Raw genomic sequence first — 72,089 nt, forward strand, 5'->3', positions numbered from 1 at the left:
GGTAACACCCCGTTTGGAATCTAAGGGTTTTGGTTTTGCCCACTGTCTGGCGTGAATCAAAATTGTAAGGTCGGAATGAAATCATTTTTCTGTATCAGGGTGAGGATCGGTACCGGGCAAAATTTTAATTGGGGAAGGTGGTTGGGTTTGAAGTGTTTTGTGTATGGTCGTTTTTGGCCTGGGATCAATGCACACAGCAATATCGCTGCTGTTCATCTTTAACATATTGTAGTATACAATTTCAGAGGCAGAACGGAAGAGAGGAAGAGCGAAGAAAGAAAGAAAGGAAGAGAGGAAGAAAGGAGGAGGGGAGGAAAGGAAGAGAGGAGATCCTTGCTTCCTCTCCTGCCACGTACTCACAGACACATCTGCGCACGGTAACACGCCCCCCCCCCCCCCCCCGAAATTTAAAAACTTAATTAATAGCGCGGCTACACAGCCACAGAAGGTAACTGGAGAGAGCACGGTATTACAACCGACACATTTACTTTAAATGAGGGACCGGTAAACTTAATTAATAGCGCGGCTATATAACCGGACACCCTTAATTCACGGAGGGTAACTGGGGAGAGCGCGGTATTACAACCGACACCTCTACTTTACCGGAGGGACAGGTAAATTATTGCCAGAACGCGATCTCCAATCGCTACTCTAACACGAATAAATCACACAAATTTTTAGAGTTACTCCAAAAGGACCAAAGGTTAATTTCTAACTAAGCTCAAAAAATATCTCACAGACCAAATAATTAATTTTACCCTATCAAATATGCAAGTAATTCTAAACAAGTCGCATAAAAATATGCGGAATTCAATTTCTTTCACTGATAATTCGAATAAAACGTGATTAATAAATCCTTCGCTGATTCTGATTTCAGGTGCAGCTTATTGACGCTAGGTTTGTGATTCGATGTCGTGAGGATCGTACTGCAGTTCAATTCTGAAGAGCATACCAAATTTTGATACAAATAGTCTAATGGACGTTTGTACCGACGAATTTAAAAGGAGCTTGTTTCCGATCAAAGATCCATTATACCTACAAACTGTATACAATTCGACTCCACTATATTGTGTTTTACGGTTACAAGATTTCATTTTCTCCAAAACAAGATTAGTACCCCTCCGATCGCTGAGGCGAAGATTTGGTATTTTCAGTACACGATCAACCGTAGAATGTATTTCCTGTTGACGAAGAAACGTAGTATACGCGTCCGCTTTATCTCTTCAAAATGAAGTCCAATCACCAACAGCGAAATGGCATCTCCTAGCGCACTCACGACCTGTGGCTGTTGTCTTTCAGATTTATTCATTCATATCATTCTACGTTTCATGTTCTCTTCAATTTGGAGGATCTGGTGTTGGTCGCCGAAATGTAATGTAATGACATGATCACTCTAGCTCTTTCTTCCACCGAAATTCTTAGCAACCGCCTACCCGGAGTCCACCTGGTTGCTCAAGAACTGATGGTAAACATCCTTACGGTTTAGTCCTCTGGACATTGTCAAAAGAGAAGTCTCTTCTGCGCCGGGATACAATTGCGACCTCTTGTCTTCATTAACCGGCATTTCAACTGGTCGAGCAGCGCAAAAGGCTCACGGAAAGATATAGGCTAGCTAGTGGTCAACGAATAGCAAAAGTTGCTGGTGATGTCTATACCCACTTGTTTCAACGAGTAGGAATTGCAATTGAAAGGGGTAATATGTGGTCTATCCTGGGAAGTTTGTAAAGGCGTCAAGATCTTGACAAAAGCTTCTTCTTGTGCTTTTGATAGGTTTGTTCAAAATAACTTATTTAAAAAAATTAAATGAGAGTTCGACACACTTGCGATGCGCGATTCTGCCCAAACGATTTTCATCTATTCCTTTTAGGTCTAAAAATGTGGATACCAAGTTTGGTTCCAATCGGTTCAGTTGTTTAGTCGGAAGTGAGTGTATAGCCGGACCGACAGACAGATCGACATCATCGAGATTTTGTTTGATTCGGATTCCTGGTGCTTCAAAACTTGTATGTCCGTAAAAAAAAGGCGGAGGGGGGGGGTCATTGTTATTAACGTGCGGGTGGTAAAAACAACACCGTTGCGTTGCACGGCTAACTTACTATCACTTCTGTTGATCAGCGCTTTAAGGCCCGTATTCGTATAGCGAACGAATTCGACCGAATGACCGTCTGAATTCTCCCAAATTCGTTCAATTCTAATATTTCTGCCCACAGACCTCCCAACGACTGCTTTCTTAAGCCATTGCGAATGCTGTGGAAAGCCGTACACGCTAGAAAATATACTCGTACCTAACATGCTTCAATGCAAGAATATTCGTTCGCTTGTGATTGGTTGTGCATGTGCATACACATTACCCGAACGAATCCATTCGGGCGAATTCGTTCGCTGTATGAATACGTGCCTTTACACTCCATTTTTAAGGATTGAGTAAATAGTTTGTAAGGCGTTCAAACGGTCTACTACTACTATTTATTAGTGACTATGATAATCGTGTCCCCAAAAAGTTTTTATACACTGCAGTTGCCAGCACCATAGTTAGTTACGAGGGCAGCAAACACCAGCAAATCTGAAACGAAATTTGACAGTTTATCGAAATTTCACATTACTACAGACTTGTCTTACTCATTCTTTAACACGCAGAAATGGTCATAAAAGTCCGAGGAACTCTTCAACAATACATCTACCCCAGGGCAGCTTTTGAGTAGCCTACAATAGCCTTCTTCATTTAAGGGAGTCTTTGGACATGTGATGATATCGATGATTGTTTCGTTTATCCCCAATTTGTAAGTACCTGCATATTTCGTAAGTGAGTTTATGATTCGTGCAAGCGCGCCAAAACCCACCTTGGGGCAGTTTTACGGATTCACCACTTAGTAGGCCACGTAGCCATGGAAGAATGCTCAATAGGCGGTTTAATTCTGACTGCTGTGTTAACACCGAGTGAGTACGAGCCTTAGATCTTGCACGCCCCCTCATTGGCGAATATAAAGGACGAGTTCCATATTCTTTTTGTTTCACTTGCTCCATATCAACTGCGCTGGTGTCGTTAGGCTTCACAACAACGAGGGAGCTGACAGGCGTGACAAACGAATACTTGAGCGCCAAATCCAAAGCCTTTTCCTTCAAGACACTGGTTTCATTTTCAGATACATCCTTATTTTCTAGTAACTGCTTGATGTTAAGGTATGCCCATAGCCGTTCCATATTCGATATTGTTCTAGTAACTGTGGGTTTGAGTGTTGTTCGTCCTCGAACGCCAATGCCATCAATGGTAACAGAAGGAAGTGCGTCTCCACAGAAACCGGCCACTACAAGTTCTGAACCACCAAAATGTATAGGAAACTCCGTCCTTGTTAAACTGGTCACTGAAGGTTCATACCTAAACGATACGTTTGCAAGTAAAGGAGAAGATATTTGACGGTAAAAATCTTGTAACTGCAAAGACGTGTCGGCCGCCACGTAAATTGGCTTAGCGTAACCAGAATTTTTCTGCGCCAACTTCTGTAGAAATTCCATGTCCACATCTCCACCGAATCCAAGCGCAAAAATCACGGAGTGTTTCAAGTCTGAGTTATATTCAGTTACCTAAAAGTGAATGTTTTAGTTATTCCACGTGGGCTAATTAAGTATACCTGTGTAATAACATTGGTAGAGGCCGGGTCTGTAGGTCGGCCGTCAGTTAAAAATATAATAATCGGTTGACGCTCAACAGAATCTTGGGGGTTCGTTCTTTCTACTTCCGCCAAGCGCAAACCTACCTTGATAGCACTGCATGTAACCGTGGAGCCATCAATCAATAATTTGGACACCGCTTTTTTGGCTGCTTCAATATTGCTATCGTTAACAAAATAAGCTCTAGGAAATGCTACATTCTAAGATACACTGTAATAAATCTTTGTAATGCGCCGGTGAGTACTTTACCTGTAAGTCAGGGGCGTTTTGTGCAGGATGCGTCTCAGTGGAATGCACCTCTCGCCGAGGGTACCACACACTATTCGCCTCGTTGTCTAAATCTACAACTCTCGCATTACTGTTAAACTCAACCAAATTAAACAAATCGCGTTCATGCAGCTGATCCAAGATCTTGTACATAGCTTCCTTGAGTTGTTGAATTTTTTGACCGCGCATACTGCCGCTGGTGTCCAAGATGAAGATCACTTGCTTAGGAAGAGGTTGCAAGTCAGTCGGCGCGAAGTAGTGAACAAAATAGCCATCTTGAACTAAAACCTCGCCACCTTGTGGATCTCGCTCCACGTCGTACTGTACGACGAATTGACCGACGAGTCCATTTTCCACTTTAGTGCCAAAGATGTGGGCCAATGCCTTCTGACGCTCAACGTTGGGGTTAAATGTTACAGTTGCCGCGGTATCATTCACAATTGATATGTCAGCTCTAGGATCCAGCTCTAACTTATCTGAGCCTATTTCATTTCCCGAGCGCAGAGGAGGCGCTTTGAGATGAGTAATTTTTCTACTTTCACTAATTACTACCTCCACAAGTAGATTTTTCACAGGTTGGCCTGGGTGTATGTTGATAATTTGCTCGTAATGGTCATTCCTTCTGACTAAAAATTCTTCGTAAGTCAAGTAGAATGCCGCTTTTTCTTCGGGCTTTACATTCGCTGACACGGTGAAACGACTGGAGTCGCGTGCGCTCACTGCAACGTGGGCTGCTGCGTCCCCGCTTGCTACTGCCTGAAAATACAATGATAACTATTGGTAGTATTTGACTAAATTCACCTTGTTGTAAATACTTTGAGCTTCTTTCTTTTCTTTTACGGTGGCGGTGTAATTTACACCTCCCACCTCCATGATAAAACCAGATATAAACGCCGATTCGGGTAGTAACATTGAGAATCTGACTTCTTTAGCAGTTCTTGCATAGTTTTTCATCTTACTTACGACAACGGTGTGGGCGAAGCGATTGCTGATATTGGATCGAATCCGCACTTCGTATATTTGGGGAACCGTAGGTAGTGGATATACATCTTCACTCTTAAAGGCAAATTTAGAAGCTTCGTATTGACAACAACATTCAGACCTCTTTGCCATCCTGTCTAGGTTGTGAAGTAGTTGTGCTGATGACCATTGCGCTATCGTGGTCCGATGCAATGGACAATATGGGCACAATGGTGACTCCAAACACTAACAGTTGAAACTTGAGAATCATTTTTAAGCTGAAAATGAATAAGTTGCCAGTCAAATTTAAAATAGCCCACTCAAAAATAGCCAGAGAAGACGATCTCAAACCTTATCTATATGGTCGTCTAAGACCGATCTTGATACAGTCTTTCAATTGAAAAGATAAACAAGTTGTTATGATAAAGACGACGCAGAGTTGTTACCCATAAAGTAACAACAGGAAATAGTTATTTTGAAAACATTACTATAGCAATTGTTATTAGTGTTAATTAAAGATTATGGAGGATAGTGCGAGGGTTACCTCGGAATACATGATAGGTAAATCACTTCCCATCCATTGCCATCTCTTCCAAGGGCTGTTGGTTTAGTACTAATATTGGCACGCGCACATTGTGTTCAAGGAGGCCACCTTTCGTCCTCAAACTCCTCAATTTGCTTGTCCTTCGTGAATGGTCGACGAAGTTTAAAAAATGCTTATCTTAAATTAATATTGCCAAATGAAAAATTTCATGGTCTGAATGATCGTGATAACACCGTGAATGAGGAATGATTCTTTTCTTCTGGAAATTGGAATAGTTGCAGTGGCTTCACTACGTACATAAAAAATTAGAAGGCTATTACCAAGAAAACGTGAAGAAGAGCCTGATGATTAATTCAACCGTCGAAAGTTAGCAGTTTATCACGACTAAGCAAGTGAATGAATAGCGTTATGGTTAGTTTATTGTATAGGTACTGAAACGCATCAGGAAACATTTCATGAGACATACTTACCTTCTGTGCTATGGGAAACGATCTTCTTAGTTAACGTGAGATAAGTTGTTGTGCGAGTGGACGACTACTATATAATGATGTGTTCCACTGATGTTATCGTACTGCCGTATTATCGTCAATAAACATTTATATATAAATAGGTCTTGTTATTGATCAACCAATGGCAATGTTTCGTCATTTATTCAAGCTTCTAAGAACAAATTTGGCCTTCGTAAATTTGTTTTTGGAAAGTTGTTTATACTACTTTACATATGGCACTTCGCAGAAATAAAATCTAACAGTAACTTTAAAAAATGGTCCCCGATATAAATATGGGAAAGTGGGTAACAGTCCGACCAAAACTTCCAATCAAAAAATGACATGTAAATGTAATCAGATTGAACCGAAATATTTATACGTGAATAACCAATGTTAGTGTAGGTACGAAATCTGTGTGACGACCAAGAAGAAAATCATTCCGCCATAATTGTTGGGAACAATCTACATATTTTGCGATACTTCTAACGACAGCTCACAAATTGTGATTCCCCCCTCCCAAATCATTCACTATTTCGAAAATTAAACTGTAATCTGAATGTGACTGCGACAAAGTAGGTGGTAATTCCCAGATCCAAATCCAATTAATGACGTATCTCAATCAAGACGTAGACCGTTACTTATCCGGCTGCGACAATCGTCCATCTCAGTCTTCTTGAAGCAGATAAGGGAGGTTTTTTTTCTACTTTCAAATGCTGAACGACAATAATTTGGTAATATAACAAAAATGCCGAAATAAAGTTTTGTCTGAAACGACCTTGATAAAATTATTCAAATGACGACCTTCATCTTCTCGAAAACATCAAGAAATTCCGTCTCGCGTCATTGGCATTGTTTCTAAAGAAGGTTTTCAACTTCACGGTGCTCCAATTTTTGAAGTGGGAGACTTTTTTTCAAAAATAATGCAAAAATCATCACTACTAACGTCCACATTGGAAGAAATTAATTCGCATCATATGGCTTATTTTTTTGTTAAAAAAAATGTTGCATGATTGACGCAATTTTAGAAGGGGAAAAGTGCTCTGCGCCATCTGGAAAGCACGAATGGTATCTTGTTTTTAAAGGCGATGTGGGAAGCACCGCTCCGTAAACGTTTGTTGCATTTCTTTATGTCCTATTTGTTTTGTGTATGCAGCATTTTATATTTTTGTGGGTTTTCATCTTCGTTTTTAAAATTGACTTGATTTAACCGTAATGCAGAATCACATGTTTGATATCGTTATCCTTTGTTTGAAATCGTTTACGTTTTTGGTGACCAGACCAGAAGTAATATTCATATAAGTTTTGAGCATTCTTTTAAACAACTGTAAATTATCAAATTATTTTGATGTGTGTATGTGTACTGACTTGGTTGTTTGTAAACTAACATTTTCGCCTTGAATGAAGCAGTCAGGGGGGTGGTTAAAAAGTGTAATCAAATGAGTTACAACATCCAATTCCGTGATTGTCTTCGACATTCAACTGTAGGCTCGAAACCACGAAACTAGGGACGAGTTACATATCTTGGAGGCAAGATTACGCTGATCAAAACTCTTCGGTTTAGAATCTATGTGTGATCTGTGAGTTACAATGCAATAATTTCCACATATATGTTACCTTGTGAAGCGTACATGCTACATATTTTGTCAATATTGTTGTTATACAAAAGCACCAAAGGTGAGTCACATATTTTACCCTTCCTTAGAATCTTTGGTACCGGATACTGCACGCAGGCCATTCAAATTGTTTAAAAAGCGTTGGCTTAGGAATCTGAGGTTCTCTTAGTACATACATGAAAAACCATTAATATGGGACTGTATCTGTTGTGGGGATATTAGGAGTCCTCCATCACTATTGCGTCTCTGTTTCACCGTGACTTCCTCGGCAATGCGCAGACGAAAGCGCTTGAATTTGAATTTACCTTAACGTGCAAGCGTTTGTTTTGTTTATATTACCACGTTTCCTGCTGACCTCGCAAAAAAATTATTTTTAGCCCTTATAGCCCAGGCAATACAGAACATATTAGGACCTTAGCTTGCAAAATTAATGGTAGTTCTGGAAATAGGCTTACTTTATGTTTTTTGGGTTGCTGAGTTCAAATTTTTAACTTCCCACCAAAAATTCCCCCCGCAACCCCCCCAAATCTTGAAAAGTAAGAAAAAAAATATGTTTTTTTAAGAAATCGTTTTTTTTTGTGGTTTCACGAATAAAACACCTACAATTTTGAAATCTAGATATAAATAGTATGCAACCAAAAACGTCCTACAAGCTTTTACGTACTACACTACGCACGTAGGGGGCGCTGGCGTGCGTTGAAGTATGCTTATTAGCGACTCGGGCGCACTTCGCTTAACAACCCACGGCGTTCGTGTTCGCTCTCCCTTTACCCGCTTTATCTTTCGTTTTAACCACCCCCCTCCTTTATAATCTCTCTTATTTTTCAACATCTGGAAGTCAACCCTCAATCTCCAACTTTTCCCCATCTATTTTCAGACAAGTTCAGAATTAAGAACACATCTACATATTGTAAGGTGATTTATAAATTCGGGTTCGATTTATATCAATATTTATTAAACAAAACTAAAACACTATAAAAACTGTACAATTTGTATCGATTATTTATATCACACACTTCGCAATTTATATTTCCGCGCTCTATGTTTCATCTGTACTCGATCTCGTTCGGTAGTAGACTCCCGCGATGTTCGGTCCGCAACCATTTATACACGCAAGCAATGTAAGTCCAGCACATTCGAGTACAGTCTCGAATATTCCTACACAAATCCCACTATCGCGCGCGTAGAAAATTCCAGAGCGCCAAAGGTGACGTCATGTCTGGAGCGTTTCCGTTACAATATTTAAAAAATATAGACTTTTATTACTAAATTAAATTAAATTATTTAAAAAATTTTTAAATTACCTACTCTTTTCCGTTTAACTGCAGCTAAGGGCCCACAGCTGAAAAGTAGGTTCATGCACCAAAAAGATTTAATTGGTTTCAAAGTCCCGTTTTTAAAGTAGATTGATTGATCCATTCTTGAACGAAGACAAAAAAAGGAAGTTTAGAAACGACTAATCTGACAATTCTTCCGTGTTTTCGGACTCTAGAAAAGCTGAACTATCAAGATTTATGTGATTTCCCCAAAATAATCTCATCAGCTTGATGGACCACCTTTTCAAATAGTAGTTCGAAATCCTCTGCTTGTCCATCCTCTTCTTCAAAATCTTAGACGATATCTTTAGGGCTATTGGCGCATGAATTGTTGCACTCGAGGCACATTATTGAACATTTCAACCAACTTTTCCTGCATATACACGCGCCACGGCATCCTTTTTTTTTGCACCCAGAAGATTAACTTTTCCAGCTCCATTTTTGTGGTTCCATGACATTTCCTAGCGAAAGTTGGACTTGGTGGTACGTCCTGAATGAGTGTTGCTTCATGTTGGAGGCAAAGAGGATATATCGTGTTTACTGATGTACGCAGTCCTAATGAAACACTGATGTCTGAAACCGTTTAAAGTCATGTTGTCATTCTTGCAATCATACAAACGAAGTAAAAATTGATTCCCAGCTTTTGCGATAGCTTGTGCGTCTGCATTTGGAATCAGAAACAGCTAAGCTAGGAAAACAAATCTGGGTTCTAGACCCGTCGCCAAAAGTCGAAGACGTAGAGTCACAGCCGCTGAAACCGTGTAAAAATAGTATGTTTTTAGTCACTGTGTTTTCTTCAAGACAAAAGGGTGAGTAGATCTGTGCTTCATAAAGTAAACATTCGCGGATTGAGCAAGTGCAGTTATTAGAACTAATAAATGTATATCTTCGCCGACAATAATCAAATCACCGATGGATGATCTCAATTTTCTGTATTATAACGATGAGGCAGTCTGCGTCTTCGTCAGTTTGTCACACTGTCGACTTCCTTTTAATCATTTCAATGAGGCGATGTTTATTTCTGCTGTTGGATAAAAAATTTGCCTGGACTACAAGGAGTCATAGATTCACCAAAAATTATGTCAACCGATGACTGCTTTCTTTCCCTTCGCAATCTTTCTGCGCTCTTCAGGGGAGGGGATGAACCAAGAAATTGAAAATGACAGTCAGCGATAAATAGGAGAGATCGCGAAAGTGGCGAAAACCATGCAGTTATCGTGTAATGTCCTAGCGTGCGTACGACACCAAGGCTCATGTTCTGAGACGCGCTAACGCCCTACCCATTTGCCCTACGTCAATATATCATACGATTTTTTTGTCTCAAATTTTGTCTACTTTCCAAATTTCCAGATACTTTTTCTCTGAAATACACAAAATAACGGTTTTTTTTAAACGATATTTTTTCTTTTTTTCAAAATTTGGGGGGGGGGTTGCGGGGGGAATTTTTGGTGGGAAGTTGAAAATTCGGATTCATAGACACAGAAAACATAAAACAAGCCTATGTCCAGAACTACCATGAATTTTGCATCCTAAAATTATACATTTCCTGGACTATTACTCTTACAGTTCAACGCAAATTCAAATGCTAGCGTGCTTGCGGTTGCGCAGTGCCGAGGTCACTGAGGGAGTCACGGTGAAACAGAGACGCAAGTAACATCCATCCAACACTGTAATTTTGACTTACTTTATACTTACAGTTGGCAACAATGGAGGAAACTTACAAGCAGAGTATACTTCATGTTGAAACGGCTGAGGTTTCGCGCCACATTCAAATCTCCGTAGCAGTCGGTTAGGACCGGATTTTTATGCGTAAGAAAGGAAAACAACAAATGAAATATATAACGCACACAAGGCGCCAGGAAAAAACCTTTTTTGGACAAAAAACCTCGCATAACACAGACAAATTGTTGTATTTTGTAGCAGTTACTAAGTTACGGTAGAGTTAGTAACGTGATAAATAATTTTGAATTTGAATTACATAAAAATATACGTCGTTGTCAATTCTGTTAATTTGTGCGATAACATTTCCTGTTGAACCACCGCAGTGTATTATTCGAACCTCGGAGGCAACTGCACCGGGTAGGAGCAGTGGAACCCCGGACACAACATTTGGCGACCGTGACAGGACACTGCGCTGGTGAATTCGGAGTCTTCGCACTTCAGAGGCCGTTTGCAGATACGTTTGTTGTTCATTTTCTTTGAGAGATTGTTGTAGATAACATCTAAAAAGGAATGGAACAGAAATTGAAACAACGTAAACTAATGCGGGTACTGTTTACGAATTGCACCAATGAGCTGTATCGTCTAATTCTTGAGAAGAAACCAGTAAATGAAATAAAAGTCAGTTGGAGTCTTCTGCAAGAACCTTATGAGGATTTAAAGCTAGTGGAACAACAAGTGTACGAGTTTATGATAGATGACGCTTCGATGTCAGAGGCGGAAATCATTCAGGAGTTGGAAGGAGCGAAAGTCTACAAGAAGAAATACATAGAACTCCGTCAACATGTAGATGCCATCGAAGAACATAGTAGCAACAGAAGTACGATAAGTGCTACAAGTTCTCATCAAAATCGACGTAGATTTAAGCTTCCTAGAATCGAATTTAGGAAATTTGATGGCACTGTGAAGGATTGGTTGCCTTTCTGGTCACAGTTTACGAAGGTGCATGATGATCCAAGTTTGGATGATGTTGATAAGTTCGAATATTTACGGCTTGCCACCAATTCGAATAGCCGAGTACGGATGCTTGTTGAAAGCTATCCGGCAACTTCGCAAAATTATACGAAGATAGTAAAGGCATTGAAGGCGCGTTATGGTAGGGAAGATCTACAGATTGAAGTTCAGATCAGAGAACTCCTCAGAATTATCATAAATAATGCGTCATCTTCAAGTTCAAAACCAGATATCGCTAGTCTTTATGATCAGCTTGAAACACCTATTAGAGCTTTAGACTCATTAGGCATAACCTCTGAGAAATGGGGGGCTATGCTGTTTCCGATGATAGAGTCTTGCATTCCCGAAGAACTTCTAAGGGTGTGGCATCGGTCTTCATGTGCTTACGGCAGCGACATTGCTGAGAGTGATCTCGAAGGGATGCAGGGTGCTGATGAAACGTTCAGTAAGCGTCTCTCAGGTTTGATGAAATTCCTACGATCGGAAGTCGAGCATGAGCAGCATATATCGTTGGCAGTTGAACGTTTAGGTTTGCAAGAAGCAAAGGAGAAAAAGAAGCATGTGTCTGATAAAGGGACTGCAGAGAAAATACCAACGGCGGTAGGGCTAGTTAATTGTGATGTGAGCAGTTGCATTTTCTGTGAGAAGTCGCACGAGAGTTCAAATTGTTTTAAAGCTCAACAGTGGTCGTTGGAGAAGAAAAACAAGATCGTGAGCAACAAAAAAGCTTGCTTCAAGTGCCTGAGAGTAGGACATGCAGCAAGCAAATGCAAGATTCCTGTTAAGTGCATGGTCTGTGGTAAGCCACATGTCGTTCTCATGTGTTCGATGTTGCCAATTCATCAAAATAAGATTGAGGAAAAATCAAAGGAAACTCTGAGAGAAATCCATACCGAGGCAAATACCCAGATCAACAGCACTAGGGCTCATGTATTTCTCCAGACCCTAAAAGTTTCTTTGAACGGACCAGCAGGCAGCAAATCAGTACGTGTTCTATTGGATTCTGGGTCACACTACACATACATTCTTCAGTCGACAGCGAAGAACCTAGGTTATACATCGAAACGTTCGGAGAAAATTATTCATAGTTTGTTCGGTGGGAGTAAGGTATTGAACGAACATCATTGCTACATGGTTGAAGCTCGTCATCGTGATTATGTATGTTCTTTCGAAGCCTTGTCGCAAGAAACGATTTGTAACAGCATTCCTCCAGTGTTTGATGGTCCCTGGACGGAGGAGCTACGTACACTAAACATTGAAAGATCCGATTTGGGAGATCCTGCACCTGTAGAACTGTTAATAGGTATTGATCTTGTCGGCAAACTTTTCACTGGCAGAAGAAAGGTGTTGTCTTCTGGTTTAGTTGCGAGCGAGACCTTTTTTGGGTGGACTCTTATGGGGAAGATTCCATGTGAACCTGAGAACTCTACAGTACTGTCAGCAGTGTCAATGTTAGTTAATGACTCTAACCTACAGCAACTTTGGCAGTTAGAGACTCTGGGAATCACAGATCCTATTGAAAAGAAAGCTCAAGACGTGATGGTTAGCGAAGCACGAGAACTTTTTTTGAGCACAACAAAGGTGGATGAAGAAAATCGATATGTTGTGCGGTTGCCTTGGTTATCGGAACATTCTCCGCTTCCAAGTAATTTTGGTGTAGCGAAGAAGAGACTCGAGAGTACTCTACAAAAATTGGATCGTCAGAATCTACGAGTAGATTATAACAAAGTTTTTCAAGAGTGGTTGGATGAGGGAATCATCGAGCAAGTACACAAACAGGAGAAATCTGATTTTGTACATTATATACCCCATCGACCAGTGATCAAGAGCGCGTCAGTTACAACGAAAATTCGGCCGGTGTTTGATGCGTCAGCGCGTGAAAAGTTGAGTCCATCGCTCAATGACTGTGTACAGAAAGGAGCCAATTTAATCGAGTTAATACCGAATATTTTATTGGGATTTAGGAAACAACGTTTTGGAGTTACTAATGATATTAAGAAGGCGTTTGTTCAGATAAGTATAGATGACCGCGATCGTGATGTTCTACGTTTTTTATGGGTGGACTCTGAAGGAAGAGAAATCATCTATCGGCATCGACGAGTCGTCTTTGGTCTGAGTTGTAGTCCTTTCCTCTTAGGAGCGACGATCGAATTACATCTTCAGAAAGCGAAGGGACATAATCATTTGATCTCCTCCGAAAATTTGGCCAAGCTTGCAACGAGTTTCTACGTAGATAACTGCGTTACGAGCCTATCAGAGGAGAATGAACTTAAATCTTTTATATCCGAGTCAACGGCAGTGATGAACCTCGGAAAATTTGAATTGAGAGGGTGGGAGTATACTGGGCAAGAAGGAAGCCAGTTGACTCCAATTTTAGGCCTCGTTTGGGATAAGTTTGCTGACACTCTGAGTGTAGCGAGTGATGTCATCAAGGATTGTGAGCTGGTTCATTCACGTCCAGTGTCAAAAAGAACCATGCTATCCATTGCGCAGAAGATATTCGATCCCGTGGGTTTTACATGCCCGGCTACTTTATTGCCTAAGCTATTACTAAGGAAGACGTGGGAACAAAAAGTGTCTTGGGATGAGAAAGTAACAGAAGAGATTTCTTCGGATTTTCAACGGTGGTTGGAAGAAATTCATCTTCTGGCGCAAATTAAGATCCCTCGTTGGATACATTTTTCTATCCGTGATTCCAACGAGTTGACTATGCATGTATTCTGTGATGCAAGCCAGAACGCCTACGCAGCTGTGGTGTTTTTAAGAGGCATCTTCCAAGGAAAAGTTTTCATTCGATTATTAGCTGCAAAAAGTCGAATTGCTCCTTTGAAGAAAGCAACGATACCCAGACTAGAACTCCTGGCAGCCCTAATAGGAGCTCGGTTGTCCAAGTTAGTTCTTAGTGGTTTGGCAGAGGAAATTAAAACTCATTTCTGGAGTGATTCCACTACGGTTCTGTCGTGGATTAAACGACGAGAACAATGGAGTATCTTCGTAGCAAATAGAGTTAACGAGATTTGTTCTCTATCATCGCCTACGGAATGGAGTCATGTGACAGGTTCGAAAAATCCAGCTGATTTACCATCTCGAGGCGTGCTACCCTCCAAGTTGCTTGAATCTCGCTGGTGGGAGGGACCAAATTGGTTGTACGAGTCTCCAGAAAAATGGCCGATTTCTTCGGAGCAGTGTGATGAGAATGAGATAAACGGAGAACGGATAGCGAGATGTGCAACTTGTTTGAATATACATTCAGATTCAATCGAGACTTGGCATTTAGACCATTTCTCGAAGTTTAGCAAGATGTTGCGCATGATGGGGTGGATTTTAAGATTCCTGCACAACTGCAGAGCTAGACAGAAGTACGATGGAGAACTGACTTCGGTGGAACTGAAGAAGGCGGAGAACTTGATTTTCAAGTTTGTACAATTGGATGCTTTCACAGGAGACGAACGGAAGCGTTTAGCCACGCTATCGTCTTTCGTTGACGAGGATGGTTTAATACGAGTGGAAACTAAGATTTTGAAAAGAGAGGATTCGAATGAGTTTCGACGTCCCATACTCTTGCCCGCCAGACATCCAGTAGTATCAGCAGTAGTGTATGATGCTCACGTTAAAGCATGCCACATCAGAACGCAAGGCTTGTTGGCCATTCTACGAGAACGCTTCTGGATTTTAGGTGGTCGCCGATCAATTTCTGTCATAATCAGGAAGTGTAGTATCTGCAGAAGACATTTGAGTAAGCCCATGGTCACTGAAGATCCCGCGCTACCCAACAATCGTGTTCGGGACGCAGCAGCTTTTGAGATTGTTGGAATTGATTTTGCGGGGCCTTTGGTGTTAAAAAATGAAGAAATGGTGTGGATATGTGTTTTCACTTGTGCAATTTACCGGGCTGTACATTTAGAGCTCTGCACATCTCTGTCCACACCTAACTTTTTCAAGGCTCTACGTAGATTTATATCTCGACGTGGGAGACCAAAGACGATTTACACAGACAATGGGACGAATTTTGTTGGTGCTGCAAATATTTTAAATACAGTTGACTGGAACGCAATAGTAAGAGAGACATCGTGCGAACGGTTAGAATGGCGTTTCAACCCACCAGCAGCACCTTGGTGGGGAGGATTCTGTGAGCGGATGGTGGGAATGATAAAACAACTACTACGAAGAGTATTGGGTCGAGCTTCTTTGAATTATGAAGATTTGATGACAATTCTTTGCGACTGTGAAGCAGTCATTAACTCTCGGCCTATCAGTTTTCTCTCATCCAGTTCTCAAGAGTTGATGGCACTTTGTCCAGTGATGTATCTACGAGAACTGCCATCCACAAGTGTTGTAGATTGCGATGTCGTCGACAGGCAGTCATTAACAAAGAAATTACAACGTCTCCAGGTCCTGAGAGATTCTTTGAGAGAGCGTTTTCGGAGCGAATATCTTGGTCAGCTTGCAATTCTTCAGAGCAGACGAACTAGTAAGTCAATTTGCGTTGGAGAAGTTGTTTTAGTGGGAGACAACGATACAAAGCGTCTCAACTGGCCAATGGGAATAATCAAAGAAGTATTTCCTGCGTCAGATGGACAAATACGGGTTGTACGGGTGAAGACTAGCAGGGGTATTTTGATGCGTCCAATTCAAAGAATTTATCGGTTGGAGTGTTCAGAAGAAACATCTGAAGATGTTGTACGGGAGCCAACAAATCATGGATCGAGGTCTCCAGAGGTGAATACGTCGTTACCTGATAATAGTGATAGTCGAGTTCGCGTTTCACGAGTTGGGCGTACAATTAAGCGTCCGAAACGTTATTTATAATAGTGCAGTGAAATAATTATTGTATTGAGTCAGGTTATATTCCTACCTCAAGGTGGGAGAATGTTGTATTTTGTAGCAGTTACTAAGTTACGGTAGAGTTAGTAACGTGATAAATAATTTTGAATTTGAATTACATAAAAATATACGTCGTTGTCAATTCTGTTAATTTGTGCGATAACATTTCCTGTTGAACCACCGCAGTGTATTATTCGAACCTCGGAGGCAACTGCACCGGGTAGGAGCAGTGGAACCCCGGACACAACACAAATAATAATAATAATGACTTTATTAGACCATATTTACAAGATAAGAAAAAAAATATTTCATATAATAAAAAAGGTCTAAACGGCGTAGTTCAGGAACGGATGAGTTCCGCTCCTGCTCTTCCCCCAACCGGTGGTCAAATCGTACAATAAAAATTAATGTGTAGAGTGGATAAAAAGTGGTATACTTAATAAATACAAATGGTAAATCAATTTCAAATACATAAAAACAGCATTGGCTATCATTAATTTACCACGAAAATTCCAGCAATTGCTATTCCTATTAAAGTCGATAAACACCTCCCACATACTAAACAGAAGGAAAATTAATAAGAGGGCGCCTCGTTTTGCTAAGACACAAGAGCTGCAGTCCGCACGAGATGAGGAAGCAACATGATACAGCGAAGAAGCGGAACGGTATGTGGCACTTCTGCTTCTCCAACGGAATCAACAGTTAGTCGATTCGTACAGGCAAATGGCGACCAAAGATGGGGAGATTGCCCGCAGTCTTCTCTTCTTGAACGAGACAGTTGAATCCTTTTCCGCGTTAACAGCTATCTTCCATCTCGCCTTTTCAATGGTCCGTGCTGTCCGGAATCTGATAGAGATGGTCGTTGGTTGTTGCGATCTCGTCTGGTTGCGGCGTCGTCAGTGAAAAATCAGAGTGTGGTCCCGTCCCTTAGGCAAATTCCACACGTCTCCGACAATCGCTTTGTGCTTACACAATCTATATTCCTCGTAGCAAAAGCGAAGAGAGATGATGCTATGATCAAGGTCTTGGCTATGGTGAACCCGAAGTTCAGATCTTCCACAGCAGCCCGTTATACCGGACCTTGTCGAACGCCTTAGAGAAGCCAAAAAAGATTGAATCCGTGGACTAGTTGAGATTAATGCCTTGTGGCGCTTATTCTACGGTTCTTACTCCTTAGCGCTTGATAGAACCTTCTGGAATTTGAGTTGCTTGTCTTGAATGACACGGTTCTCCTCTAATGGGCCCTGCAGGCCTCTTCCCGATATTATACGGTCCTAGTCGAGTATTCATCGGGTTGGCTTTTGATAGCGTCGGAAACTTCTTCGATCACGAGTCGCATCGCTTGTTCGTCGTCTTGACGCAGGGATCTCCTGACTCTACGGTTGACGGCGTCGATGACATCACGATTCGCGTTATTGAAGTTTCTCGGCATCCGTACGTGTACCTACACCAGTCCCCATTCTCCGTGCCACGGGGACGATCTCAGTAGGCCATCTTCCAGAAGGAGGGATCCTCTTCGTTCAAGCGTCGCAGGGCAGTTCTCCTAGGACTCGTCTTACCTCCTCTTAAAGTCTTCCGAGCTCGGTTCGGTGTAGCGGATCCCACGAAAGCTGGATACCTGTTCTGGATCAGTTCTACACACGAACTTATAAATTAAAATGGACTGCTAACGCTGAATTGACAAATGACACTTACATGGGGGCAGCCATGATGTGCACTCATTTGGCGCGAAATTCAGATCAACTAATAAACAAGCATTAACCTCACGTTTTCTAAATAAATTACTGTGACACATGTCATTTTCCAAGGCTGCAATAGTCTCAACACTTGAGCACTAGGAAAATTCCCCTAGAAAATAACTGAAAAGTGCACAAATCATGGCCGCGCCCATGCTAGGGCCATTTCTAGAGTAATCTCAAAATGAGAAGTACATCGTGACGTCATTTGCGCAAAGCATGAAAATGTGTCTGGGAGAGTCCATGTTAACTCCTAAGGGGAGCGCGCGCGATGACATTTGTGCATTGCCTCACACAGCAAATGTACTTCCAAACCTCAATTTAAATACCCTATGATACGCCACTAGTGGCAACAATACGCGCAGAAAGTGATGACGTCACGATGTACTTCTCATTTTGAGACTACTCTACCTCTATGCAACTGTTTGATCAGCAGTCCATCTTAATTTATAAGTTCGTGGTTCTACACGGGTTTACCAAACTCGCCGGTCGTCGTTTCGAGATCTTCGATTACCTGTGGTTCGAGTCCAGCTCAGGCGTCGTAGTGAGCCGATACGCCGTCCCTTCCCTCCGGACTGCAATTGGTAGGCTCGTGCGGTCCTACTACTACAATCGAGTGATCGCTTGAATAATTCCTGTGGGCCACGCCGGCGCCGCATCGTTAAGGTTCAAAATCCTGCAATTCCACAAGTGAACCTTCGCGTTGAGGTCCCCGGAGATGACGATGGCTACATCCTCATCCAAGAGCGCATCCAAATCCCGCCATCCGAGAGGGGTGCTGTATGCCGAAACAAATCTTAATTGGTTGATAGTAGATGGCACCTTCACAGTGGTGGCATCTAGGCTTTGCAGTTTCGATAACCTTATGCTCACGGGACGCTTTCGCGTAGATTGCCGTACCGCTTCCTCTTGATCATTCCTGTAGAATCTATAGATTGTCACCTTCGAAGTGGCACCGGCGCGTATCTTATAGTCTGTTGTATTAGCAAGACGCCGACGTTGTGTTGGTCGACACACATTATGGATAGCTAGCCTAAACCAACAGTTCTTTCAGCAATATAACTCGTCATGGGAAGAGTCTCGTCTTGAAGAAATATAGATGCTTTTTCCTTCCTTGGCTTGATGCACTCTGCGGTCATGTTAGAGGTAGTTTCTCACAGTAAGCGTCTGCGTGGCAGCTGCGCTAAGGATGCTGGAGAACTTGACAACGGTGACACTGCCTTACGAGGAGGCTTCCGGTTAAGGTATTTGACTCGAAGCCGTATCCGACTTTTCCGCGGTAAGTACGCGACGTTTCGGCGCCCCGTGCTTTTTCACGCTATAGACGTTCCAGGAGACGCACAGTGTCAGTTTCAAATCACATGCAATCTTTCATATGAATGAATGAAATTTCAATGCCTTACCATTCGCGTTAAGTGTAGAAATATCACTTCTACAGCACGACGTGTGGAAAGGTTTTGGGAGTAGAAAAACCTCGAGAAAAACCGTAGGAAGTTCTGATGCAAACGATTTACAAAGTTCTGGTATGGGCCTGAAAAGCTCTAGAAAGAGTCCGCAAAGCTCTAGGAATTAAAGTGATGAAATGCTATTGAAAGACCCTATCAACGTCACATGAATAGTTATTTACGTTATAAGTCCGGTACTGTTACAAGTACTACCGGACGTATATCGTAACGTATTTTATTTCATACTGTAAGTCTGTTTTGTATCATTATTTCATTTCAAAGATTACAAAATTTCATCATATTGTAAAAATCGCATTACCTTTTTTTCTGTGGCAACGGCCGTTGCTATAGTTTGTAGTTTGTTGACAATTGAATTTTTTTCACTGAAAAATTGACGTTATAAACGTTGTGGGATGTTCCACTGTTCCCGATACAATCCTGTCGAAATCTCATGAAGCAACCGAAAAGTTGGTTCCTAAGAAGTCGGCCGCAAGGTATGAAAAAGAGTACTAAGTGTTTTGCCAATTGAGGAACGAACATGGGGTGAAACAAGTAGAGGAAAAAGTCATGTTGGCATACTTTTTGGACGCAGTAAGTTTTTGAATTGAGATTTTTTTGCCTGGGTTTCGGTGTTAAAGCGTCATGGAGCATGGAAAAGCTCATCGACGGCAGAAAAATACATCGAAGGCTCGGTAGAAGGAAAAGTTAAGATTGCCCGTATGATACAATTGATACAAGGCGGCGAAAATTTCATTGAAGTTCTACAGCAGAAGGAATCAAACATTACTAACTCGACATACAGTAATAACCCAGGCGTAGTGTTGAGGGCAATACAAATTGTTTCATTACAATCAATGTTAATGTTTGAAATAAAGAATTACAGCCAAATTTATGTTGGGGTTTTTAATTAATTGTGTGAAGATGTCAAATTTGATGTATACAAATAACAGTCCGGTAAGTGTTGCTTAGCGACACTTACCGGCTCTGATGCTGTAATAACTCACCTACCGGACTCAAAATGATAGTGTAATCGAACATCTACCGGTCAGTATGAAATAAAGTTTATGAAAAGCCTCAGTGAAATATTTGGTTTGAGATTGAAATCCCATGGAGACAAAGAGAAACCGTCACAGGGCCCCCCAACTTACAGACTGGTGTTCCTATGAGGAACGCCGAACGTATCAGATCTGAAGTTGATGAAATTCACCCAATATTCACAATAGGGAGTTCAGAAACAGCCTCAAGTGAATCTACACAACGCATATGAAGTCAGCAAAAATCTAGGAACGTACCTGCCTTGATAGAACTAAAAAATGTTACGTATAACTCTCGCCAGGAAAGATTGCCGGTCCTTGTGTCGATCTACAACCTATGTTTTTCTTAAGATGCCAGCGACTTCCGGAATAGGATCCTGTCAATGTTGAACGAAACACTGTACTTACCGCGACCCTCAAAAATCTACGCGCGACCCGCAGGTTGAGAATCGCTGCGGTAGAGCATGTTCTATGGTACCGATTCTGCTGCTAGGCGCAGACATAACGGCTTTCGTAAGGACATTATGTAAATATTTACTTGCCTTTTAAAGAAAATGCCTGCGACGACCTTTACAGGAAGACTGTAGCAGTAGTGGTTCTAAAATGTACAAGTAGTGTTCCAAACCACACGTCCTCAAGCCTCGCAAATATCATACTATGATCTTTTGGTCCAGTTAATGTGAGCGGGAAAGTTTAGTTACCATTTTTTATGTGTGCACTTTTTTAAGGCAATGTTACAATACTCACCTTTAGAACTTCCACTGTAGTATATAAAACAAACTTATTTAGCAACAATTTATTAAAATTAGGTAACGTAAACACATAACATAGTGAGGCACAATATGATAATGATCACAATATTTGTATAAATAAATAAATGTTATTTAATTTTATGCATTCGTAATAACAATTAAAGCTTAAAGCCGAACTATGTATAATTGTTAATTCTAACAACTAATTATTGAAAAATACTGATAACATATTTGATTTACTACTAAAGCGTTATCTATTTTAACAAATCTAAATGCTGTATAATGTTACGTGTGATCTCATTCTTAAATAATAATAATAGTAATAATATAATTAAATTTGATATTGCAAATGAAAAATGTGCTTGTATGGCAGTGGCCGAATGTCTGTATTGAAATTTATTGTTAACTTATAACTTAATGCCAGTATTGTGTCATTTCTTCTTATACAAATACCATTTCTTACATACGAATTACAGTCATCTTGTACCCGACACATTCGAAGAAAATCAAAATAATCTGGTGTTAATTTTAGTCCCAATGTAACTGTACGATTCAATTCCCAAATGCACGAGTCAATGTTGGCTATATTAGTGCGTCCGTCTGTGAAAGCAGTGCATAATTGCATTTACTTTAATATGATTGTGCTGCCAAACTCGTCCATAGGAATGCTAGTGTGCACACATATGTCACAGATATGAAGATTAAAATACATTCCAATATTTATAAAAATTGTTAACAACTTTACTGTTCACTACAATTATTACAATCAGTCACTTTGTCAGATATAAAGAACATTGTCCTTTTATAAATCACCATATCGATAATACTGTCATTAGACAATTGCAAAGAAAACTCATTAGGCCCTAATATTAGTCTAGCATTAATTAGAAAATTTCAATACAGTTCACTGATGTGTCGGGAATTGCAAATTTAGCAAATTACGGCCGAGATTGGATTTTCGGTAATGTGAATGATCGAGGATGGCCACTGCGCGCTTTGCAATTTTGAGTCAAGTTTTGATTTCAACATTTCATCCAAAGACGCCTTGCGGAATTGAGCCATTTTTACTGGCGATAATGGAGCCACTGAAAACATCGAAAATGCAATGGTGAGAACTGGTAACCGTTCCTAAAACGTCAACAACATAGTCTTATGGCACATGGATAAGAGTTTTAGTATCGTGTTTGACTTGTTAGTGTTAACGAAAAAGTCTGAGGTAAGCATTCGGTTTAGTTGTGTTGTGTCGTACACTGCAAACATAAAATAAGGTAACGTAACAGAAATGGTTATAGCATGCAATGCAACGTATAATAAGGAAGAAGCTTCAACACAACAGTTGCACATAAAAAAGGAAAGTAAGTTACTTACGTTAAAAGAAAATGCAAAACTGAAGATAAATATTAATTGAACAGCTTTTCACCCCAATGAATGTTTAGTCTATTTCATGTGTATGGAGCCAGTCAAAATGTTATCTCCAATTTATGTGTGCGCAGTATGCTTCTTGTGGGACAATGTAATTGCGTATTTGATTACGTACTACCCAATGGTAGCAAATGCACATAAACAAAACAGTTCATTGGTTAAGCACTTTGCAAAATACTGTTATTATTCATATTGGTTGTAAATGAGAGTAAGTGGTCTTCCTTGTGTTCTACCCTCCCCCCCTCCACTTCTACGACTATTTTCTTCTGTAATACTGTAATATTGTTATAAAAATGAAATCAATTGTATAAGCTTTTGATCTGATTTTGTAAGTCTTTGGTTTACAAAATCAGTAAATCTAGGTTTAGTTATTCTGTTTTTTAGACTAAGGATAGTGCACATAAAGAACAATTTATTGATGATTCTCAATATGTGTAAGTCTGTATATCTTACCGTACAATTTACCCGACGGTTAACTTTCACAGAAGCGAATTAGCCATTGAAAATTGGATATATTAAGGTAAAAGATAAGACCAGCTCTAACTATTGAAAATGTTAACTGATAGTTATAATGTCACAATAGAAAAGATACTAAGATTGACTTAATTTATACGATTTGACACGCGTTTTAGCGGTAAGTGGAAATATGAGGCGAGAGCGAAGTTAACTTAAACGGTTAGAAGTGGACACTTCTGTCTTATTAAACTCGAAATTTCGACTTTATAAACTGAAAACTTAAATAAAAGGTAAACAGCTTATCGACTTAAAAAGAGCTATGCAAGAAGAATGGTTGGAAGGCAGTGGGACCTGGAACGCTCTGATGGCGCTAAGCGTTGCAAAAAAACCCCGACTGGCGTCAGAAAAACATTGTGACAAAGAGAGAGGTGATATACTAGGGTAGTGTCTTGACGGTTACAATGGCGTCAAGAAGAGCTTAGTGGCCCTAAGAAAAGCATTTTAAGGTCAAGAGGAACACAAAAAGTAGGATGGCATCTGGAAGGTTTTGATGGCATCAGAAACACAGCCGTGACAACAAAATCCGCGGCTTCTTGAAAGATTCTGAGGAGTCATTTAAGCAGAGTGGCGGCAAAAGGAACAAACAAGGAGAACCGCACCTGGAAAGTTCCGATGGTCGCAAAGTTGAGGATAACACCAGTAACGGGGTGATAGGAGTTAAGAAGAGCAAGGCTCTGAACACCAAATGAAGTAAGATCGTGCCATGTGTTCCCATTGCTTGGGCAACAACCGTTTGGTGGAAAGAAGAGCAACATACATATAAAATCCAATATGGCGCCCATAAGAAATAAGAAAGTAGTAGCCTGATCTTCTACATCTAGCGTGCTATGAAAATTCTGATAACAGATTCAGATTCTCCTAAAAAAGTGCCCGTAGAAGGTGTCAACGGGAACCGTCCATTTCCAACCGTTGAAACTAAGGAAAATGAAAACGAAATTTCACATTTTCAATGTTTCAGCGATTTCTCAGTTATTTTCAAAGATACACTGTATGTCGCACTGTTGTAGAGCTCCCATATGGCGAGCCACGGATTTGTACCACCCTGCACATGTGAATAGGACCTTTTACTGTGACCAAATAGAGCAAGCGGAGTCTATAAAGCTTTATGTCAAGTTTAGTAGGATGGCGCAGAGAAAATATGGTTATCTAGAAAGACATCCCTGATCGCTCAATGAAAAAAGAAGCAGATTTGCGACAATAAGGATAAGGTGGCCACCAAAAAGAGCCAATATTAGGTTGGAGAAGTGGTCCAAGAAGAGTGGGGCTTGGAAGACGGAACATATTAAGAATAGAAAGATGACCTTATAAGAACTGAGATGAGGCCAACTGGAACAGGTAACGCCAAGAAGCGCAGGGCGAACCTCAAGTTTTGTTAGGACCAAATGAACAGAATGAGATCAAGACCAACGAAAAGATGCTCAGAAAGGCACACACCATGGTCCTGAGAAGAGAGGGAAGAGGGATGTAAGAATAAAGACCGAGGTGCGCCAATTTAGTGGAATCAAAAGGTTTTTTACGGCCACCCTGCTCCTCTTGGCTTTTGCGAAGTGCAAAACTACTCTTCAATAAGTACTCGATCTGCATGACGTTGCAAAGTGGCACTCATATCAATCCTCTTTATGTATAACCTTGCTGCATGGGTGTAAGTGTGCAAAAAAACTTTTTGTTTGTGATATACTCTCCAAAAAACCTTTCCGTAGGTACTCATTTTACCTCCGGTGCTCCGGTCTGTCTCAACCCATGTCATTCTTCAGATCAGGCCACTTGGTGTAGCTAATAGAGCAGCTTAGCTTGAAACACTGCTCAGTTTAAAACAAATCCCATAAATCAATAAACCTTTTTTCGATTTTGCTTACTTTATATCCTGGCTATTACCTTTGGTGGTAAGTGTAGCAAATTTTTTCAATTGTTCATTGAGTGGTTTTAAGGTGATATGCAAATTAGTAGCATATTAAATATAAAAGCATTCAATGCCCAAAGGTATGAATGTGTTCGCTTTTTCTTTATGTTACAAAACCAACGGATAGGGGGCAGTAATAACAAAGTAGTGAATTACAGATTCCAGCACATTTTGAGACTAAACAATACTGTGTTGCCAATTTTCAAAATTTTCATTCACATAGTATCTACACATTGTTGATGACATTAAATAGAAATGATTTCTATATTTATAACACGAGCGCAGTTTTCACAATTTCTCACTTGGGCATCGATGTTAGATTAGATTAAACACAATTCAAAATGCTTACATATCAAACAAAAAAGTTTCTAGAGAAGTCTCGAATTAACATCATATTTCATGGGAAGAATGCGTACATCCCAATTCATTCCTTTCGCCGGCGACTAATCCTTGATCGATTTGGTGGCGTCTTGATATCGCTCATATTTTGTTTAGTGAAATAATACATTATATAAATAAATACGAGGGTGAATCAAATATAAACGAGACTTTGTTCCTGTGCGCGTAATATTCAAACTTCAAAGTCCCGCACTCTAGAGATGTTGGGTGGGGACGTCAGGAATGGGGGAAGCAATTGATCGACATTGCCTATTATTCGTGTCTGAGGAAGAAAGTCTTCGTCTCTGTTGCGCAGCGCATTATTACTAAGATTAGCGTTAATCCAGCCGGAATTTTCCGGGACAGTTTAAGGAAAAGACGCTTTCCGGGTGCGGGACCTTGAAGTTTGAATACTACACGAGCAGGACCAATAGTCTCGTTTATATTTGATTCACCCTCGTATATGTTGGGAATACAGAACTGTGTAGGTATAGCCTTACAACTGTAACATCTGTACTTTGTTGATACTGAATCGTGTTAATAGAGGGACAGACATTAAACACTAGTGGATGGTTACATAAAAAGCACTTACACAACATTGAATCTCCTTGGTAGTACTATAGTAACTAATTTGACCACCCTGATCAGTCATTGAGTACATTTGCACGAGATTGTATTTACAGAATCATAAATTGTCTAACAACTTTGACCTGTTTTTTCGAAAAATTTATTTAGAATGATTCAAGGAGCGCAGTTGAGCCTTCAAGGGATTTACCATTATTGAAAAACAAGCCATGTCTAGCGAATTCGCACGATTTTTAACAGTAATTTAGTTTTTTACACTAAGCACAAATTGATTTAAAGCTACAGTCTCAAAGTTTAACCTGAAATTTTGAACATTCAAAGTTTAAAGGGGTGTGCAAGGTCATACAGAAAGAGACTTCTTAATAAACACAAATCTAGTCTTTTGAACATAAAATGCTATACGTAAACAGAAGAGAAATAGTGAAGACCATGCACACTTATTACATGCTGTACGAATGTAGACAGTTGAAAATGTTATATGTAGCTTCACCACAAGTTTAATTTTTAAAATAACAATCCCCATCCCCCAGCCTCTCAGTCAATCCACCAGTCAAAGTAATGCAGTGCATATACGTAACCTTTTTTATGCAGGTGCATTTAAATTGTAGGTATTCCAGTGCTGTTGTTAGTAGTTACTAAGAAGGACAATTACATCTCCAGTTCGTTAGGATGACACCAAACACAATAATGAAAGAGTTAGTTTTACGTGCAAACATCGATAGGTGTTAGTAGGCTTTTAAATTTTCAAAAAAAAAATAATAAACAACTTACATGTACAAGATTGGACCACTGATAGGCAGGCTAGTAACTTTTAACCTCAATCGAGGCAGCGCTACTTGCCCGCCTCCGACCCACTAGTATTGCTAAAACAACAGCACAGTTTTTAATATAGCCTTCGGTTACTGGCCACTTCTCCGATTGCTAAAATTACGCAACAACGAAACATACAATTTTATTAAATCGAGAGTAAAAAAATACAAAGTTTTGTAATCGTTAGCAATGTTTAGAAGGCCGCACATGAATAGCTGAAAATAAAAATATAATCGTCAACACAATATAATCTGCGTGTCTGTGCTTATGACATTATGAGCCATATGTAACATAGTGTGCGTCAAAAGTAAACATTAAAAACTACTAAATCAAAAATGTAAAAGGTTAGGGTTCTTTGTCGGGGAAGCTACGGTTTACTACGGTCTTATTCAGTTAAAAACAAGAGCAGCAAACTTAAGAAACATTGAAAATTTACCCCGATCTATATTTATCAACAATTATTACAAGTTTATCTTACCACAGCACAAGTTTAGCTAAGGAAGTACATTGAATAATATTAAATTTATACACATTATTTAAAGCTCTGATTGAAGTTTATACATTTGTTTAAGGGTATAATGTTAGCAATCTTTTATTTAAAATGGTACATTTAAATAATAGTTCTTTTAATTTGTCAACATTAAAAAACGTTGACTTTTACAATAAAATTGCTTATGTCAAGAAAAGTATTATGAGGAAATACAGGAGCATATGTTTAAAGATTATATTCCATCTTCCATCTTTAAATAAAAACAGGGAAACGAGAGAGAGGGAGGTCAGATCAGCGTATAGCCAGATCTTGAGTAACAAATCTTAATCTTTTTCGCAACAAAATTGGTACATAAATAATGATCTAAGGACAACACATCTACACGGCAATACAAGATTGAAAGTTGCGCCAACTTATTATCTTTTAAATGGCGAAAGATAATCTATGGCCCACTAAAGAATAATTTGTTATTAATAAACTAAATTAAACAATAAGCCTATTTGATTAAAATGTAAAAATAATTTAGCAAAAGAAAGTTTTATTTTTTTGAAAATAAATCGGGTCCTAGTTTTGGAATTTTCAAAACGGAAGGCACTGACTGAAATCTATATGTTCCGCTTTAGTTACGGATAAAGTGTTTCTTTGTATTGTCAAGCTGTACCGTGTGCCCTATTTTGGTTGAAACTGCAGTGCATCTCTTTTTAATGATAGAGACTTGCGGTTTTCGCGACCCTATGCCACTTTTTTGTGAAACTTTTGATACCACAGATAGAACCAATCTAGGTACGTTTGTACAGATACGGGGTGAAAACGAAAAGTTTGACTTTTTGGAATGTTATCATACCTTACTATTCATGCATGATCAAAAAAGGTAAACATTGTTTATTTTAGAATCTTTGTATGTAGAATGCAGTGGCGTAGTAAAAAAAATTTTTGGGCCACCGTTTCTAAGATTTGACCTTAATCTGGTATTTTTAAATGCAACACCCTGTATAATTTTTGCACTCTTTCCTGATTTAATTGATGTATTGTGGTTCTCTGTAGAATTTTTGAAAAATAATTTTTGAATTCGTTATTTTCATGTCAAAGAGCACATATAGGTCAAAATTTTGAGAGGGGCACCCTACAACAATATTAAATAATAATACTTAGAAACAACACCACATTATCACTTATCAGAACCCATTCATATTCAACTCAAACGCAAAGCCAAATTAACACTTGCACAATCGTGATACTACCCAGAACTTGATTTAAATCTGTGCGATTAGTTACCAGACTAGACCTGAACTTGAACAAGAAAGACTGTAATAATAATAATGATATAATTAAGATATAATTATGGATACCTGCCATATTGTAAGATTTCTTAATACAGAGTAGTAATTACTACACAACAGATCTTGGCCTGTCCCGTTCAATGGGTATGTATGTACTAATACCAACTATCAAACCGTCACAAAGGACAAGAAAAATAGTATATTAAGATACAAGTGTATAATCAAGTCTTTAAAGCACGCGCAACGAGTTTAAGGGCACGACGCAAAGCGGAGTGCCTTTAACGTTGCAAGTGCTTTAAAGACCAATTATACACGTGTATCTTATAGTATTTTTTATTATACCTGCAGTATAATTTAAAAATAGGAAATTCAATGAAATCATATTGACGTTATACTCGAATACATGTCTAATTAAGTGGGCTGGGTGTTCGTAATTTCACGATTGCCATGGAAATGTCACTTGACGTTTGCTTATAAAAATCGTCGTCTTTGTGAATAAAACGATTTCCGTTGAAAAAGATAATACACCGTCGATTAAATCGCTTGTTGTAAAATCTAAACAAACGTTGGTAGGTGTAAAATCTCAGTCCAGTAAAGCCTATTATCAAGCATATGAAAAGTTGTTTCCATGGATGAATAGGAAGTTACTTACGAATTAAGTCTTAAATGCATCGATAATGCTAGCATATATGAAGGAAATGTCAAAGGTATTTAAATCTTTGATCTTTTGGTGCATTCATTCAAAACTTCACTTATTGCTGGGACTAAAAAGTTGACCAGATTTGGAAGCATACCCTAAATTACGCGCGTTTGTGAAAGCTTCAACCAAAGGATAGGTACAAGCCAAAGAAATGTTCTGCATTTACAGAAAGCGACTTAGGAAGATTTTTTATTTCACCCAGAACAGTTTCAAAAGTCATGCTTGAAGTATCGTTACTTAGCAACTTTAAAGCACGTGTGTTTTAAAGGCCCTTTTTCGCACGCATTTGAGTGTTTAAAACGGAGATTGTGATTCAGCTATAATAAAAAAGTTGTTTGTTGCATGTGAAGAGAGAAGGATTAAAAGTATGAAAAACAATTAATGTATATGAGAAATGTAATGACACATAAAATACTAAGTGATGAAGGGTGGAGGAAATTCCATTTACTCTACAGTTGAGTAGAATGCATGTGGTATGAACCCATTTCTTAAAGAAGATTTAAATTGGGATAGATTCAGGGATTTGAAGATTGGCTGAGGTGTATTGAGTTGATTGAGTTATTAGACAAGAGCTGGAGAATAACGTTGTGGGCTATGTTCCATGCTACATTTTCATGCATTTAGTGAAAGAACGCTTTTTTGGATATGTCCAACGTAAAAACTTATTATATTACATAATCAAATTTAAGAAAAAATCTCAAATTAAGGAAAATAGTTTATTAATTAATTTTACAGTATCACTAGTTTGCGTTGAAAAAAAAACGTGCTTTTGTTACTTATGGCAAAGCAATTTATTGTATCCAAAATCATTAAAAATGTATAAGCAAATCTATATGCAATTATTTACAGAGGAGTGTACCTACAGACCAAAGAGGGTTTAATGGAAAGCACAATTTTTTGTGAGGTAATATCAAAGAATGAACCTTTTTTTAAAATATGGCAACAAGTTTTTTATGCTGCTAAAAAAAAACGTGCACCCTTTAAAAGTATGTAATGAAAACTAATTGGAACATATATGCCCCCATTAAACATGCCGAAGTACGCCACTGATCACAAATTTTTTATGATATTGGATGTAACAAGCTGTTTTGAAAAAATGTTTTGAAGACATATCCAGTGTTCCAGACAAAATGTTCACCCTGTATATGTGAGGACTGTACAAAGACATTTTCGTCATATATCTGTTTCTGTTACAATATTTGATACTTATGGTCTGGTCCTTTAAGAGTAACATGTTTCGACCTAATCAGAATTTTTTCTTCACCTCCCAAATCACTTGTCCTTAGCGCTTTACACATTTACTTGGACCCTTTACCCCACTTGTTACATGCGGTCCTTCCTTGTGGTTTTCATTAATCGAATTTTCTTCTCAGCTTTTCTCGATATGGGTAGCTTGTGACTTGCTTTTTTTCCACCTTTTTGCTTGGCATGTTATCCTGACATACATTTTCACTATCTCTATACCTTTTTGTCTATTGCCTTTGTAAACCCCCATATTTGGGTGTCTCCACTTATTTTATAAGCTATTTTAGTTCTTATTTTGAGTTATTTCTGTTCGTTATCCAAAATTCTATTTTTGATACAGTTATCTATTTGTTTTTGAGTTCAAGATCCAATAGCCAAAATATTTATTTTTAAGTGAGCAAAAAGCGCGCTAAAAAGATATCCGTCAAGTTCATTGCATTATCACAAACGATAAGTTTAAAAATAAGCCAACAGTTTGGATAACCTTTAGTTTAAAATCCAGTTTTGCTGTGTAAAACAACTGGTTTGCCCAACTAACCTAACCTGTTAATCATTGCTAACGTTATACCCTCCGTTATAAAATAATGTTTATATACAATATTTAATATTTCTCCAAGACCGTGTCTTTTTGGGGACTTTGTTTTATAGAGTTTGCTGCTGTTGTAAATAAGAACAAAATCAACGAAAATATACGACAAATATATATATCGAAATTACAGTACACATAATAAAAATGATTATATGAGCAGCAATACATACCATTCGCACATATCCACGCAACGAGAATCATTGTAAAATAAAACAAACTCAGTGTTTGTTCAAGTTTAACTAAAGGACTTTTGAAACTAAAAAGTTACTCACAACTACTTTGATAAAATTAAAAATCATCTTTTCGCAAAGCAGTGTATCATAGAGTGTATTAAGTGTACGCTGAATATGTATATGGACAATTTAGCCGAGATTGAAAGAAGTGTGTCAAACTGAATTTGGAAACTCGAAAAATCATTTCTGATAGTAATACATAAAATTATGTTGATTGTTTGTAAAATTGTTCTAAAAATAATCTACAAAATTTATTTCGGTTTTGCTTACACAAGTAACTCGCTAACTAGTCTACTTACCGTAACCCTCCCCCTGTAGGAAAAGACGGAAGGCTTCGCTTACTTTCGCCGGTTGTTCTTCCAACACCATCCCACAATCTGAAATCTGTCAGAAAATTGTAGTAATTGAAAACCTGTTCAACATTCAAAATATTACCTACCCAGTCAGCCAACGAATACTTAAATGATTAAACAAATATGGGAAAATGACTACCGTGACAAATAACTACTAAACTAGCCTAGTAGTGGAGAAACCCACTCTTAGTTTAGAGGTGTGAGTGGATAATTTACCTTCATCCATGAGGAATTTGTGGGATCTAACCGTCCGTTGAGAGTAATAGTGTCATCTACGTGAGGACTGCGCGCGCCTGTGATATTTAAAACGGGCATGTGCAACGTGTTGGCCTCCTTACGCTTATTGGGATCGAGCTCTCTTTGGATATTCAGATCGTTTCGCCGAACGTAGCTATCGGTGAATAATGCGAGATTCGTTGGGTTGACACTTCGCTCGAAGTAGCTTTTGTAGACCTGCACCAGATCGTGATTACGTTCTTCGGTGTCCTAAAAGTGATACGTTAGCGTGTATCGTACCATGCGTGCGACTTACCCTGCCGAAGTGGTGCCACATGAGGTAGTCGAGTACTCCCTGAGTCATGCCTTTTGATCGCAAATGTCGCGCGTTTAGCTTCTGGTAGCCCCATTCGATCCAACCAGCCTGCGTGCTGGCACAGTTTATAAGGCATAGTGCTGCTACTTTGCTCGCGTGATTTAGAGCGAAACGAGCCAAAATATTGGCTCCTGCTCCAACACCGAACCCTATAACTTGTTTCAGACCGAAATGTGAGAGAACAAAGTCTAACTGGGCCGCTAATTCGTCCATTGTAGGGAAAATGTAGCTGAAAAATAAAAAAAATTTAATCATTTCACTTGTTCTCAATTAAAATATAGGTCAAACAACATAAATTGGGGTTCACAGTATGAAGTATGACTAATTTTATAAGGTGGTGGTACGGTACCTAATCCACAGAATAAATTTCAAATTCGACCACTGGAACAATGAGACTGACTGCGCATTCGCGGTATTTCCAGATCCAATAGCCCTAGTGTATGTCAACTGGTAAATGAGACGCAAATTTATTTTTAGTTCTTAAACAGCGAGAAGTCTAGAGAACACTTTTCAACACGCAGTCAGCCCACCTTACTTTAATCGGATGCGCTCGAGTAAATGCCAAAATCCCCTATTGGGCTCCTCTACTAAATATGAAACCGAAAGTCTTATATGAAATTTTGGAGAGAAAGGGGCGGGGGATAGGGACTAGATAAACTCAACGCATTAAGGGATATTTTTTCAAGGACCGCACACCAAATCTCAAATAAAATAAAATTCCCCAATTTCTAAAAAAGCAAAAAAATTGAAAATTCAGAAGGTCGCAAAATTAAAAAATTGCCCTATAACACACATCTAAAAAATTAACAAGTACATGAGATTCTGATTTCTTTCCTAAATTTAATTTAATTTCTGTTTCTTTATTGATTTATTTATTATTTAACAAGTACATATTATGCAGATAAAGCGAATTGTTTTTAAACCGAAATAGCTTTAATAAGGTAGTAGTAGCATGCTAAATTTATCCATGTTTACCTTCTTGCTAGATGATTAATGGGGAGGGGACACAAACATTGTTACATTCTTTTCTCTCTCATTCAATCTCTTACGCCATCTAGGTATTTCCTTTGTAAACCCGTTTAGTTACCATGTAAATTAATCTTGTAGTTTTTTACCACAGTTCTTTGTTTCGCCGTTACAGGCCATCCGGGTGTTATAGGTGTCTTTTAACCTTACCCCATTCTCTTGTCTTTCTTTCTTCTTACGGATTCGCACTACAGATGGATTTCTACATTAACTACTTGGTAGATCCCACCAACATTAACCTGGTGGCCTCAGTACACGGAATTGAGTATTAATTACGGTTTTAGTATGCGATTTAGCTGATCAGTGTCAGACGTAAGACATTGCTTTCGCTTTATGATTGTGCCGCGCTATTCACTACCCCTCTTTTGTGTTGTTATCTATTACAGATTAGGAAGAACGCGCCCTTTTGAGCTCACAAGGTTGCGACCTGAAATACGCAAAGCTCAAACAGAAAATTGGTTTGACAAAAATATTCACCAAGGGAGAGCATTATTACAGAAGAACGATCCACTCATCTAATTTTAGGAGTAATTTTTTCAAATAGTAGCACAAGAAAAGAAAAGAAAATAAATAAAAAGTTTAAAATTCATGGAAAGATTGGGAAAATTAAGAACTCGGAAAAACCGAAAGAAACAGTTTGGCATCAGGAGAATAATATGCAAGGGCAGGTAAGAATTTGTCGTCCTACTCAGGAAATGTTATGCGTTTTCCCATTTCCTGTATTTAGCGAGCTATCCGCATTGAAACTTTTTCAAGTTGACACAAAGAATGTGTTAGCTGTGAGCTGATTCGTATGTTCTGCGTTATGTAGACTGCAACAACCTACAGTTATCAAAAATTTCTCCTCCCAAATGCACCCAATTCGACACAATTAATGCTATAACACTCATCTATTTTAGCTTCACAGTTAAATATAGATTTGTGGAATTTTTCATAGTTTTTATTTGTAAACAGAACATCCCAAAAAACTATTCATAAGCAAGCTCATTAACCCGGTTGATTAAAATACACTCCCAAAAATAGAAAGCGACCGCGACCCCTTCTTTAGGCAGATTATTTGCTGTGACATCTTTTGCACGTATTCTTCAAATATAAAACTTTCAGTCTTCCGAAGAGTAAATGAATGAGCAACTTTACGTAAACAAACAGCTTCTGGTTTGGACTGGTTTTCGATTCTAATTTGAATTAATAGTTTGTTACTATTAATATAACCGTCTATTCCGTCACTTGTTTAAGTTTAAGCTGTTAATTGAAACAGCTTCGTTCAAGACAAAATAAATCGATTGAAATAATTAAAATAAATAAATGTGTATTGGATAGTAACAATTTTACAGTAGTTCTTATAATTAGATGGTTAAGAAACTGGTTAAAACCAGTCCCTTTTGAGAGACGAGCTAGTCATTTAGACTTTCTATCGACGAGTTACTGTTTTTTAAGTACCTATTGTTCATTAGGGTGTTAATGAACAAACTGTTCCCAGGCGCCGAAAATTTACAGCGGCTACGAATGTAATTAGTAATTCGTTTTTCATACGTGAATCATAAAAATTTAAAAAAAATCGGAAAAATTGGAAAAGTCGAAGGGAATTGGAAACTCAAATAATTGTAGAAAATTTAAAGCACTCGAAACTTAAAATTTCATAAAAATGTAGGTATATAGGTTCCAAAGACTTGAAAATTTAAAAAAATCAGTGGCTCAACCTCGAGGGTGACCATTGGTATCTCGGAAACCGTAAAATATACAACGTTTAAGTGGAGGCAAAGCTGCGAATTGTGTAGCCGAATCTAGCAATGCCTCGAAAGTGAAAGAATTCCAATACGAAAATTCTCAGATTTGCTTTTTGTGACTAAATTTGACCAGATTTTTAAAAAGAAAGTCGTCTTCTAATAGCAATTCTTGTTCCATACCAACTGACACGTTTCGGTTTTTTGGGACCATCTCAAGTTTTTTAAAATCCGGACCTGCGATTTTTTATTTTATATTTTGAACGAACTCGTCATTCTATATTGTAGCAAAATAATGTTTTTGTATGTAAAAAATCAATGTTTATAGCTTTTATAGCTACATACAGCAAGGATTACTGACACCAACACACTTATTAAATAGGTAGCGAAAATACAAAATTTCTTTGGTTCTGTAGAATAGGAATAAATAAATCTAGCTAGAATGACAGAAAATGTTCAAATTAAAAAGGTCTCCCTTTCAAGGAATCTTGCGCTAAGTCCTTGGCAATTAGTATTGCAGGTTGAACAAATGAATTTACAAATATATCCGACCCGTAGTCAAGCGGCGGCGGCCAAATGGGCAGTGCCTCCATATTGATCACGCGTTTTTTCAAAATATAAAATAAAAAATCCAAGTTCGTATTTAAAAAAATTAAATTCATGAGGGCCAAAGCTACCTATCATTCCCGTTTGTGGGCAATGAGAAAGTGTCATTTGTGCTCAAAAATCTCTGCAAATAGTTACAATAAAAAAATTTCGTTTTATTCCGATCAGCTCCAGAAGTATTCTGAATGCTTTCACTTTCTAAGAAGCGCTAGATTCGCTCCCAAAATGCGCAATTTTACCTCCAATTAACCGACATCGTATCTCTTATGGTTTCAGAAATCCCAATGGCCACCCTTACTTTTGGGACACCCTGTACACAAACACTCAAAGTTGTTTTCTGCTGGAGAGACTATAATTTCTGACATACTTAATATTTGGCACGATTTTTAATTAAATAAAAAAATTCGAGGACAATTCACCAAATTCAAAATTTCAAAACAAAAAAAAGTATTGACCCAAAACACTTGTTTATCACAAGAGAGTACTACACACGAATGATTTTCCACGCATGTAATTTGAGGAATTATTTTTTCATAGAATATAAAAAAAATAATTAAATGCATCACAATTAACAAAAACAATTCGAAAAGTCTTGAAAATTAAAAAATTCGAACGTTTACACAAACATTCAAAGTCATTTCCCTCACGAGAGTATGATTATAATTACGTAAAAAGAATTGTTGATAAGTCTAAATATTTTGATGGATTTACCAATAATAGTAGTAGTATAATGTACCCACATTAACAAGGCAGTATAAAAATTAAAAAAAATTAAAATAAAACATTAAAACAAACTCCAGAGAAACGTAGGGTAAAGAAAATTAGAAAAACAATCCAAAAATTCGAAAAAAATTTTCAAAATTTATCAGAAAATTGAGAAAATTAAAACAGAAAAATAAAGAGGGGAAAATCCAATAAATAAAATAAAATTTGTTTATAAAAGCCGAAAGGAATTGAAAATCCAAAAATTCTTAAATCACACAATTTCCCAATCTGAAAAAACTCTGGAAAAATCAAAACTTAAAAAAATAATACAACAACATGGTTTCCACCATGGAATTACTCAAGAAGGGTTTTCGATACATTTAATTTTTGGAATGAATTTTCAGTGATAGGATTTCAATGATCGCTACTGTAAATAACAGTAATTTTATTTTTCTGTATTTTTTTTGTATTCAAATCAATACTGTTTTCTTTGAAGGCGTTCAAAAAATTAATCTTTTCTAGTTGAATAGTAATAAAACATCCTTTTTAACTACAAATAATGAACAATCTTATAGCTGGGTTCGAAAGTCTCATATTTTTTTAATATTACGAATTTTTTTTATTGTAAAAATGGGGCAATAATTATTATTAGTAATATTATTAGGAGTGGCCATTTAAGTAGGATACGTACGATTTTAGTATTTAAAATGGCAAAATCAAAAAATTGTCAATTTCAAAATTACGCTATATTTTCTTCCTTAAAAGAGATACAGAACATGTTTAAATTTTCTTTATAACGATTGTTGAATAATCTGCCGTTTTCAAAATAGATATAGGGGGCCAGACAAAAAGTTAACGAACAACCTCATTTTTAAATGGAACACCCTGTATATCTTAGTGTAAAACGATAGCATATTCACTTCTTTTTCAAAAACAACACAACAGGGATGATATTCAAAAAAGAAAAAATGCATTTCTTTCTAGAAAACCGTAACACGAATGGCATTTCCGAGGGCATTTAAGAATTTTCATGTTAGAAAACCATTAAAGAGCCAATTTGTAGAAATCGGAATTTTTTCTTACCCCGTTTAGGAGTGCGCCATCTTGGGAATTGGAATTTTCGAAAAATTTAGCCAAATCAAAAAGGGCATATGCAATATCCTATCAAAATAGGCGCCACACTTCCTGCAGCGTCTTATGGTTTTCAAGAAAAAAATTAGGATATACGAAGAACCGCATACGATTTTCAGTAGGGACACTCAATCCGTCGATTCTTGAACTCTTAGAAATCGGTTGATGAAGGTTTGACATCGCTGCATTCGCTGCCTTTTCTTGTTTTCGAGTAGACGAGGGGACATGCGGATAAAACCGTCACAAAGTGAATTTTTTTCGAAAAATTCCCCTAAAAAGAAATGCAATTTCGGAAACTTTATTTAACAGTACATTCCGAACGAAACACGTGCGACGCTCAATTTATTTGAAATAACATTTTAGTTTTTTAGTCCTTTATATCCCTATTTTTTTGTACAATTACGTAACTGTTATATCTCGCCACAGATTTAAAATCTCGCATAACCACGCTACATTTAACTTGTCAACCTTTATATATTTCCGGTAGGTATCTGCCTACGCTTATGATATGATTACAGCGGTCTATCGTAGGATCCGGTACCAAATTTATAGTTACGAGATTGTACCTCTGTAACCAAAAACGAATTTTTGAACTACGATATGTCAAAGGCAAAGGCTTTGTCTGAAAATTATAGAAGTATTTTTGGTAGTTGTAGGCGGATCTAACGCAAGACAACTCGTTTTGACGCTTCCCCAACAAAATCGGTTAAAGAAAATTATACAACCCATTGATTTTCTACACGCTTTAATTTACGAAAATTATCAAAACTATTTTTGGGAATAAATACAACTGATTTGTATTTATCTGTGTTGCGCTTTACGACACATTTATTTCGCATTGACCGTGATCATTGAGGTAACCTTCATAATCGCACGTGATTTTCTAAACTACATCTCCACAGTAGGTAAGCACAGACTTTGCATGTCGCAATCCTTTCATTCCGCAGTTCCCGTCATAAATTTAAATTTGATTTGACCTTATATTAAGCATAATGAGTCACCGTTTATAGTCGATACAGTTTTAAAATAGTTGTTTGGCAAAATAAAACCTAAATTTAGGCGGATATGCATACAAGCAAATTGTTTTTTATGCATATTCCATTTTTAATCCGAAAAATACAAGACACGCGCTAAAGAACATTAATTAAATAAAAAAAATAATAAAGTACACTATTGAAGTATTTTAATCTGTGCTATTGATTAGTTTTATAAAATTTCACATGGTACCTATTTAGAAGTTGTTTCGAGAAAATATTTTGATTCTATGGGCCATAGAAGACGACGCACTAGCGATTGGCTAAAGGCTATAGTTATTTACATAAAAGTCCGGAAAATGATACATTACTGGCGAGGAAATATTGAAGTGCGAGGCCCCTTTGGAGCCGAGTACTCCAATTTCCGAGTCAGGTAATGTCATTTTGATGGAGGAGGGGGGGGGTACACACGTTCTACCGTTCATGGTATCACTAATGAGAAGTCTCAACGAAAAGAACCGTTTTCTACCAACTACCACCTTTCTTCCTGACTCAAAATACAGGGTAGGAGTGGGGGAGTGGAAATGGTTTTATCCTTCATGGAATTAATTTCTACCAATCATAGTCTTCCTCTTCGATCTCTTATCGTGATCGGATATATTCCCTTATATCTCCAGAACGCATTGTCGCAAATGGGTACTCACAAAGGGCGATTGGGACGTCTGGAAGAAATATATCCATTGGTGATGTCCAAACTTTAAGAGCGAGTATCTCGAAAACGGTTTGTCGGAAGGAAAGTACACTCAAAGGCAAAATTAATCGACTGAACGAGACAAATACCTTGAAAACGAAGTCTCTGAAAAGGATACTCATCAAATGCAGGTGGGACGTCAGGACGAGACGAGATTGGTGATTTCAAAGCTTTCAGTGCAAATACCTGCAGAAAGGAGTGTCGGAGGATTTTGAATGTATGACTGGCGGCCTTTAAATGTTTAGGTGTAAAGAGCCTCCTCCCCATTAATCATCTACCAAGAAACTAAACATCGATTACTAACTTATAACCCAGCCATTTACCTACAAAGCTATTTCGGGTTAAAAACTGCGCTTTAACTCCAGAAGAGTTGAGACAATTTATACTTGTTTAAATTACTTACGATGAGAGCGACAGTAATCAGTACTAAGAGTCCATTATTCAACCCAAATCAAAAATATCAGATGCATGTAAATTTGGGGCTAGTAGTTTGTTCTCGAGTTTGTGATTTGCCGAGCTGTCAATCTAGTAGGGCTGCAGCCTTAAAACTTCAGCCAATGGTACAGGTTTACAAGAAAAATAGTTTCTCAGCAGTTTCCTTGGGATACATCACAGATATGAAATGGGCTGTTTAATTTATTAATATAATAATAAATAACCTGAAAGGCTGAAACTAATGGATATAGAATTTATTTATTTATCCTAAACCTAATTATTAAATACATAAATCATTACTGGAGAAAATATTGAAAAGTTAATGCAAAACAGTGAGTTTTGACGCTTAATTTACACCAATCAATGTGAATATGGCATATGACCTGCTGAAGTGCTAAAGTTTTTGATTAGGTGTCCAATTTTGCCTAAGAAAGTAGGTATAAATCTCACCGGTTGAGAGCATTTTAAGTATGTATATGGTGATGGTATCATTCCGTGTATGGCGACGGGAAATTTTTTATTAAGCAATTGCAAACGCATTACGCATGCATGTGTGGGTGAAATATTTACGTTTACTACTTTGCAAGCCTACTTTTTTTGTCTACACGGAATGGAAGAGAACTGGTCGGTTAAAATACAAGATAAACAGGTAAAAAAAAATCGTATCTTTGTACAGGGAGATCAAATCATTAATGTGCTCTACTGAAAGAATTAGATGTCTGTTAATAGGGGATGATTTTGGTGTATGAGACTCCTTATATCCTTCAAATAAGTATAGCCTACCAGCTATCAATGTGCAATCAATGTGTACCTACGCCGCTGAGCAAAATTGCATTTAAATGATAAAAATAACAAGGGTCGGTAATAGTACTTGAAAAGATATCAAGATACGAAAAATCGCAGCCGATTTTCAGTTATGAAATTTTTTGATACTCAGCTCGCTTCCGGCTCATATTCAACTAGTAGAAATTGGCGGAGGTTTAACATGGCTGTCTCTTATCTCTCTAGTAACGAATAACAGACGGACAGACAAAACCGTCCCACAAAAGGAATTTGTTTCCCCTAAAAAGCAGGGCATAAGGCAAACGAATCGAAAAGAAACAGATAGTAGGTTTCTTTCCTTTTGGAACTAGGGATAATTGCCAGAAAAAATTTGTTGACCGGGACGGGAATAATCCTAACTTTCAAAAAAATACAGGGTGTTCCTAAATATGATGTAAATAGGGAAGGGGGCTTATTTTATGACTAAAAGTTCATAATAAACATAGGACCGTAAACCCTTCGTTACCGACCTACAGGATGTTACAATTTCAAGATTTTTTAAGTTTTGTCTTTATACCTCCTGTAATTTTTGAGATATTTCCCTCAAATAAGTATAAAAAAAATAATTGAAATATAAGTTACACTGAAGGGTTTACATAATTGGTCATGTCAATAGTGATAGAATCTTTCTGTTTTTTCAGGGGTCATGTTCCATTTTCTACTACTGAACTTTTCATCGGTGCGGAACTGGTAGATTGTGAAACAAGAATTTAATTGAGAATCTTTTTGATCTTTGGTAATCTTTTCGTATTTGTGACCGCTTGCTAAATAAAACTACAATTTTTAAAATGGTCCAGTAGACTCCGGCTTTATTTGGATAATATCTTGTTTGTATTAGTTTTGATAGTTGGCACTGAAAATTGTACCCTCTGTTTGCATATTTTTTTAAGGTTCAAATTGAAAAGTGTACGGTGGAACTATAACACCCTGTATATCGGTAACGATAGTCTTTTAGTCATAAAATAACTCAAAAATTAACCGCTTCTATATTTAGGAATACCCTTACATTGCAGTATGTTAAATGTGGATTTCTTCATAGATGTATTGTTTAGGAGAGATATTTAAAAGTAAGCAATTTTCTTGCCCTTAGGGTACTCGCCCCCGCGGAGAATACTTGGGCCTTAATTTTCAAAACCTCGTTCTTGACACATCTGCAATACGTAACCTATGCAAAGTGGTCGAGTCCGCCCAAATGAGATGCGCAACCAAAAGCAACCAGTAAAATTCCATCCCCATACCAGAGCTTATGCTTAAGAATATTCGTCTCTTCCTCTAAGGAAACTCGGTCGGAGAGAATTTTCTCCACACGAAATAGGGTGAACGGCACACCCTGTATTTTATACTCGTGGACTGTACAGACAATTTTACACCTGCTAGGTACGTTGTTTTTGATAGTTTAGTTTTATATGAGGCTGATGAAAAACATAATCTTCTATTCAAGCGTACATTGGCAAATTATTGACGTATGAAAGATATACTGTTGTGTAAACTACGTCATGCGGACGTTTTATTTGGTTTCAGCACCTACAGTAAAGTTAGGTCACCCTCTATGTGTTTAATATAATTTATTTTTGACGTTAAATGTGGTTGCTAATTTAGAATGAACACAATTTCGATCATGTTATTCGAATTTGAAGCCAATTATGATTTGTCCGTTTAAATTTATTTAATAATAGAAAATTTTTGTTTAGATAATCGCTTTGTTTACCTTTTTGAAACGCTGAATTACGTGTAAAAAGTTAATGTTCATCTACATGTGTTATTTTAAAGTTTATCTCCGCTCATTGCGATAAGAATTTATTGCTGCGCAAATCTAATTAAGTATAAAGGTAAGCAGGTTTCGCCGATAAGAAAACACATGTGTTTAATTAAGTTCGACGACGCGACGAAGCTTTTTTGTTTTGGTGGAGGCTTTTGGTGTTGGAAAGTCTGTCGTAATTGAGGGTTTTGTTGCACGACAGTCGGTCTAGCTAATTGTAAAGTCTTGGTGATAGAAAAGATAGTGTTTAATGGGATTTTATTCCGTCGTTTAAAGTGAATGTTTATTTTTATTAAGCGGAAGCGTCTGTTTACGTTTACGAAAAAGTTAGTCGACCCGAGTGCTGTGTTTATCGAGCAAAAAGGATGTCTTTTTTCCACCATCAAAGAGCCAATGCCACATCTGTAATTATATCGAACCCAGTGTCGTCTGAAACAAGATTCAAGTGCAAGTTCTTTTAATTAATTTGTTCAATCGATCGCAATATCAAATATCAAACAATAATTGGATAAATTGGACAAAATGGATTTTTGTAGAGTCAATACAGAACTATTTTGGTTCATTCAAGACCACCTAGATTAAAAACAAAATGTAATTATTTTGTAGCCCAACCTCCTATTAATTACCGACAACAATGCAGCCGATGTAAAATTAACTGTAGATTCCAAAACTGTAAAAATATACAGGGTTCTACGGTCCATTTTCTCTTTGGCTGATTTATCTTCAACTTCACCCAATTAGCTCTGCCAGCCGTTCAACATACAAAAATACAGAGTGTGTCATTTAAATTTCGAGTCACTTCCCGTTAAACCGAAAGTGGTCGGAAAATACTATGTCAAGCACGCAATTCGCTTTTACTCATATCTCCCACCAAAATTTTATATTCGTACTGTCAGTTCCCCCAAAGACATAAAGGTGATTCTAATTTGGTTTACACAAAGTATAACATACATGCTATCTTAAATGGCAAATTTGTTGGTAATTTGAGTGAAAGAATGGCTCGCGCTGTAAAAACCAAAACCCAAAAGTATAAAACAAGTATAAATTGTGCACAGGTGTTGTGCAGATAAAGCGCATTTTTTTAACCGAAATAACTTTTGTTTTAACATCACAAATGGATATATTTCTTGCACACGTCTCAATCGTCTTTTGTGACGACCCTCTTCCGACAAACCGTTCTTGAGGTATAAGGGAATATACTCGATCACGATAAGAGGCCGAGGAGGAGGGCTGTGGTTGGTAGAAATTAATTCCTTTCGTTGAGACCTTTCATTAGAGTACCATGAAGGATAAAACTAGTTCCACTCCCCCCCCCTCCCCTCCACCGCGTACTTGGATAAGAAGACAAAAAGAAGGGTAGTAGTTGGTAGAAAACGGTTCCTTTCGTTGAGACCTTTCATTAGAGTACCATGAAGGATAAAAGTAGTTCCACCCCCCCCCCCCCCCCCCTCCACCGCGTACTTGGATAAGAAGACAAAAAGAAGGGTAGAAAACGGTTCCTTGTTGAGACCTTTAATTAGAATAAAATGAGCGATAAAATTAATTCCCCCCCCCCCCCCCTCAGGCCTCGTCGCTCTATGATCTCGGAAAAGAGTCGCACGGGAAAGTTATAGTTTGTACAAACCAATTTATTTCGATGAGACCTTTCATTAGAATACCATGAAGGGTAGAACATGTGTTTACCCCCCCCCCCAAATCTAAAGTTTAACTTGGCACCACTAAAGGCATGCGTATGCAAAATCTGAGACCAATTGGTTGTCGTATGTAAAACTTATGGACGTTTTACTTTCAAAAACAGCATCTCAGGAAATAATTCGTGGGGGGGGGGGCTTATAGACAGCGAAATTTAATGGCCGTCTGGCACACCTTCAAGGAATAGGCTACCTACTGTAAAAAATTGCAGGACTCTAGGACCATTCCCCTAGAAGTAGGGGTAGAAGTGGGTCCGGACGGACGGACAAAACGCAAACAATAGCATTTTTTTTTATTTCTTAAAAAATGCGCTAAAAATACTCTTCAACCATTTGCACAAGTGCGATTTGTTTCTAAACTGTGAAATAGTAAAACAGAAGATTCTTTTATTTGGGCCGATCTGACTGACAAGCGGTTATTTAAAAACACATTTTTTTTTAAATAGAGCATTTTGATTGGCCCATCCACCTGAAAAACAAATTCAACTCATTTCAAATTTTTGTTTGGTTTAGTATTGCTTTTATGAACATAAATAATTTTGTTATCGTCGACAAAAATTGATTAGAAAAATAAATATTTCTTGGAGTTCTCTTGGCTTTCTGGAATCGTCTGAAACCAGGAATTTTTGTGTTATACAGGCTCTAGTAATCTAAATAGCAGTGGAAGCGTTCGGGGGGGGGGGTCAAATTGGTCCCCACGTTTTTTTCGGATCAGCACAAATGAAAATTGAGTCAGCACAATTTAGGCCAACCCTAGCACTATTTAACAATGTTCGTTATTTTGGTTTAAATTGCGGGGGCTTAATTGCCAATTTTTTTAGGGGAAGTTGAAAAATTGCAACCATTAAATTGAACAAACAAACCACAAAGTAGGACATCATCTTGACCGGTAAGTTTTGATTTCATTTTCTAGGACAAAAACAGTCTTATTTAATCAGACTTGCACCACATCAGCATAAATTTAAATGGAATCTTTGTCTTAACATCTTGAAACAAGTACACTTAAGTGGTTAAATGCCTCCATCTGCTATGCTAAAAATATCCCACGCAGCTGACAACGTAGAAGTTGTGCGCGTTAAGGCAGTAATTCTTACATTTGTGGAATAATTCAAATTAGAGCCCAGTCAAGAAACTGGTGTTTACCGTCATATTATTGAGACGCACTTACAAATGTAAACATACGTTGTTTATTATGAGTATCCACAAGGTCTTTAATTAAACTTGATCAGTTGCAATTTAGCTTAAGAGGCATGTGTAAACAATTTAATAAACGTAATTAGTACTTACTCTTCGGGTAATGTTTGAGCGCCTTCCTCTTGTCCTGGAGCGTTAACGTGATACACGCAGAAGTTTTCCAGTAAAGCTCTCATGTCAACGTAGTTGAAGAAAGCTTGAAAGCTGGATATGTCTAAATTTAGAAAAAAAAGTTAGCCTCATTTAACCGCGAAGGGCACATTACGTACAATTCAATCCCAAATCGTGGTAGGTCAAAATCGCCGGCTTGTTCCTGGATCCTTGAACCGCTACTACGATCGGTCCGCGATCAGTTTCCACAGTTTCCTCGTGAGCTGATGAGTCGCCCCTGGATAGCGATCGAGTCGATGGGAATTGCAGTTGGATATTTTTTAGTTCGATGTCATCCATACTGTCAGAAGGCATTGTGCTGTGGTAATAGAAGAAGTAATGAACGCACAATTTCAGAGTAAACACGCGAACTTGGATGGTCTTTCGCAATACGCAAATTAAAAAATATGCGCCTACACCTATCTGTGCTTACCCCAAAAGGGCGGCTTCCTCGGCTGCACCTGAAGCGGGCATCGTTCTATTATTGTTTACAGTAGTCGTTGAACTATCACTCCTAAAACAAATTGAAGCAGAATAATCTACGGGTGCCTTCGAGTTTTTGTAAATAATTGAGAAGACCGGTGCACTTGAAACGATTTCACTGTCAATGATGAAATTATTTTTAACCTCCCCTCACGGTTTCTCACTATGAAAGCGCACCTACTCCTCGGTATTGTTACGTACCCCTCGTCCATTTCGCTACGAGATTAACTGCTATGATACTGGAGCGCGATCTGGCACGTTCGAATTTGTGTTTGTAAGTGACTTTAAAGTCATTTTATCATACAATTACAACCTACTTCCCCACACTATGATAAGCGTTATCATCTTTTTTTGCTATAAATTAAATAACAAATTGATAAACCTATCGCGTCATATTCAGTTTGTGAATAATGAATTTTCTGAATTCCTACTAACTACTGCTTTGAGTTTGAGCAAAAACCGTAGCAGCCTTCTGTGTACTCTGCTTTCACGCCAACGAACAAATTCTTCAAAACTGGATTAACATTTTTAATTTGAAATTACGTCTTTTTCCTTTCCACAAACCTAATTGTCTTAGATTCTCCAATTTTAATACGAAATATACACCAGTAATGAATAAGTGAATTAAAAAAATGATAGATTTACATACCTTTGTTTTAAGGAAGTAGCAAATTTTGGAAAGAGAATATTAGTATGAAACCAAGGCACTTGACACTAGCTACAAATTCAACTGACAGGTGACAAAAAAGAAGTAGTTTTCTTTTGAAAAGTCGTATGCAAAACCATTGGGTTCTTAAACACATAAAGAGTTCCCAAATAAATTTTCGTAAAATTCTGATCATGTTTGTTGTCCGGCCAAAAATGCCGTTTTATTTTTACCTAATTTGGTACCGAGCTGTCTTCCTAATGAACGCACATTGATTTTGATATCATATGGTTATTGAAGCTCATCCAGTTAATTTGTATGGCCATTCTTAAGGAAATTTAGAGCGGGAATACGATTTCGCATCTTTTAATAACATTTGTGTTGCCGTCGATCAATTTATAAAAAAAATACTAGCCCCTACGGGCCTATGTAACATCCTACGTCAAAATCAGCATTAGTCTGGCGAAATGTAGAAAGGCTAAATAATATATAGATTAAAAAAAATTCAGGATCGACCGGGAATCGAACCCGCGCCGTCCGCGTGTGAGCTACAACGATTAAACGAACGACGACGGCTTGCATCTTAACAGAACGGATTTCAGTTTATTCTGATTTTGTTCATCAGTAACACTTTCCTTAAAGATTTTACTACATTCTACATTCCCTGATATTTCTTTCAGCTATTTTTTCTTAATTTCTTACGCGAGGAATAAAATTCTTTCGATTGCCAAAAAAAGATCACTACTTCTCCTGATTTCAATAATACGAAGTAACAATTTTCTCAAACCCTGCATTGCGTTTTCCTAAAAACTTCCAATTTCACCGTATTTTCGTCAAATTTCGTCTACTTTTCAGATAATTTTCTCTGCGGGGGACAACATTTTCCATCGTTCCCTAAAAATTGTCATTATTGAGAGCAATTTCCTCAAGCTTTTTGGTTTTTGCATTGCCTTAATTGTTTCCAATTTCTAGATGAAATAAGTAAAAGTTTCTTTAAACGCTGCCTTTTATACAGGGTGAACATTTTGTTTGGAACACTGAATACAGGCTCTTTCACGCAAAACCGTTATCTAAAAGTATTCAGGCTTTCATTAATAATAATTCAAATCTGAAAATTTGTATACCAACTTACTTTCTTATGATCTATCGAAAGGAAATATTATCATGATCGTTTCACTTCCGGTTGTAAACTTGTTATATTACATAAGCAAATTTTAGAGAAAAACTCAAATTAAGGAATTTGGTTGGGTTGAAACAAAATACGTTCTTCTTTTGTTAGCTATGTGAGAACAATTAGTACAAGATCCCACATAAAGGGGAACCTTCGCTCATCTGTTTACCGAACGAAACAATTTTTTTATCAATCTTAATATGTAAGCAAACACATTGGAAATGGGTTGCCTAAAAAAATTAAGTGAAGTTTACCCTTAATTAAAATTAATATTTCGGTCTGCTTCTATCGCGCATGGAGAGAGCGCATGCGTACGGTGCGTACGTCATGAGCAGCTGTTACGCTTACAGGGTAGTCTTGAAAAATTTTTTTGGCAACCCATGGGTAATGTGTTTGTTTACATATCAAGATTGCGAAAAAATGTATTCCACTCGAGACAACACAAAACAGATGAGCGAAGGTAGGCCTTATGTGGGATCTTAGACTAAATGCAATAGGTAGCCTATACCTAGAAGGTGTGCCACACGACCACAAAATGTTAGCGAAAAAAAACCAATAGTTGGAAACCCTGTTGGAAACGGTTGGTTTCAACCATGCGAGAATACCTATCGGTGAAATTTTCCATTTTCCAGGAAATTTGTCCGATAGGTATTCATCTATCATCTCAGATAGGCAGGACACACACAAAAAATCGAGAAACATAAGCGTTTTGCATTTCCATTAGGATACGCTAATAACAGATATCAAGAGCACAGTGGGTTGCTGAAAATGTCATTTGCGAGTGTGTGAAGAATTTGAAGATTCCGAAGAATCAGAAAGATTCGAAGAAACTGAAAAAACCCTGAACAATCTTAACAATTTGAAGGACTGCAGGGCCAAGAATAAGAAAAAATTAAGAAATCGAAAAAATTAAAAAAATACCGAAAAATCGGATGGCTTCGAAGGTCTTTACGAATCTTAAGAATCTTATGGCGTTGAAGATGTAAAAAAAATCGGAAAGATTCCAAAATATGAAAGAGTCCAGATAATCATAAGAACTGAGAGTTTTGAGGCATAATAAACAAAAAAAAAATCAAAAAGACCTGAGTAATGTCAAGAACTGGGAAAAACTGAATACTCTTGAAGTATGGGGATTGATTAACTGGAAGTATTCGATGAAATAGAAGATTTTGACGCCTAAAGAAACTAACGAATTACACAGCTCTGACAGTCGGACAGATCTGAAAAGTGCAAAGAAACGGAAAGATCCAAATCAATGTAGCAATCCGAGGTATTGAAGTAAAGAGTCGAAAAATTTATAGAAGCCAAAAAAGTTCAAAGGATCTACGAAATCTAAAGGATCGGAAGAATTCACTTGATTTGAATGAAAAGAATCGAAAAAATATTGAAGAATGAAAAATTTGTTGAATGCTTGAGGACTCTTAAGAGGGAAAATTAAAGATCCGTTGAAAAGGAAAGCTTGACAAATCTGACGAAACGGCAATATCGGACAAACTGGGGAATACATCCGAAAGAATGGAGGAATGTGACAGAACATGTAGCTAAGCGGGCGATTATTATCAATGGTTCCTGACGCTGTAACTTAGACAATTTGTAGTGAGTAAGTAATGACCGCTTCTATTATAAAACAACTGCAACAAACCATGGATGATGTTCACAAAAGGTTCAAAACAGAATAAAAGAAAATTTTTTAAAATCTATAAGAGTCCAAGTGATTTAACAATTACAAAAAAATAACAACATTTTTTAGTTTTTGAATCTTTATAATTTTTTGAACTATATTTGTTATACTTTTGAAAAGAAAATTTAATATGGTATCTTTTAAGATTTTTTACTTCACCCCCGTATACTTATTTTAAAACGGCAGATTATTCAACAATCATTATAGAGAAACGTTTGCATATAACACTTTTCTGCAACCCTTTTAACTAAGGAAATATAGGGCCATTCTGAAATTGACAATTTTTTGATTTTCACCTGTATCTTTTAAGTTAAGCGAACAAAAATGTTTAACTTTTGATTTTACGATTTTAAGTTTGACTCAAAAATGGCGCCTACATTACTTTTTTAGCACTAGCAATTACGGAGATACCAGATACATTATAACAGTGTGTGTCGAAAATGTAACACTCTGTACAAATGGATTGGAGGAGTAAAACGCCCCTTCGATTCTTCCATAGATATCAATTGTAATTTGGGATTTCCCAAGCCAGCACTCTCTCAAAATTCTAAATATCTATGGCAGTTTTAGCGAATGCGATTAGCTATACCTACGAGAGATAGGCTCACGACAAGTCTGGATCCCAAGAAGAGACCAAGTTTTTTTACTCTTAACTACTAGTAATGACCAGGGTGTTCCATATCGAGTGAGATTGCATGATAAATAAATAAAATTGCGCAAAATATTGTAGTTTTGTGCGGTTAAAAAAATTTGAAAATTCAAGTGCGATTAGAAGAGAGACAAAATATGATGTCAAAATGAGTTTCAAGGTTATTGCCTCAATACTTAATTTTTTTATTATTTTTAAACAGGTGCTCATCAAAACCCTAACTAAACCTATTTGAGTAAAATGTCAAAATAATTAACTTTTATATCAGATTTAAACAATTAAAAAAATGTTCAAATGATACAAAAAAAAATTTTTTAATCTTTTTTGAATATTTTTGAATTATTAAAATTTTCTTGTTATATGATGTTTGAAAAGAGAATTTAATCTGCTATCTTTTTAGATAGCAATCCAATTATGCAACAATCATTACAAAGAAACTTTTGTAATAAAGAAATTTCCAATAATTTAATAGACAAAAAAGGTATAGGCTTTTTACTAGGGCTTTTATCTAAAAATCAAAAAATTGCAACTAACTCTAAGTAAACAAAAAGGTAAGCAGAATTCGGAATTATTGAATCTCCGAACAGTACTTCAAAAATGTTCATTATGCAAGTGGAACAGAAATGCTACCCCAGATTGTTTACATATACCAACCATATACGAAACCCACAAAAAAATCTATTGCTTGTTTTAAATAAAAATGTCGAAGAATTAAAGACAAAATCGTATAAAAATGTCTTTAGAAGGACATCCATCAATTTAAAGCCATATGCAAAAGAAGATGCCTATCCCGTTCCGTATGTGTCGGCGGTATTAGATATTAACTCCCTGCGGTATTCCTTCACTTTACGAGTTTCAAAAGATGATATATCGCAATGTAACATAGAACGCTTAGTAGATTATTTAATCAATAAAAGCGTATCCATACGAAAAGCTTCTTACAATGTTTTTTTGACTAATTAACTACCTACATTGTGATAATGACCGGTTTAGCAAAAGCGAGTAGGGGATTTAACCCAAATCTTGTGATTAATCGACCGACAAAAGCGTTTCTAACCAGATTTACTGACTGATTCATCTAAAACAAATATAAACCTATTGTTTCTTAGATTTTTTTTAATTTGTGCGTAATTAAAAATTAAATTGTTCTTATTGGCCAAAAAAGTAGGTATTTCGCTTTCATAGTGAGAATATATTTCAAACGTAGGCGTCTACGAAAAAGCAAAAATATCGACCGTCGGCATGTCTTGAAAATTAAATCATTACTAATAATGTAGAAGGTGATGATCTAAATACTAACAGTAGTGGCATGCTAATTGCGCATGCGCACAGCTTACCTGTCGAGGATGGAGAGTAGGACCGAAACTGATCCAAATGACAAACATGCCAAATACAAAAACGCTTAACAATAATTAAAACATAACAAAACAGAGTAAGCATACCTACCTTGCCGGAACGACTTCTGGTTTTCTTTCTTCCCTTTGGAAAGACAGGTTAAGGGCCTTTTTGACGGTCGCCATAACTCCCGTGGTATTATTATTCGCAGCGAACGTCGTCGTACAGTACACATCCTTCGTGCCTACTAACGACTGATACGAACCACCTGTGCTGCCCGGCATGGCCACTATGTTATACTAATCAACAATTCAAATCGACACGAAACAAGGCAGGGAAATTTTGAACAGTCCATTTCCGCAATTGATCGTAATTAAATATACTATGGGCAAGGAGTTCCACAGGGAACAATATTTGGGCCTATTTTCTGTTTAAAAAATATTCTGATTCTGAGCGACAACTTTCTTCCGAGGTACATAATAGAATTTCGATGTGGCAAAAAAATCATGCACTCATTACTAAATTTACTGAAGCTGTTGAGATATAATCCAAAACATAGTATTTATCAAATAATATTGCAATTATTTCTTTTAAATTTTCTAAAATAAAAAATATAATACGAAAAGCGTCCTTAAGTCGAAGAAAAGGTCATATTTGTCGTGAGTTTGATTAAAAGCCTTATCGCGGCGACCCTTTGATGCGCTCTTATAACATGAGAAATAATTAAAGCGAATGATTGATTTGTAAATATAAACATTGTTTGTATCTTGTTACTTTATAGATAACAGAATAAAATGTGGTACTTTGTAATAATTGGTAACATTTTTTGTTTTGTTTTTGAGTGATTGCACCAAAATTATTATTAATATCGTAATCTTTGTATCGGACGATCCAAATGATGCAACCCAGTAATAATTTTATGCTCTGCAACGAGCGATGTAACGTAGCTTTAAAGACACTTTGAAAAACGCAGATCATTTCTGACAGATAAAGGGAATTAAGTAGTTTCGACTGCTACCAGCTGCAGCATTTAAATTTGTTCCATTTGGTGCCAGTCACGCCATTTACATATTCACCCAAAATCGTCCTGAAACCTTCATTTTCATGCCTACTTTCTGTCAGGCAATTTGAGTTTCCATGACAGGCTCAGAACAGACTTTGTTTCCTGCCGCTTGTCACTTTACTCTACTTTACTGGCCGGACAAAAGCTTTATATACAAATTGAAATGTTATATTAAAATACGATTTCGGGTAAAATTTAATACAAAACTCGTCAGTAAAATGACATTACCTGACTCGGAAATTAAAGTACTCGGCTCCAAGGGGTCTCGCACTTCAATATTTCCTCGCCAGTTTTATGTAAATAACTATTCCTCTGTAAAACTGATTAGTTTAGTTATGGTTAATTGGGTGTCATACTCATAGGTTTCATTTACCTTGTTCCTTCTTTTGTCATTAGAGGTCACGTTATGTACCTTTTCAGCATTTAATGTTGTTACTTTTTTATTTAATCGTGGCGTGAGTACAAACTGTCATTTTCCATTGTTAATTAGTTTTTGAATACTTTTCAACTTTTGTTAAAAACATTGTTGTATTTCCAACAGTTAGTGAAATATGGCCAAAAAAGTGAAAATCGGCCACCACTTTCCAAGATGGCGGCTGCAGCACAACATGGACGTGTTGATTTTTGATATGTGTTGTTATTAGCTGCTAGTACTACACATACCTATGCCAAGTTTCCCCTTTTACGGAATTATTTCCAGATATTTTTGCCAAATATGACATTGCGCATGCGCACATCTGCGGTGAGCTTGTTTTTATTAGAAAAAATTGCGGTGAAAATTTCAAAAAATACTTCTATAAACAAGAAAATTGACATTGCATAGTCTGCGCATACGCACATTAATCGTCTTTCTTGGTCGAGGTACCATATAAGGAATGCAAAAAGAACGAACTAAATATCCTGATAACTGTAGAGTAGCTAAAAACTCGAACGGACGGAAAAAGTGGCCATAATAAGCGCCTTCCAACATGAGTTTGAAAATGCGCCGAAATGCAAAAAATATTGCAAATGTAAGGAATAAAACATTTGAAATAAGTAGATAGTGATTAAAAATAGTTCGAATTTACTTTTAGTTCAAAAGAGTCATTTGCTACCTCAGTGATGGTTTCACTGGCAATGTCGATGATGGAAAAAAATCACAAATTTATTTTGTAGAAGCTGCTGTTAAAATACATTCTGAAAGGTATCAAAGAGATATTTTAAGCAACATGCTCAATGATAATGAAAATAGCTGTAACTTCACCTTCCAACAAAATGGGGCACCATACCATACTTCCAGACGTACAATCTCAGGGAAGGAAAGAGACAGGAGGCATAAACGATGGTCGTAAAGTGAAGCAAATGTAATATCTTTGCACACCAGTAACAGGGTCGCCTACAGTTCATTGGCGTACCTTAGATACATATCGTAAATACAAACGTATTTGAACAAGTAGAAATTGTGCACAACACAAGAAACGAACCGATATGTTATAAATGTATGCATAACTTTTCTGTTCATTATAGCATAACACAGTAAGTACAATGGCCAATAAGCAACTTGTCAAGAAATGCAACCAGCTAATTGAATAAACAAAAAGTAAACACAATTTTGAAACACCGAGAATATGGCCGCCACACGGAAATTTGCTTCAACGCGCAGCACTTGATCGAATATTATCAGTCCGCCTCTTCCATAGTCTAAGCGTACAATAACGTATTTGCAAGAATACAATGACACATCCGTGACTCGACACTCTGACCGCACCGATAGAAGTGTCTTGTCCAGACGTTCCATTTTCTCTTTGTGAATTCCTTTCTCGAACATTCCGTTCTGGATATATTCGCATTCAAACTTTTGACCCGACCAATAGAAATGTCTCGTCCAAATGTTCCATTTTATTCTTGCGAGTACCTTTCGACACTCCGATACTATTATTGAAAGCTTTGATCCCAGAAATTAAAAGGTAGGGAAGAAGGGTGGTACTTGGTAGAAAAAAAATCCTTTCGTTGAGACTTATCCGTTAGAAACTCGGTTAGAAACAATTAGAATTTACTTTGTATCATCTTACACTACGTAGAATTTTGTTAGGACATGCGGATGATCTTGGAATCTGGAATATTCTGAGGTTTGTTTAAAAGCTTCTTTAGGATCTTTCTACAATCTTTAGAGCGTTTAGAGTGTACAGAACTTTCACCTTTTGAACTACAGGTCGTAACCTTTTTGAGCTCAGAAAGGGTGCTTTTTTGCCTTATCTGTAACTGATAAAAACAAAAAAATAAGAGGGATAGTACATTTCTAAACAACAGCAATTCATTCAAAACGCCAATAAACTTGCACGAACAAATTCTTCGTAATCCCACAAGTAACTTAAATTGTAGATATCGGTTCCGAAATAGGTGTGGATAACTTGAAATAGTATTTTACATTATTAGCCAGGTAAGTGAGTTTTTACTGGCGATAGGAGAAGTTGACTAGCGAGCCGTTAGGCGAGCTTGTCATCTCCTAGAGCCAGTAAAAACTATTACCTGGCGTATAATGTACAATATTTTATTTGTTACTCATTTGTAAACGTAGATAATTAGTTCTTAAATTGATCTCGAAGAAATGTCTAAAATATCATGTTATCCATGTAACAGAGACTTCGCATTAATTCTGGCCAATGAAATTACTAGATTACTAACTTGTAAAATTTTTACAGGTCTGCTGTCAGTTTTACAGGTCTGCTGTCAGTTTTACAAGTCAGTAGCGTTTAAACATGACGTTTACCCGTTTGCGTTTTGTCTTGTTAATCAACGTTTACAACTGAGTAACAAATAAAACTAATTTACAAAGCACAGGTAACTAACGTGTAACAAACTAATCCGAAGGATAGAACGTAATCAAACTAACATGAATGAATCTTCGGAGCGACAAAAGTAACGTAGGCGAAAGTGATTTGTCGGAAGGTGTTTTTGGTAACGACAAAAGTAATGTACGTAGAATTGGAAGTATCGAAGCAATTCACGATAATCTTCAAAAGGTTTCGTAATAGTTTATTCAAATGTAAACAACTTCGATGTAAGTAGGTCACTTGGTAGTATAATTTCTATGTAGACCAGGAGTACTGTGTCACGCGAGGCCTCCAATGTCCACTAAGATGGTGGGCACCTACATGTAAAAATGCGAAGTCATTCAGTTTCTGCGTAATATCGAAGGCGTTGATGTAGACAGCAATAATCAAATAGATATAATGAAGAAAAGAATACGCTAGCAATAAAAAAAAGCGATATACGACCTTAGAACTTGTAAATATATTCCCAAAAAAAGTGCGCACACAGAAGAAAATGCTAATTACGAAATTACATTTGCACAATCTCTATCAGGAAAATAAAAAACTATTGCAATATAAAATCTACTACAGAACTAATTTACATCTAAACTAAACGGAATTACAGATGAAATACATAGATGGCGTAAGAATACTAAAAGGAATATAGAATATGCTATGGAATTTTAAAGTGTTATGAAAAGAATGGTATAGTATAGTTAAAATCGAATATGTGCATGCGTAGAGTACTCAAGGTCAATTTTCTTATTTATAGATAATTCTAATAAAAGTAAACAAATCGCAAACAGTAAAAATGTGCACATGCCCAGAATGCGCAAACTTTCTTACTTCGACATAATATATTCTCTTTAATTTGTACTATGAATGTTTCTAATAAAGGTAAACATATCGCAAATAGTAAAAATCAAAAGTGCGCTTGCGCAGATTGCGCAATGCCAACTTTGAATTCTTTGTATTTTTAACCATGGATTTCTAGTATAAACAAGCATGTCGTATAATATATCAGTCAAATATGCGCATGCACAGACTGCGCAATGTTAACTGTCATACTTCCAGACATATTTATTAGAAATTTTAACCATAACTGGTTTTAACAAAACAAACGAATCACCGTGGTTTACAGTCAAATACGTACATGCGCATGCGCAGCGTAAACTTTCTAATTTATGAAGAGATTATCGTTGAGTGACTCATATTTAATTACTCAATGATATTACTTTCAGAACTAGGCTTGTGTAGGGTAGTACTGGTCTGTACCTGGAAAATCCGCTAAAGTTACTCGCCTTTTTGTTTGTTTGTGATTTTTATGTGTGATATACGTTACTTTATACTTTAGTTCCCATTAAAAACATGGAAATGCGACAGGAACGACAGTTTTAGCACTTTCTTTAATTGGTTCAATAAATCTCTTTAATGTTTCAGAGCGATTGTGGGCGTGGTGTAAAAAAATTTATTTTCGTAAGAGCTGCAGCCGCTCATGGATTTTTTAAAGCGGCGTAGAATCTAAACCTACGGGTGGCCAAGGATTACCTCCCCTATGATGAATCCTTTGGAAGTTTTCACAACGAAATTGGTCATAAACTCATAAATAACGCTCTGACATACATATTTTGATCAAAATTCAAGTGGTTGGGATGAAGCAATCGCCAATACATTATTTGAGACAGAAAACTATAAGGTACGGTACACGTGAAAGTGCGGATACAGGGTGGTTTTTTTACAATGCGTTAAAAAGAGTAAGTTTCGGTCGTAACTTAACGGCCTACGTACTCAAAAAGATACACAGCATATTTCTGAATCCGCTTGTGTCACACATAGTCGTAAATTAAATATACCTACCAGTGTGCTAATTGCGACATAAAGTGAAGCCCCTGAGAGCGCTGGAAAATTTGCTACAACTGAAATTAATCAACGGAATATTTCTCGACCGCCCTCATTTCATTCAATTCCATCGCGAAATAAAAGCGAAATGTCCCTGTGCACGGAATAGACGAAATCAATAACGTCTTTATAAGAAACTTGATACTCTGGTGGATGTGAGCCGTAAGATTTTCCGCAAAATCAATACGAACTAAACCCATGATGCGTATTTAGAGGAAAATTTAGTATTTGAGTTCTAAAGTAGGTAATTCGGCAATTACAGGGTCTCAAACGGAGCAAACAAATTACTTCGGTAAAGCAATTGGCGGTGAGGGTGAAATAAAGGATAAAGCCATAACACAAAGGCCAGATCAATTACAAAATACAAATGACGACGCTGTACTATGGTCTCGTAATTGTTATTAATTAACGAGGAATAACGAAGTTGTTGACGAAATACGACACCGTTCCCTACAGCTCGTGACATTAGCGGTTAAGTGCGAAATCATAAATACACGCATTTTCAATTATCCTATCACTCGAATGGTCCGTTCGAACTTCGAAATTTCGGCATGAGTGGCCAGTGCTTGAAAGGAATTGGAAATTCACTTTTCAGTTTCTATAGGGACGACAGCACACTTACTTTTTCCATGTGCCAGGTTCACGCATTCTAATGTCGAAACAGAAAATAAATTACCACTCGTTTAAATTTAACGTCGTACACGTTTCGGAATTTCGACGCTCTTTGTTTGAGAATCACACTTTCGCTTTTCAACCCCGGCGGCGTCGGATGTACCTACGCCAAATTTAATTAAAACGTTGATGGAGTGCTGGGGGTTTCAGTAATTTCATCTATTTCTCGACACGTATGCGCTTCAAACTAAGAGGTGGTAAGTCATTAGGGATCGCTTTAAGACGTTAACTACACAGTTCGACTACGTGCAAGAATACCATTAAGAAGGGATGTTAATGTTACTGTTACAATACCTGACTCAAGATGTATATTTACTGTACCGGGTGACCCAATAAGACTGTTCCTCGGCCATATCTCGGGAACCGTTCGTCGTATGATTTATGGGTAAAAAAAATTATTGGGTAAATCGGTTGTGAAGAATCGCTGGAAAATATTTTCAAGTTCTAAAAATGACCACCAGAGGGCGTATTAACTGCCATCTTAAATTTTAAAATTGCATTTTCTTTAAATTTCGCATAATAAACTAAACATTCTTTTTTCACATTTTTAAAGAGAACCAGTTTATCTATCATTTTCGTAATAACAAAAATTGGGTTATTTCAAAAACAAAGATGGTGTGGGGCGTTCAATGGTTTTTGCGATAACCTGCTTTAACTTCTTAACCGTTTGACCGATTGTATCAAATTTGGTATGGTTGAAAAGAGCATTCCTTGAGCAACAAGAATATAGTTAATTTAGTCGAATCCTTCTCCGCCAGGGGGCTAGTTTTGACACTATGATCCAAAATCCTAAAAAAATCAAATGGAATGATATGACTTTTTCTTTATGACAAAGTAGTCAAATAACATCCAAAGAGGCCAGTGAAAACCGTTTTTTAAAATCTCGTTCCTAACCTCAAATATTGGGAAAATGAGATTAATTAATTAATTAATAAAAATTTGTATCTTATTTGACGTACTTCCGGTATATATCGATGGCACGAAAGAAAAGCACCCTACACTTTCAGGTAAGGCCTTGGAAATTAAACAAATGAAACACGATGCATTATAAAATAATAACAACCGTGATTTGTAAATTATTCTGCTGTATTTACGCATTCAGAAAGTGCAGTTTTTTGAATTTGTAATCTTTTCTAAAATGCCGATTTCTAATCAAGAAGCATTTAATATGCTGGCGGCGATGGTTCGTGGTCGATTCGGATAACGCAAATAGAAAATGCGGGCAGCGATGGTCGCATTTTGAAAATACTCAAAATATATCGCCAGCATATTAAATGCTTCTTGGTTCGAAATCGGCATTTTAGAAAAGATTACAAATTCAAAAAACTGCACTTTCTCAATGTAAACACAGCAGATTAATTTACAAATTACGGCTGTTATTATTTTATAATGCATCGTGTTTCATTTGTTTCATTTTCCAAGGCCTACCTAAAAGTGTAGAGTGCTTTTCTTTCGCGCCATCGACAAATACCGGAAATACGTAAATAGTAAATTTAAGATACAATTTAGCATTTTTGTTAATTAATTAATTAATCTCATTTTTCCAATATTTGAGGTTAGGAACGAGATTTTGAAAAACGGTTTTCACTGGCCTCATTGGATGTTATTTGGCTACTTTTTCATAAAGAAAAAGTCATATCATTCCATTTGATTTTTTTAGGATTTTGGATCATAGTGTCAAAACTAGCCCCCTGGTGGAGAAGGATTCAACTAAATAAACTATATTTTGGTTGATTCTCATTTCCCTAAGGAATGCTCTTTTTAATCATACCAAATTTGTTAAAATCGGTCAAACGGTTGCGCAGTTAAAGCAGGTTATTGCAAAAACAATTGAACGCCCCCACACCATCTTTGTTTTTGAAATAACTAACTGAGTTTTTGTTTTTACCCAGTAGCTCAGGGAAATTAGTCAAATAAAGGGGTCAACCTCGGATTTTTTGGATATAAGCCATAAAGTTCAGTAAACCTTCATTTTGGTGTTCTAAGAGCTGTGTGAAAGTTATCGGGGTCAGACCCTTCGGCGTCGTAAGTTATTCGGGGTCAAAGGTCACGAAAATCAGTTTTTCGCGATTATCTCGGTTTTTATAGCTCCAATCGCATTTCCGTAAGAGGAGAAAGTTGTAGATAATTAAATTTGCCATCACTTTTGTATTTAACATTTTTTCGTAGGAGTTACCGTTCTTGAGATAGAGGGCGCAGAGCGCGCATACATGCTATAATTAAGGTCAAACTGTGAATCTGCTTGAATAATACATTGCATAAAGCTATTAAATCATTAAAACATCATTAACAATTAATAATTTTTAATAATAACTATTATTGTTATTAAATTATTACTATTATTAATTATTATTGTTATTAAATGTTTATTGTTATTATTATTTTAGATAGCTAGGTATATCGGGTGTATATTTTGACCATACACCTTAAATTTTAATTAAAATCAAACCCTACAGTGTTTTGTGGCACTGGTACGCCCCTGCACCGTTCATTTTTGGTAACGTCCGCAAGTTGTCGACAGCTGCAAGCTTGGCCTTGGGACCCTCGGCAGCTTTAGTATCTACCTGGGTGGGTTTAGTACGCTTTAGATATCGATAAACGACGGACGTCAAACGTAGTATTTCGAAAATAATGGAGGATTTGTGTTTCATTTGTGAGAAGTCCCTTTCAGAAGGTGATTGTTATACTGTGGTGCGTGGCTTGAAAACTTTAAGAAGTGCAAGTGTCGAAAGAAATGACGGTCACATAGACTTTTTAAATACTGTGGCTTCTGTTAAAGTTCATGCCAAGTGTCGAAGAATTTATATCGGTCAAAATTCTATACTAGCAGCGAAACGACGCGCAGAAGAAGATGAAGATTTGCCATCAACATCAACCGGTGCACGTAAACGTAGGATTGACACTTTTGATTTCAAAAAATTGTGTCTATTTTGTGGCCAAATAGCTGATGGGGCAGCCGAGAAAAAAAAGCAAAACAATACCGGCGCACGATTAGCAACGTAAGAACCTTGGAATTTAAAGAAGCACTCATCCAAAGAGCAGAAGAGCGGAAGGATTCCATGGGAGAAATAGTGAAACATCGGGTACTATGTGAGTATGATTTGGTCGCAGCTGAAGCAAAGTACCATGCCCATTGCCATAATTTATTTTTCAAACAAGCACCAGAGAGTAAACCTGCTCGCGATAATCTGCTCACTCAAGCAATGGAGAAAATTTTTTGCTATATAGAAAATCATGAGGATTCGCAATTCACCCTAAAAGAGCTCAAAGATGTCCTTACGGAGTATGTACCAGATGACAAGACCATTCTAGCAAAACTACAGCAAAAATATATGACTAACATAATAATTACCCCAAAAATAGGATCATTTACAATAATATGTTTTCGTGACACACACCTTTTGCTAACAAAAACTTGGTACCAAGATAAAAAAAATAATGCGGAAGAAGAAAGATTGAGGATTGTCGAAGCTGCAGCAGCCATTGTTAGGGAAGATATCCGAGCAGCGATAGTCGAAACCAATTCGTATCCTCCTCCAAGTCGAATGTTGGATGATATTAACCAAGAAATACCAAAAACATTATTACATTTTTTGAACGAAGTCATATTAAAAAACAAAAAAGGAAGGATAGATCATTTTTTGAAATCAAAAGTGTCAATCCTACGTTTACGTGCACCGGTTGATGTTGATGGCAAATCTTCATCTTCTTCTGCGCGTCGTTTCGCTGCTAGTATAGAATTTTGACCGATATAAATTCTTCGACACTTGGCATGAACTTTAACAGAAGCCACAGTATTTAAAAAGTCTATGTGACCGTCATTTCTTTCGACACTTGCACTTCTTAAAGTTTTCAAGCCACGCACCACAGTATAACAATCACCTTCTGAAAGGGACTTCTCACAAATGAAACACAAATCCTCCATTATTTTCGAAATACTACGTTTGACGTCCGTCGTTTATCGATATCTAAAGCGTACTAAACCCACCCAGGTAGATACTAAAGCTGCCGAGGGTCCCAAGGCCAAGCTTGCAGCTGTCGACAACTTGCGGACGTTACCAAAAATGAACGGTGCAGGGGCGTACCAGTGCCACAAAACACTGTAGGGTTTGATTTTAATTAAAATTTAAGGTGTATGGTCAAAATATACACCCGATATACCTAGCTATCTAAAATAATAATAACAATAAACATTTAATAACAATAATAATTAATAATAGTAATAATTTAATAACAATAATAGTTATTATTAAAAATTATTAATTGTTAATGATGTTTTAATGATTTAATAGCTTTATGCAATGTATTATTCAAGCAGATTCACAGTTTGACCTTAATTATAGCATGTATGCGCGCTCTGCGCCCTCTATCTCAAGAACGGTAACTCCTACGAAAAAATGTTAAATACAAAAGTGATGGCAAATTTAATTATCTACAACTTTCTCCTCTTACGGAAATGCGATTGGAGCTATAAAAACCGAGATAATCGCGAAAAACTGATTTTCGTGACCTTTGACCCCGAATAACTTACGACGCCGAAGGGTCTGACCCCGATAACTTTCACACAGCTCTTAGAACACCAAAATGAAGGTTTACTGAACTTTATGGCTTATATCCAAAAAATCCGAGGTTGAAACCTTATTTCCCTGGCCTATACGTATATTCTTCTGTTTTCATAGCGGGCACAAAATTTAATGCTCTCTTAAGGCCAACCGGCATTGAATAGAAAAAGTTACCTTAATGGATGAAAAGCTTTCAGTAACCATTGTAGTCTGTAATGGCTTTGTGTAAAAAACAACCCGTTTCCAAACGAGCCATCTTCTTTAAATAAATAAACTGTATAACTAAAAATCCGCACAGTCAAATCCATTTCCTCCCTATGAAAAAGGAGAAAATGGAGAAACATGACACCGACATGGATTATGTAAATGTATTTCTAAACGCACGAAAATTAGGTAAAGTGCGGAGGGACGCGAGAATGTCAGGCAGGTGTATGTTTTCGTGTTGTTATGAATAGGGTTCCCAGGGGATGACGCAAAATGGTTTTGCGTAATTGATATTTACGTAATATCTTTTTTTCCATGTCATTTGCTTTCTTTCATTTGAAACCGAGGATAGTTTTCGCAAGCCATTTCGATCGTATCTGCTGAAATTCATTTTTATCTAGGTATATGCCGAACTCTAACATTTATTTTCTTTTTCAGGTTAAAGTATAGAAAATTGGAGGACAACGCTGCGGTATACAAGAGGGTTTTCGTACGGCAAATGATAAAAGGTAAGCAATTTCAAAGCGAGTAATGATTTTAAGTGGCAAGAAACGCTAACGGTCGATTACGATTTGATGTGAACATGAAATTGTTTCTGTTGCGATTATGTTAAGTGGCGTCGCGACGAGACCGGGATATAACCGAGTCTGTTCCGGAATACAAATGGCCGTGCATGAGCAAAACTGCAATTGCACATTGGGGTTCTTTTATATTGTGCATGAAACGAAAACTTGACTTGTTTTAGCAGATCGTTCATTGCTGTTTTTTTTTTGCTTGCTGGCTTCAGATTGCTACTAATAGATGATCTGGAAAATACAATTTTATAGCCAAATCTGCTAAATATTGTTGTGCAAACTACGTTATTATTTGGTGTCAGCATAATAATGATGGGTCATCCTGTATAATGTGAATTTCAATTTTTAATTTTTTCCTTTTCACTATTTCACTAACACAACACTCACTCGAAGTCGATGACGCTGTCGCTCAAGATAATGATGCAGGTTCCATCTTCCATAGTCAATTTCTCGTTCCTTGGCTTCTAGTCTAGTCACCGCTAACTTCTCCTAACTTCTCCTGCCTAGTTCTCTCCTAACCCTGGCTGTAACTTTTGAACTAGTAGCCCAATCTTGGAACTGTTTGAAATTATGGATTCTACGTGCCACATTCTATAAGAAAATTTTTTTTCAGGGTCGATCTCAGACAATTTTTTTTTCGGGGCTCAAAAAAAGGCAGTGTATAACCTTCCTTTTTTACCAAAAATCGACTACACCAAAATTTCTCGGGAAAACACTTTTTCTTATTAATTTTGGTGCGTAGAATCCAAATCAATTCGTACTTTTTCGATCAGACTTCTCAATCAAAAGTTATAGACTAGAAACCAATTTCGAAAAAAAATTCAAAGGGCTGTAACTTTTGAACTAGTAGCCCAATCTTGGAACTGTTTGAAATTATGGATTCTACAGGCCACATTCTATAAGAAAATTTTTTTTCCGGGTCGATCTGAGACAATTTTTTTTTCGGGGCTCAAAAAAAGGCAGTGTATAACCTTCCTTTTTTACCAAAAATCGACTACACCAAAATTTCTCGGGAAAACACTTTTTCTTATTAATTTTGGTGCGTAGAATCCAAAACAATTCGTACTTTTTCGATCAGACTTCTCAATCAAAAGTTATAGACTAGAAACCAATTTCGAAAGAAAATTCAAAGGGCTGTAACTTTTGAACTAGTAGCCCAATCTTGGAACTGTTTGAAATTATGGATTCTACAGGCCACATTCTATAAGAAAATTTTTTTTCCGGGTCGATCTGAGACAATTTTTTTTTCGGGGCTCAAAAAAAGGCAGTGTATAACCTTCCTTTTTTACCAAAAATCGATTACACCAAAATTTCTCGGGAAAACACTTTTTCTTAATAATTTGGGTGCGTAGAATCCAAATCAATTCGTACTTTTTCGATCAGACCAGGATTTGTGTAATGTTTCCACCTCGGCTTCCGCCTAAATTAAAATTTTTAAGATAGTTTTTTGCAGGATCGCCATGTAATGATTTATCTTGGGTTTTATTTACGTACTTTATTTAAATATAATAATAAAGCTACATTTTGATTATATCAACAGGTTCGACCCTAGTCTTCCACTTGTAGCTACTAACTAAATCATAAGCAATAATCCATGCCACCTTGAACCAACTATTTTTGGGTTACCACCACAAAACGACCACTAGCATAAACTCGATTTTAAAGGTTTGTTCGTGAAATCTGTTCGTTGAATATTTTGGAAATCCGTTCAGTAAAACTGTTCACTTTTAACTTTAGCCGCACTAAATGAACGTAAATGTAATCTGACTTTGGCAACAGTTTTCTTTATCGCAGTTTCACTTTACACGGGATATTAAGCTGGCATTCTTTATAATTGAAAGCCGTGTCCTAAACGACGTACTGGCCAGTATTGACTCTTCGGATGCCAAAACGAGACTTTTTCACGCAAACCTCATCATCTTTTTCTATACTAAGCTGAGTTAAAACGCCTATTTCGTGGTGGAAAGCAATGGCGGCGATGTTTCGTTAATTTTCTTATCTCTTTCCCAAGGAAGCTTAATTTACAGTGTTAGAAGTGACCTCTTTTTATCGTGTAAAACGAAACAATTTTCCGTCAAGTGTGATAAAGCTCGCTGAAATATATTCGACAAAATAAAAACTTGAACATAACATTGAAACCTTAACCGTCTTTAAACTTACAAAACTTTTCCTTCCGCATATTTCAATGTCTCCTGGTCTTTTAAAAAATATTTGACCAACCTGAATAATATTTAAGGATCAATATTGAGATTATCCTTGGAAAATTATACTTGAAAAAGTAATTGAGCTTTTGAGGAATACTTGAAGATTCTTTGAGGATCTCTTAAAACCATTTAAGAACGTCTAAAAGTCTTCGAGGAAATATGTAAAAAAGATTCGGACTCACTCACGAAAACCTGCCACTTATCTTTCATGGGATTTCTTACAGGGTTTAGTACATTTAGCAATCAAAGACAGAGTCGTCCTTTTCTGCAACTTTATACCCCCCAAATTCAAATGAACTTGAATACATTCATATAAACAATTGTCAAATTTAATAATTGTAAATCTTTCATCTTTTTCAGACTGCTGGTTATGGCTGAAGTTGAATGAAGCTTCTGTGAGTTGGAAGGACTTTCCACGAAGACTCGACTGCCAGGCATGGTTTCCCGGTCACGAGGAACGAAGAGGAGTGGCGATTGTCCTTGTACGTTTAAACGTTCCATGTGCAAGGGGTTATCTTCACTTTTCCGGTCTAAACACGTCTCAGCATCAGTACATTCGTAGTCACAAGCAGGCTCATCTCTGCGGCAAACTGGAAGAGCTCTCGGATACAGATCGACACATTTACTTTCCATCGTCGCACACCGCCCCATTTTTACATTTACACGGCAGTCCGATGTTCGCGTTTTCGTACAGGACTGTCGATTATTGTTACAACATGACGTTTCTAGGTCGAAACGGCTCGTTCGAATTAAAACCGAGCGACGATCTCGAATGTACGTTTAAAATTTATTTGCCCTACGGAAATCGTGTCGCTTTGACTTTACAAATTGGCGATAGCACTTCGACAGGTACACCCGATACGGCGATCGATTTACAAGAGCGCAAAAGTGGCGACATAAAATGCGAAGGGCTGTTAACGCAGCTATTGGACGGCGAAAGCGCCTGGTGGCATTGTACGAGACCGGGGGATGCCGAAAAACAAATTCAAATACTCTCGAGAGAAAATAAAGTGGTGCTTAGAGTGTCTGTGCGAAGTTCGAGTGGAAGTGCTTTGGGACTGAGGATGATTTACAAAGCGGAGGCCGTGGACGAGATTGTGGGTAGATGCGGTTTCGGCTGGATCGCGCTGAGGCAATTTTGCGTCGGTGCATTCGAAACGTCCAAGCTACCTTGGGCTCAGGCGGAAATGGAATGCGCGAGAAAGGGGGGACATCTCATCAGCATAAGAAATGAAAGGACCCAAAATCTAGTTAATAATTTGCTTCTGAACAGGTTAGTTTCTCTTTTAAGCCTTTAGTTAAGGAAGGGTATTTTGTATAATCCTATTACGGGTTGCAGACATTACGTTTTGTAACACGAACGCAAAGAGGATTAAGAACTGGTGTTTTTAATTGCGCTGAAAACTTTTAAGCTTTAAATTGTGTAAAAGAGGAGGGAAATTCTCAGCTTACGAGCATTATTCATCATTAAATTGTACGTAAACTGCATTAAATTTGTAATCGTTGATCTGTTCCGCGTGAAACCGTGCTGTTGATCTGCAATTATACTGCTGAGATGGGAATAAAGTCTAGTATAGATCACTCTTTCGAAAATTTTCGCTATTGCTGGTATAATTGCAATTGAGCGATAATTCTCAACTAATTTTCGGCTTCCACTTTTGTGAATTGGTGTTATTCTGGTGCATTTCCAAGCTTCAGGGAATGTACATGTTTGCAAAGCTAAATTAAATAGATGTTGTAAGGGGGTTACCAATAAAGATGCACATCCTTTCACGATGTAGGGTGGGATTCCATCTTCGCCTATAGCCGAGCTCGGTTTCAATTTTTTAATTGCTTCCAGTATCTCGGAATCATGTAACTGAGTCAAGTGCAATTTGGATAGCACCAGGTCCGATTCCACGTCATCTTCCGGGTCATCGTTCCTCTCCATAGTGTAGACTGACTCGAAGAAGGATGCAAAGGCGTCCGCAATGCTTCTGGCGTTCGTTAACGAGGTGTCTTTGTACTCAAAAACTCCAGGTAGTTGACTATTCTTCCTCAACGACTTGATGTAGTTCCAGAATTTATTGGAATTCTTCCGCAGATCCATTTCAATTTGATTAATGTACCTCTTATGAGCAATGTGGATCATTCTTTTGAGTTCTTTTCTGGCTTCAATGAAGTCTTCCGATGGGCCCTGTAACCGAAACTTATTTTTCTGTTTGATTTTCTTAATAATGTCTATATTAAACCAGCTAGGATACTTATTGGCACTCCTAATTGTAACTTTGGGACACATTCATCGAAAATGTTCATTACCGTTTGATTAAAGCTAGTTACTGCATCATCTACCGATTTGAAATTCTTCAGGATAAGAGACTCCTTCCAACTGATATCGCGAAAAAGGACGTACATTTTAAGAAAATCTGCTTTTTTGAAATTGAAGTTGGTTAATTTGGTAATTCGCTTAGCTGGTCTATGGACTTTGTAGACCATTTCTAGTGCAGGATGAAGTGGATTAATTTTATCCAGTGAGTCGACAGCAGATTTAATTTCCGCGTTTAAGTTAGTTAAAATTAGGTCAAGGGTTCTATTATTGCAGTTTTTAACCGTATTAATGAGTTTTAAGTTGTACATCGAAGCTATATTTTTAATTACTTTGCATTTAGCACTCGCGTTCTCGAAATTATACGTGGCGTCAACAATTTGTGGTAGGTTAAAATCGCCTGCTATTAAAACTTCCGATGAATGCAACATGTTTTCAATTGTTTCTAAACTTTTGGGAAAACTCACGTACTTATCAATACCAGATTTCGGTTGAAAGTAGACAACACCAAGAATGTATGAAGTATTATTAATTTTAAGTTTGACCCATATTTCATTTAGATCACTTTGAAATTCCAATTTTTCAGCATTCAAATCGGTCTTGACTGCGATTAAAACTCCGCCTCCCATGGTGCACTTCATTTCTTCGTAATTACGGTCATTGCGAAAGACCGCATATTGATTGTTTAAATACTCAGCGTCATGAAAATTTTCCGTTAACCAGGTCTCAGTCAGTAGAATAATGTCGTAATTTGTAATTGCCAATTTATTTTTGAAAGATTGCGCTTTCGTTCGCATTCCACTTACGTTCTGATAATAGATTGAGAGCGTTGATCCGTACCTATTTCCTTGCTTGATTAGTGTTGGGGATGACCTAAAAAATCAATTCTGCTTCTTTCTTGATCGAGTCGTTTTTTGTAGACTGGGCAATCAACACTCCAGGCCGGGTGCTGTACATCCAGTTTCATTTTTAGTTTCTCAACGGCGTTGGCACAGTTACTGCATTTGATTTCCGCGTCCGAAGCTTTACAGCTCGCTAGGTCATGGGCTCCCGCACATTTGGGGCAGGTAGTAGTTTTGCTACAGTCAGTTGCCTTATGTCCGAACCCATTGCATTTGTAGCATCTTCTAGTTGTCACAGCATCATAAATTCTGCAACGGTCCCATCCTATGTTAAGCTTTTGTTCATTTAGAATTTTCCGGTAACTATTACCGTCAACCTCAGCGTAAGCCAAATACCTGTTAGGATTTCTTTTATCTTCCGTTATGTGTACGACGTTTATGTACGCGGCTTCGTCAAGGAATTGATTCTGCGCGAGAATCATTTCCTTCATTTGGGTACTCCCGATCTTGTCATTGAGGCCTACGATTTTAATCTTCGGCATCTTCTGTTTTGGTAAGGAAAGAATGTAGTCGGATCCCAGTTTCCTTTCGGCTTCCTCCTTAAGTTTGGCTGCAGCTTCTTTATTTTTACATTCAACAACAATGGTTCCTCTACGTAGAGTTTTCATTCCGGTAACTTCTCGGGTAATTGGATCGATATTTTCTTTGAGGGTGGTGAAGGTTTGCTTGGACGGTTGGTTCGCGTCCTTGGGCTTAACGATGATAACTGGGTCATAGGTTTTCTGTTTCAACTTGTCTGCATACGTAAGCTTCACTTCAGATTGAGTTTGGAGAACTTGCGCTAGATCCTTGCTGATGCTGACATTTTGGGTATTTACCTGGTCTAAAGTATCTTTTAATAACTTCTCGTGGTTCATCAGTTTCTCGTGCTGACTTTCCATAACTCTATCCCAGTTCATCGTTACTTTGTTAATGTTAGTCAACATATTCCTGAGGCTGTGTGATTCGTGGATAGCGCAGAGGTCACAGAACCAATTAAAGTTCTTTTTTGAGTTAATAAATTTAACTTCATCGTCACTGACTTTAACGCACTTCGTGTGAAAGTAAGTTTGGCACCAACTAGCACAAAGAATAACTTTATCTGTACGATTAAGATCCACCCGACAAACACCACAGATAGCAGTTGGCATTGCGGCGGCAAGTAAGGGTGGTACTCACCCTCACGATTTGGTTTATGTTAACAAATTAGTTCTATTCTTAATTGACACTTATAATCGCGATCGATCACTCGTTACGACGGCGCGCACTCGATAACGACATTGCGGGACGTTATTTTTGTGCCGAGACCTGAGGCTGTGAACTTATTTTGTTCTCCTCGCTTTTAATATATCCCGCAGGTCTAATAACACACTTGGAGGAAGGGTCATGTTCTCCTTTTCGCATTAACTATGAATTTATGTTGCTGTAGGTACTTTTAAACAAAAGTAATATACAATGTATAAATTCAACATGTTACATACTAAATTTACCGATTCGCCGTACTCCCAAAGGGAGTTTATTTTGAGTTGATAGTCTCTCGAACATAACATAACTTTATTACATGTCAAAATCTAACCGTGTGCGGACAATTCGCACCCGCACATTTTGCTCCCAGGATATTTCGCACCGTGGACATTTCGCTTCCGGATAATTCGCACCCGGACCATTCGCACTCGAAAAATTCGCTCCCGAATAATTCACACCCGGATAATTCTGTAAATCTTTGGTTTATTAAAATTAAATATTTTTAAGAGGCTACTAGACCATTGCCTTTACAGAATGTATGTAGTAGTGCACTTGCACATCTTGGTAAACATCTACTTCATGGAAAAATGTTTCAAATAATAGTTATTTGGTCTTTCATTTTCAACACATCGCGATTCTTAAGTATTTCCATTTCTTAAATATAATCACGCTGGTTTTTTTTTTGAAGTTGTATGAAGAGTCTGATATAGTTAAATCCTGTAATTTAAGAACACATAATTTTTATCTACTGCACTTTCGTTTTGAGAAAATAAGGTAACTGAAACGTCTTTTGTGGAGTAATTAAATACCAAATAGTTATACCTAGTTATAGTATATCTACAATATTATGTGTAATATTCGCTACTTTTGAGACACTCTTAATATTAAAACAGAATCAACATATAATACAGTACACAAACAAAGTGATAAGTCTAAAGTTAAAAATATTTACATTATAAGATCAAGATGAAAATAGAAAGAGGAAGTAATTTTAACGCTCCCTTACATAAAGATTTCTTATTGAAGACACATAAAAAATTGTTCTTTATTTCTTTAGTTGAAAAGGGTGACAAACGAAATGAATTAAATTTATTTTAGACAAAACGAGTATGTATAAATGACAATAGAACAATGCATTTCATAGATGGCACTAAATTTGGATAAGTAATTAAGATATTATATTTAAAGGTAAATTTGAAAAGACCCCGATAATACAAATTGCACTTCATAAAGAAACAATAAGAGAAATATCGTAATGAGATCCTTTCTTTTATTTCTGGAAGATGAATAGGGTAACAAGGTAAAAGTAATTAGGTCCGAAAAATCAGGTTGAAGTACGTATGACCACAACTAATTAGAACTTTAATGCCTGTATAGTCTCTTCATTCTTGAACGTTTGACAGAGTGGTATTTTAAAATTTATCTGAGCACGGGTTTTGATTATGTGTATACTTTTTTTTTAATTTTAAAAGAAAATTTCCCAGGAAGTGAACGCCATGAGTACCACTTACCGTGCACCTGAAGTGCTAAAAAGATTTTATGAAAATCGTAAACGAGAAGTCAGAAAACTTGCAGCAGAAGAAAAAAAGGAAGTATTTGCGACAGGAGGAGGCCAAATCAACATACCAAAAAAAGAACCTTGTCATGACATTATCCTTTCGATTATGAATACGAAAACTGTGTATGGATTGGAAAATGATCATGATGGTGATGTAGAACAAGATGAAAATGTAGAGGTAGTTTCTATATAAAATCATTACATTTTTATAGAACTGTATTGTGATTGTAGCCTGTGGATTTAGATATTTCAGAAGACGTACAAGATAATAATATAGATGTTGTGTATGAATCATTACATTTAAGCGACGATGAGGACGTAAGTATTGACCTATTTTCTCATATTGTTATGTTTGTAATTTCTCTAAATTATTTGTTATAAACTACTTACTTGTTTTCAGAATATAACATGGAGGAGACACATACCATCCGATTTACAGAAACCAATTACTTCTAATTTAATTCATTCAAATGAAAAAGGAAGTGGGAAAAGAAAAAGTAATGTGGAAGGTAAATATGCATTGTAAGTAAAATAGCCTTTTAATTTGCTTAGACAGTACACCTACACCAAAAAGAAGGCAAACATTGCCTACCTCAAGGCGTCGTCCAACAACCCAAATTAAGGCATTATCAAGATCAGAATTGGCAGAGAAGTACGATTTGCTCCTTGACAAAAGAATCGATATGGTCAATTATCAAAATAAGAAAATGGAAGAAGAACTAAAAAGTATAGAACGTGAAAGAGAACTAAAAGTGGAATTACTTAAATTACAGATTCAAGTA

At 37.3% G+C, this 72,089-nt stretch overlaps 4 protein-coding genes across 9 annotated transcripts in view; 2 read left to right on the plus strand and 2 right to left on the minus strand.

Annotated features, from left to right (window-relative positions):
• Positions 1 to 2,447: 2,447 nt before the first annotated feature.
• On the minus strand, positions 2,448 to 6,038 carry LOC116174098 (inter-alpha-trypsin inhibitor heavy chain H4-like). Of its 2 annotated transcripts, none has more exons than XM_031491895.1 (8): positions 5,911 to 6,038; positions 5,039 to 5,174; positions 4,738 to 4,992; positions 3,919 to 4,692; positions 3,630 to 3,869; positions 2,841 to 3,582; positions 2,620 to 2,788; positions 2,448 to 2,563 (listed from the first exon to the last, which is right to left on the minus strand). In XM_031491895.1, the coding sequence occupies exons 2-8, from the start codon at positions 5,165 to 5,167 to the stop codon at positions 2,533 to 2,535; spliced, it is 2,340 nt and encodes a 779-aa protein (XP_031347755.1). In that variant the 5' UTR covers positions 5,168 to 5,174; positions 5,911 to 6,038; the 3' UTR covers positions 2,448 to 2,532. The 2 variants fall into 2 exon arrangements, with proteins under 2 accessions (XP_031347755.1, XP_031347756.1); XM_031491896.1 differs by lacking the exon at positions 5,911 to 6,038 and adding an exon at positions 5,441 to 5,894.
• A 5,051-nt stretch (positions 6,039 to 11,089) lies between these two features.
• On the plus strand, positions 11,090 to 16,339 carry LOC116174596. The gene has a single exon (XM_031492536.1). It carries the CDS (start codon positions 11,090 to 11,092, stop codon positions 16,337 to 16,339), a length of 5,250 nt encoding a protein of 1,749 aa, XP_031348396.1.
• Positions 16,340 to 21,755: 5,416 nt separating this feature from the next.
• LOC116175164 (protein NDRG3) lies at positions 21,756 to 51,653 on the minus strand. 5 transcript variants are annotated; one of them, XM_031493283.1, is made up of 9 exons: positions 51,459 to 51,652; positions 45,816 to 45,896; positions 45,502 to 45,701; positions 45,326 to 45,446; positions 32,355 to 32,643; positions 32,039 to 32,308; positions 31,769 to 31,853; positions 26,894 to 26,985; positions 22,264 to 22,449 (listed from the first exon to the last, which is right to left on the minus strand). In XM_031493283.1, the coding sequence occupies exons 1-8, from the start codon at positions 51,629 to 51,631 to the stop codon at positions 26,924 to 26,926; spliced, it is 1,281 nt and encodes a 426-aa protein (XP_031349143.1). In that variant the 5' UTR covers positions 51,632 to 51,652; the 3' UTR covers positions 22,264 to 22,449; positions 26,894 to 26,923. The 5 variants fall into 5 exon arrangements, with proteins under 5 accessions (XP_031349141.1, XP_031349145.1, XP_031349143.1 ...); XM_031493282.1 differs by having other exon boundaries at positions 22,329 to 22,406; XM_031493281.1 differs by lacking the exon at positions 26,894 to 26,985 and having other exon boundaries at positions 21,756 to 22,406.
• Positions 51,654 to 62,923: 11,270 nt separating this feature from the next.
• LOC116172999 overlaps positions 62,924 to 72,089 on the plus strand; it is a 9,265-nt gene continuing 99 nt past the window's right edge. Inside the window, exons 1-6 of the mRNA XM_031490285.1 lie at positions 62,924 to 63,048; positions 65,679 to 66,591; positions 71,234 to 71,485; positions 71,539 to 71,625; positions 71,708 to 71,816; positions 71,860 to 72,089. The exon at positions 71,860 to 72,089 is cut by the window's right edge and continues 99 nt beyond it. Of these exons, the coding sequence (XP_031346145.1) occupies positions 63,039 to 63,048; positions 65,679 to 66,591; positions 71,234 to 71,240 (930 nt within the window). The 5' untranslated portion in view covers positions 62,924 to 63,038 and the 3' untranslated portion in view covers positions 71,241 to 71,485; positions 71,539 to 71,625; positions 71,708 to 71,816; positions 71,860 to 72,089. The remainder of the gene's footprint in view (positions 63,049 to 65,678; positions 66,592 to 71,233; positions 71,486 to 71,538; positions 71,626 to 71,707; positions 71,817 to 71,859) is intronic.

This window comes from Photinus pyralis, unplaced genomic scaffold (genome assembly GCF_008802855.1).
Source record: "Photinus pyralis isolate 1611_PpyrPB1 unplaced genomic scaffold, Ppyr1.3 Ppyr1.4_LG6, whole genome shotgun sequence".
Lineage (NCBI taxonomy): Eukaryota > Metazoa > Arthropoda > Insecta > Coleoptera > Lampyridae > Photinus > Photinus pyralis.

Bases quoted from the DNA above. Each gene is read 5' to 3' on its own strand.
- LOC116174098 (XM_031491895.1), bottom strand. From the start codon at position 5,167: ATGATTCTCAAGTTTCAACTGTTAGTGTTTGGAGTCACCATTGTGCCC. The intron at 3,583-3,629 runs GTATACTTAATT...ATTCACTTTTAG, and splicing joins CTACCAATGTTATTACACAG to GTAACTGAATATAACTCAGA. The intron at 2,789-2,840 runs GTGGGTTTTGGC...CGAAATATGCAG, and splicing joins ATCCGTAAAACTGCCCCAAG to GTACTTACAAATTGGGGATA.
- LOC116174596 (XM_031492536.1), top strand. From the start codon at position 11,090: ATGGAACAGAAATTGAAACAACGTAAACTAATGCGGGTACTGTTTACG.
- LOC116175164 (XM_031493281.1), bottom strand. From the start codon at position 51,631: ATGCCGGGCAGCACAGGTGGTTCGTATCAGTCGTTAGTAGGCACGAAG. The intron at 45,702-45,815 runs GTAAGCACAGAT...CTATTACCACAG, and splicing joins GAGGAAGCCGCCCTTTTGGG to CACAATGCCTTCTGACAGTA. The intron at 32,309-32,354 runs GTAAGTCGCACG...TATCACTTTTAG, and splicing joins TGTGGCACCACTTCGGCAGG to GACACCGAAGAACGTAATCA.